The sequence below is a fragment of the Cryptomeria japonica genome, chromosome 7 (genome assembly GCF_030272615.1).
Source record: "Cryptomeria japonica chromosome 7, Sugi_1.0, whole genome shotgun sequence".
Lineage (NCBI taxonomy): Eukaryota > Viridiplantae > Streptophyta > Pinopsida > Cupressales > Cupressaceae > Cryptomeria > Cryptomeria japonica.
In genome coordinates this window covers 857,308,858-857,380,946 of record NC_081411.1, presented here as the reverse complement: position 1 = coordinate 857,380,946, position 72,089 = coordinate 857,308,858, and the positions used below count along the sequence as shown (strand labels likewise).

The 72,089-nt window shown below is 37.3% G+C and overlaps 1 protein-coding gene across 1 annotated transcript; it reads right to left on the bottom strand.

The window, feature by feature from the left end:
* Positions 1-23,725: 23,725 nt before the first annotated feature.
* LOC131047035 (wall-associated receptor kinase-like 6) lies at positions 23,726-28,293 on the bottom strand. Its single transcript, XM_057980829.2, has 3 exons — positions 27,268-28,293; positions 25,263-25,427; positions 23,726-25,165 (listed from the first exon to the last, which is right to left on the bottom strand). The coding sequence occupies exons 1-3, from the start codon at positions 28,199-28,201 to the stop codon at positions 23,922-23,924; spliced, it is 2,343 nt and encodes a 780-aa protein (XP_057836812.1). The 5' UTR covers positions 28,202-28,293; the 3' UTR covers positions 23,726-23,921.
* Between the last annotated feature and the right edge of the window lie 43,796 nt (positions 28,294-72,089).

Genomic DNA, 72,089 nt, shown 5'->3' with positions numbered 1-72,089 from the left:
TGGATGGTTTTTCAGGATACAATCAAATAAAGATCGCACCAGAAGATCAACATAAGACAACCTTCACATGTCCATGGGGCACGTATTGCTAGAATGTAATGCCTTTCGGTCTCAAGAATGTAGGAGCAACCTATCAAAGAGAAATGACCACCATCTTCCATGACATGATGCATACTATGATGGAAGATTATGTTGATGACTTACTAGCAAAATCACTCACCAGAGAAGGGCATCTCCCCATCTTAGATAAAATCTTTGATAGACTGGAACAATACCATGTTCGACTCAACCCAAAGAAATGTGTCTTTGGAGTAACCTCTGGGAAGCTTTTAGGATACATTGTCTCAAGCAAAGGTATTGAGGTCGACCCAGCAAAGGTAAAAGCAATCATGGACATGCCACCACCAAAGAATATCAGTCAGCTAAGGACATTACAAGGGCGACTTCAATCCATCTGAAGATTCATTGCATAATTGGCTGATAAATGTTACCCATTTACACACCTACTACACAGGAACATCCGCTTTCAGTGGGATGCCAGATGCCAGCAAGCATTTCAGACGCTTAAAGAATATCTCATGAATCCACCATTGCTGATGCCACCAAATCCAAGCAGACCGTTGTTACTCTATATCTCAGCAACAAGTACAGCATTGGGTGTACTACTGGCACAACATAATGCAGAAGGAAAGGAGTGTGTTGTTTACTACATCTCTCGCACATTGGTTGGCTATGAAATCAATTACACCCCTATTGAGCGAGCTTGCTTAGCAGTAATCTTAGCAGCCACTAAACTGAGGCACTATCTGTTAACACACAAAGTACAACTCATTGCAAAGATTGATCCACTCAAGTATTTACTCAGCAAAGCAGTGTTGACAGGTCACTTGGCCAAATGGGTGATGATTCTAAGTGAATTTGACATCGAGTATGTGGACCGTAAAGCTATCAAAGGTCAAGTCATTGCGGATCAGTTGGCCGATGCACCACTCATAGGCGATCATCCTCTCATTTCCAATTTTCCAGATGAAGAGATATTCATGATCACAACAACACAATCATGGAAATTATACTTTGATGGTTCATACACTAGGCATGGCTCGGGGGCAGGCATTCTGTTTATCACACCTCAAGGTGATAGCATCCTGAAGTCTTATAGGCTCACATTTCCATGCACTAACAACATAGCAAAATATGAGGCCTTGATCACAGGACTCAGGCTAGTCGTACAATGGAAATTACAAGAACTACAAGTATATGGTGACTCACAACTGGTCATTCGACAAGCAACAGATGAATTTTAGACAAAGGATGATAAACTCATGCCATATAAGAAAAGTGTGGACAATCTAAAGTCATCATTTACTACTATCACTTTTGAACAGATACCAAGAGATCAGAATCGAGCTACTGATGCTATGGCTACCATCGCATCTCTCCTAGATCTTCCACAGAATTCAACACGCTATGAGTTCTTGGTAGAACAGCTTTGGATTCCTGCTTATGATATCCCCGAATCTGAAATGATATGTCGCCTTGTCGGTTCCGAATCCCCACGGTATGGTGAGTTCTACACCTATCTCCGCGATCATACCCTTCCTCCCAACCAATCGAATAACCAACGAAAAACCTTCATTCGCCAAACTGCTCGATATACCATTATTGTTGAAACCCTATACCGACGCGGTCTTGATGGTACTCTCCTTCGATGTCTGGAACAATGTGAGATAACAAAGGCTTTGGAAGAAGTCCATGAAGGAATTTGCGGGACTCACTCAAGTGGTCCATCACTAGCCAAGAAACTCCTACGCAATGGATACTATTGGCCATCTATGGAAAAGGATTCCTACTACTTTGTCAGAAAATGCAAGAAATGTCAAGTTCATGGTGACTTGATACATGCACCAGCCCAGGAACTACAACCAATCACGACACCATGGCCTTTCTGTCAATGGGGTCTTGACCTTGTGGGTAAAATCCATCCCTCTTCATCCAACGACCACAAATTCAGTATTACCGCCACCGAATATTTCACAAAGTGGATCGAAGCTATTCCACTTACCCAAGTCACCGGCAAGCAAATCGCCTCATTCATCCTTAATTACATCATCTGCCGGTATGGTGTACCCATGTCCATCATAACAGATAACAGTCTTCCTTTCAAAAATCAGGATGTCCATGAACTTTGTGAAAAATTTCATATCCAACACCGCTTTTCCACTCCCTACTACCCACAAGGCAATGGTCAGGCCGAAGCATCAAATAAAAACATATTAAGGATCCTAAAGAAGACAGTTAATGATGTCGGTCATGATTGGCACGTTCAATTGAATCCAGCACTATGGGCATATCGAACTAGCATTCGAACCCCTACAGGTGCAACTCCTTATTCCTTGGTCTATGGTGTAGAAGCTATCTTGCCTCTTGAGGTCGAGATACCATCATTATGAGTTTCCTTGCACAATCTCATCGATGATGAAGCATACAGAGTCTCACGCCTCCAAGACTTAGAATTACTTGATGAGAAGCGACAAGCTGCATACAATCATCTCAAAGCCTATCAGCAGCGCATGAGTAGAAGCTACAATCACCGAGTTAGATCTCATACATTTGAGGTAGGTGATCTTGTTCTACGAGAGAATCCTTGCAATCAACCAAACATAGAACATCAGGGCAAGTTTGAATCAAACTGGCTGGGCCCATATGTTGTCACTGTTGTGTTTGGGTCCGGGGCATATCAGTTGGCTACATCAGAAGGAGAACCGCTTGCAGATCCAATCAACAGCATGCACCTCAAACGGTTTTATACCTAAGCTGTACAGAGCATAAGGCTCCCCTGCATATCAGAAAATACCAAAAACATCCAGATAAATGACATGAAGAAAATACAAAAACACCAAAAAAGAGTAAGAGAAAAATCATGCATCCAAACGGTGAACAACCACTCCGGTGGCACCTTGGGTAAGTACGATGGTGAAAACCTGGCAAACAGGCGCCACTCGTAAAGGCTATGGCTCCATTGTCTTTCAGACTTGTTGCGATCACATCTACTTCATACATACATCCATCCATCCAAAACCATGGCTTGTTATTCCTCTGCAATTATAATAGTACTCCATACATCTTGCATCCCGCTTTTTCATAGTCATGTCTAAAACTGGGGGCAATGCCTTTAACCTATTGATGGAAGTGGATTCTACATTGTCTTATGATTCATTAAGTTCTTCATTCAAGCAATCATTAAAAATACCAAAAACATTCAAAACTATCTCATCAAAAATACCAAAAACATTCAAAACAATTCAAAAAATCCAAAAACATTCAAAACTATCTCACCAAAATACCAAAAACATTCAAAATGTCTCACAAACTCCAAAAACATCGAAAGACCATTAAAAAACACACAAAAACATGGTAACACCTTGTACATACTCATCCATGCAGATACCAAAACAACCATTGACAAAATACTCACACGATGACCATTTACCAATCAAACCACACAATCAACATCAACAATCAAACTGTCTTCAACAAGGATGCATCCTTCCTTAGCAAAACAAAGACAAAAGTGACGTTTTCTTTGACAAGAAAATTATGTTAAGCTATCAAAATACTTGGTTGATTTGTGAGTACAATCATTCGTTTATCTGTATCGGGATCTTTCAACATTGTTTTATATTGTTTGCGCATTATTTCCGATGAAGTTCTGGGGCATGTACTAATGGTGTCTACATGGGAAGTTCATTAAGCTACGTGATCATAGGCAAAAATACTGTCATAAATCACTACGGCTTGTTGACTACAGCGTATACCTCGACCATATGAGCATGAACCATTACCAAGGATCCATATTCTTTATTCTTTATGTATATACTGTTTGTTTGCAGGTGCAATGCTCATTCTTTGGTTCCTCCTCATCCAAATTGGATAAAGGTTTTTATCTCTTAGTACGGTATGCACTTGTCTCAGGATATGATCAGCCTAAGATCAAGAAGGATGATCCAAGTCATGCATGAACAAAGATAATCCTTGTCTGTTCCGCAAGGAATACTCTGGTCGACTTGACCCTTATATCAAGTTGCTTGTATTAACTTGCTATATTAAAATCCATGTAAGGAATACTTAGGTCATCTTGAATCATTATGTCAAGATGCTTGTATTCTCTTCCAACATTTTAAAGCTCAATGATGAAAATAGAGCACTATGGATCGTCATTTCATCTCATCTGTTTATATATTGCATTCTGTTGCATATCACCCATCCATTCACTCATTCATATATAGGATTTATATGCAAAATGTGAAAATTAAGCTGGTCTTGGATACAATCACGACCGAGTACTCTGATACATCATCAATGCATCATGCCAAGTCTTAAAAACCTTGCATTCCTCATGGTCATATCATCATCACACTTAGGTGCATCTTGCATTAAGTACCTTCATGTCATTTTTAACTTTGCATATAGTTCATTTTCTTGACATTTAGTTTTCATTAATCATTTGCATCATTGCATCAATCATAAATAATTAGATTCATTCGTGAGATCAAATTGTCTTTGATTGTTTTTAAATCATTTACTAGACATTCATTTAGTGACAATTATCCATCATCCTTTCATTATCCTTTATCATTTAATATATTGCATACATTCATTTATAATTAAAAGGTGCATTCATTCATTATTAAGTACCTTATTATGCTCATTTTAGGATTCATTTCACATTACATTCATTATCCTCTTTTTAATTGCATTAAGGTGTAGTTATTACAACCATAAGTTATAATATCATCACATTATCATTTTTACTTAAATCATATTTAAGCATTTAAAATCATAAAACCCACTTGTTTATAAAACATTGGTTCACAACATTTTATATCCATTATATATATGCATTCATTTAAACATTATCATATAAACATTTGTACTTTACATTTTGTTTATCCATATTACATTCATCCAAAAACATCTAGATACATATCCATACATAACATCATTCATTCGACCATTGCATTAACATCATTGCATATCATTATCTCATCATTATATCAAAATAGGAAACACCAAAATCCTGTTCATAACTCACAAGCATACATCATCATCATGGCATTACATACATAAAGCATTACATCCAAAATCAAAACAAATCATACATATATAAACCTGCATTCATATGTCAGTATCCCACATCATAAATCATCATAAAAACATGCATATAAGAAACATCTCATCAAATGCATACATGTACACATATCCATCTAAGCCATAACTCATCATCCTGCATAAATATCCATACATCATCAACTGCATATCATCCAAATATGGGATCTCCTCATATATATCTCATCTCATATATCAGAGTACAATGAAGTCTACAAAATCGGCTACCAAGAGCCATCCAAGATACAGTCCAAAAAATAAACAATGATACAATACATATATGCATGCAAAAATGCTCTCTCAAATGCCACTCTGGCCAGATGCTATCCCAACACCTCCACCTGCCCCACCACTGGTACCCGCACCCCCTGCTCCATCTCTCCATGGAGGCCTCATTGAACGACCACTCTCCCCTGCATCCCCTAATCTCTCCCTTCGCAGCGGACCCATCACACCCCCACTACTCTGCACCCTCTGCGATCGCTCTGATCTAGCCTGCCGCATCTGAGAATCACTGAGAGCTCGCTGACTAACTGGCACCACCTGCTCATATAAACCCTACCAGTAGTCTATCTCTGCCTGTGCTCGTCGCATCTCCCTCATCACCTCCCCCGTAGGCCCTTGTGCTCCTACACCAACCCGCACTCTCTCCTGCAACTCTGCCAATCTCTCCACTGCACTATCCCTCTCCTGTAGTACCACTGCCAGCTCTGACTCCCATGCAAATAGCTGCACATCCCTAGCTGCCACCTCCGCCTCCAAATCCTCTATTCAGGTCTGCAAGCGTACTATCATGTGATCCCACAGATCTCCAGTGGCTCCCTCCCCGGTGTCCATAGCTGCCTCACCTGTACCACCCTCTCCAGTAGTCCCCTCCCCTCTGTCCATCGGGATCTCCCTCTCCATCCCCCTCCCACTCAGTTGAACTCGTCCCGGTATAAATGGCCCCTGTGATATCTGTAAAGGCAGTCCACCTCTCCCTCTCCGCTGACTCCGCATCCCCAACCCACCACCTCCTCCACCACCACCTCCTCCATCTCCTCCGCCACCTCCTCCATCTCCTCCACCTCCTCCATCTCCTCCACCTCCTCCATCTCCACCTCCTCCACCTCCTCCTCCTCCATCTCCTCCACCTACCCTGGGTCCTCGACCTCCTGCTCTCCTCCGTCTTCGTCCCCGTCCCCTCTCATCCTCAAACGCTGGGATCGGCTCTGCTGGATCCGATATCCGTGGGATCGGGTGCGCTACCCGGTACTGCATATACTCATATGTCACCCCTACATCAACGACCCTCGATCGTATGTCCCATGGTCTCGTCTGCAGTGTCCGAAACTCTGCCAGTGCCTGATAATATGGTAGCACTGGCCCCCATGCGTATCGCTCCTGAATAACTCAAGCATACTCTCCTGATCCATTGGGCAGTCCATGCTGCCGCCCAAACTGTCTCAGCACTCTCCCAGGCACCTGTCTCTCCACATGGTATGCGGTCCTCCCAATGAGGAATCGGGTCATAAAAACGTAAGGCAATGCCTCTGCATCATCATCCCATGGCTCACACTCCAAGTATGGCCGCCATATAGCTGCATCTAGATCATCTAATGCCCGCTGCCACCACTCTAACTTCCCAACGTGGGGCTGACTCATCATGCCGCTATACATGAACATGTACGGCTGATCCACTGCCCGGAATCTTAGACTCACCGGTCGAGTCACTAGTAGGTGCTCCCAAACCCAAATATGCAGCAGCATCATGCCCACTGCTAAGGAACCCCTCCCCCGGTAAACCACCTCATGGAGCTCCTGATACAGGTGCGCCAGCACGCACAACCCCCACGCAAATCGGGTCCCCTCGGTCATCATCATCTCGATAACCTGTCCCCATCCAATGGCCAAACCATGTGATCGTCTGTCTAGACAAAGAAGTCCTCCCACAATACCTGACAAAACTACTGGAAGCAGCTCATATAACGTCGCTATCTCCTCCTAGGCAATGGAGCCATCATCAATAAACACATCCTCATCAAAAAACCTCTGCACTGCAAGAGTCCCCCAGGATCTATCATATGTGACTAGCTCCCCCCGAATCGGAATCCGTAGGATGCGCCACACATCCTCTAGGGTCACTGTCATCTCCCCCTGTGCTAAATGGAAGGTGCATGTCTCGCTGTGCCACCGCTCTGCTAGTGCTGTGATCAATCCGTGATTCATACGAATCACGGGCATGTGCATCACCTCATATAGACCAGTCGCGGCAATGCAGTCTATCTCCGCCTGTGTCAATCGATCCCGCAACCCCTATGTCACAGGATGTCGCTCACATAACTGCAACACGCGCAACTCCTCCTACACATGGACATTCATCAATCACCATCAATTGTTTTGTTTTCAAACTTTCTTAAGTTTAAACCTAGACTATCATCAGATACTTTGATCAAGTATCTTCGGGTCTCAACAGGTAAGCAATCATGGCCACCTAGATTTCAACGGGCATTTATCCTAACAAATGACTTAAGTCTCATCAGGCTGCTATGGTTCAAAACAACTCCCACTTCACCTCACCATCCATCAATCATTCGCATCGAGAGATTTTTTTCATCCAAACTGGGGCATCTCTTTATCCTAAGATAAAAGCGCTATTATACCAACAAAAGTGCTAGTTTCCCAACAATAGCGCTACAACCTTAACAAAAGCGTTCAATTAGCTATCCCATAGCGCTCAAACTACAAATGCGCTCAAACAACTGCACAGTAGCGATAATACAGTTCAAAAGCGCTCAAACAAGCTCTCAATAGCGCTTATTAATCCACAGCGCTAAAACTTGCATACAATAGCGCTACAACAAAACGAAAGCGCTCAAACAATGGGGCAATAGCACCATTGCGGCGCAGTAGCGCTAGTTTATGGAGCAAAAACACCAAAACTGTAGTTCCAGCGCTCTTGCTCCGACTTGACTTGGACTCAGCTAAAAACCTATCAAAAATGCATAAAAATTAAAATTTCAAATTTGCGTACCGCTGGTCTGTAGTCTTCAGGGCGCTGGAACCGTCGAACTCACTCAAATCTGTGCTCGGTGATCGGTATCGGCATCCTGACTGCTGCTCGCTCCTCCAAAATGTCCCTATCAAAGCTCTGATTTCCAAATGGTCACGGTTACAAATGATCCTGTTTTCACCCCTTTCACCCCATTTATACCCTTCGCCGTCACCGTAACTTCCCCCTACTCACCGCCGTGGTCCCCGTGAACTTCCCGAACCCCCGATTTCTCCATTTTTCCCCCATTTTCTTCTATTTTTCACCCACGTTGCTAACTTCTTCTTTTCTATCACCCTGCCAATTTTCATTCTTTTTCGAGAGATCACCTGATTTTTCAAAATTTTTTGGCCCATCTCTCTAGGGGGCATACCACCCATTAAATTTACATTTTATGGGGCATTTTTTCACACCTATTTTTCTTTCTTTGAAACGACGCGATAAACCGCACCGTCTCAAAGAGGGGCAAATCTAGTCACACAAATCTGTCCAGCTTAATTAAATAAATAAACGCTATTTATTTGATTAAAAATCCACTAGCCACTAGTTAATTAAATCAATATTTAATTAATTCATCTCAAAACATTCTTCTATTAATTAAATAAATTATTCAATTTATTTTAATTAATTCATTAAATCAAATTCCAATCAATTAAATAAATAAAATCTATTTATTTAATTAAATCCCCTTTTTCCTCTTTTAAATAAATTAAATAAAACATTTATTTAAATCATTATCCCCCCCCACTTGCATTTTCCTACAAATGCAACTTGCACACATTTATTGAAATAAATGAATTTTTATTTTAATAAAATCCTATTTTTCCTCACCCACCAAATCCACTTGCATGCCTAAACCCCTTCTAGATTCTTCTAAACCTTTCCTAATTAACCTAATCCGTCCCCTAATTATTGTCACATTCCTAAGCAAAATGGAGTCACTTCTCAAAGACTCCAAAGTCTTTGAAAAGCATTTAATGCATTGTGTGTTCAACAAATTAACCCCCAAAGTCTTCCAAGACCACTAATGGCTCTTACATGACCATTTATGGCTCTTACATAACCATTTATGGTTATTTCAAACTTGTCCCCCCAAACATTTATTGTTTTGACCATATTCATCCATTTCACATTTGCACAAGAGTTTATCCATTGGATAAAAGCTTTAATCTTTGAATAAAGAGTTTATTCATTCAACCAACCTTGACTTTAACTCCCAAAGTCATATAAGGCATTTAATGATTATTCCCTCTCCTCTCAACCTATCTCACATTGACACTTGTCATCCTGGGATTGAGTTGAAAGCCCTCACATGGATTTGAAATCATTCAATCCTGACCCTTGTTGAGATTACTCAATCTCAACCATCCATTACTCCATTTTTCCTATAAATAAAGCCCATTTCTTCATAATCCAGATCCTGAAAAATTGTATGCATTTAAGCTATAGGAATTTTAAGAGAGCATTTTAGCATAATTAACTAATATCTTGTCATTTTGGATAAAATCAATCATTTTAGTATCAATAGCTTAATATTAGCTTCTTTATTAACATTTAGAGCAATATTTCAATCTCAATCCTCCATAAGCATCCATAGTGCAAAAAGCTGCTGAGAGCTACACTATTTTGGAACTTGTAGAGGAGAGGAACAAGGGAGAAGGAGCTAAGAGCATGCTAAGAGGCATTTGGAGATGCCTCGTTATCTTTATTTCATTAGTTAGATATATTAGCATGATTTTTGTGTCTCTCTTGATATGCCTGTTTAGATTAGTCTTTGATTGAATAACATTAACGATTTTCTTGTGTGTTTTGTGTTGTTTCTCTTAGACTAACCTTGTCCACTTTGCAGGGCATCACTAAGTGTTTTTGTTTTTACAGTGATACTTTGTGCAATAGTGTTTTTTAATGAGTACAATTTTCTCTTGTTATGATTGTGCACATTATCATTTGTCGAGAATAAATGAACACTATTTTCGAACTCATCATTTGTTGCAATACCCATGTTTCCATTTGATCTTGACATAAGTAACATCCAATCATCTATTGTCGGGTTTGCATCCCTTATGTTTGTTAGAAGAAGACGAAATCTTTCTTGTTCATTGCTTTGTCCATCTTGTCTGAAAATACGGCTCAAAGTAACTACGATTTTGAATTCTTCCCATAGTATCCTTGCACGCCTTTTGCTTTCATATGCTTCTCTATCTTTGACAGGAGGCAATTGTGCCAAATCTCCGACCAATATTATAGATATACCTGAAAAATATTTTAATACACATATTGAGCAATAGGTAAATGTGTTAAAAATGTAGATCTATTATTCTAAGAAACTTAAATGTTAAACATACCTCCAAAACTTTTATGACTATTTTCTGGAAATGCTTGTCGAAGACGAGAGTCTATGTTTTCAAGTAACATCTCTCCCAAGAAGCTCATTTCATCTATTAATATGTACTTTATGTGAGAAATTTCCTCTTGGAAAGTCATAAGTCTTGTCCCTTGTAGCTCACTGAATTCTTTTATTGGAATTCTCAACTTAGAATGAATCGTTGATGCTCCAATGTTGAATGCTGCAACTCCTGTTGGTGCAAGTAGAAGTAGAGGAGAGCATTGTGGAGAGGCTGTATTTTATAATGTTTGACTTATTACACCGATCAAGTATGACTTACCTGTTCCTGCTGTGCCTTGGATTATCATATATAAGGGCGATACATTTTGATATGTATGATAGTGGGACATTATAATGTTGACTTCTTTGTTTTGTTTGTCATTGAGGTTTCCATAGTCCACACATTGTGGCATGTCATCATGAATAAGACAACCACTATTTCTCATTATGTTAATGAAATTTGTAGCTTCATTCGTGTATTGTTCACCTTGAAATTCTTGACACCAGTTTGTCTGTCAATCTATATCCCTTCTGCCCAACATATCTATTTCTGAAACTTGCATAATCTGTCCACGATGAAGTCTAGATAAAATTTCCCATTCATTCTCTGTGGTAGTACCTTGGGCATTGTTGTCTTCAGATTCTGAGTTAGCCTCATTTTCACTATTTTCAATATCTCCTCTCCTTTCTAGGTGCCATTGATTATATCTAAAGTTATCCCAAGTTGCAACTATTGATTCATCATTGTGGCCAATATCTGTGTGAATTTCACAAAAAAGCTTATAGAGAAACAATTCTGAAGAGCAAAAATCAATCCATTTTTCTGAGTGACGTGCAGGAATTGATTGAAATCTAGGAAATACTCTTACAATAGCAGCAACTTTCCTTGGACTCCATTTGTTCTCTCCTCTTCTTTTTTGGTTATATATCCATGATTTTGCAGCATCAATAAGGCACACAGCTTCCAAAAATTGTGGCCTATTCCTATATGCATTGATGAAAGATATGGTATGTTCTTCATTGTCATCATCAGTATTTAAGTCTACGTGTTTGAATACTTCCCTTGAAACATTTAAGTTAACAAATGTTCTACTGCTTTGTACCAATGGAAGTTATAGTAGCATGTGACTTGTTTCTTGGGCTCCAATATCCCTTTCTATTAATGTTTTGGTAAGAAGCCTTCTATATGCTTTTGCTGCTAAATCATCAGGATTTTCTACATTTGCTAATCGTAATAACATCTGATGGTATGTTTCTGAGCTTTTTTCAGCTTTGGCTGCATACTTTGCAATATATTTAGTTACAACATGTTTTGACATAACAGGTTGGCAATCAATATTTGCTCTCCATAGTTGGAGTATGTATCGATTATACGAGTTAACTCTATCATCATTTCTGAATGGCTCAAATTTCATTTCACCACTTTCTAAGTCTTTATAGATTCTAGAAGCTTCTAAATTTAACGGCCATGGGGCATTATAACTATATGTCATTCACATATTTTATTAGTAAACAAAGTAATATATTCAAGATAGACAATATTTACATTTGAAATGAATAAAATTGGTTAGGAAATATTTACCTGCAAACCAATTTCCCTCTTTTTTTGCGTAGACATGCACCCTCTCGACACATTGTGTGTCTTTGAACAGTATTCAAAATCTCATCATAGTCATCATGGAGAGAAGTTTCTGCCAGTTGTCTTGTATTTTTTAGACATGGGTGTAGATTGAAATTTCGATATACCTAAAATGTGGATTAAAAATTGTCAATCTCTATTTATACTTATTTTAAACTATGTATAATATGAAAAGGGCTTGATTTGCTAATTTATTGTAATCGTACCTATATGTTTTGGAGGTGTGTGTCTTGTCGAGGGTTACATGCATGAACTAAATCATGTAGATATGATTTAGCATAGTACAATTGATCTGGATTATTCCAATCAATATTATTCATATTTGGTGCTCCATTTAACCATATGAAACCATGCACATGTGCGGATCCCCTATGTTGCCATTCGTATCTACACCAATAGTCTTTGACATTCATGCCCTTGTCGAGGATCTCTTTCCTGAAAGTTGAGTATCGCAAATGCATGTATTGCGAAACAATGTGAGGGTAATCGATGACATTTTGTTTTCTCCATAGTTGTGCTTCTTGTGGATTCTTGGGTGGTGTTTCGGGCATCAATGCATGCAAATTTGGCCAGTACAAGTCTGCTGCACTTAATGTGAAAAATATTGTCGGTGTTCCATTTTGGTGAAGCATGTATGTTAATTCTGCTCGACACTTTGTCCAATAAGATCTTGTTCCCCTTAAACTGGTTCCAAATCGCATCAATCTATCTGCTAGATGCGAATGTGGTGTGTTGTCCATGTGTTCATGCAACTTCTGTATTGTGATTGGCATTTCGTGCAAACTTCTTTTTACACAAACAGTTGTGGAGCTATGTGCTCAATGTCTCATAATCATGTTCATCATATAATAACAAAATCTTGGATGCTTATCAAATCTATTATCTCTGTATCGTAGGAGGTGATTGGCAAATTCATGTAGATGCAATTTCCTTAGTCTCGGTTCCAACCAATCACATTTACCATTGGGAAATAAAGATGGGAAAGTCATGTTGAGTAATCCTGGCATTGTATATTCATTTATGGGAGATGCACCAATCATGGGCCAATCCATCATTGTTGTTGGGTCTACATTAGGATTGTTGACCCATGCATGAATCAACTCCATTTTCCTTTGGGCATTTGGTGGTTTGGATGCCATCGATGTTGTATGCTCTATTATGTTTCTCTCATCTATCTCCATAAGGGGCCCCACAAAAACAACTTCATTTCTATCAGAATCAAACTCCATATGCACAATTCTTAACTCATTAAAAATATTATGATCTAAATTTGGTGGTATATTGTCTAGAGCATTATCATCAACAATTACATCAGAATAAAACTTATCATGTTGAATTTTGTATCGTAGGGCTGTGTAGACACGATATTTATTTACTGTGAAATTATAGCTTGTCCCACGTTGATCCTTTTTGTGAACTACAATCAATGGAAGATCTTTAACTAGATGTGGCAATTTTTTGGCCATATTTTCAATGTTCTGTGGAAAGCTTATTGTGTGTCCTTTGTATTTGAACTGACCACCAGTTGCATGTGTCACTTGCAAAATTGGGCTAACACATGCAATTAGCATTTCTTCCACTTGAGATAAATTTGCCAATTTTGTTGGTTGGGGCCCGGGATCCATATTATTTTCAGATGAAAATCTGTGGTTGCCTTTTTCTTGTCTGCATCTAGTACAAATAGGCCCTTGGGGACTACGAGAGACACTGATTCCAATGTAAGATTCTTGACAAATATGGCACATTGTTGGTGATGCCAACCTATCTAATTTATTACGAAATGCTATTTGAAATTTCATGAAATCAGTCTCTAGTAATTTACTGGCATTTGGGATGCCATGTTCAAATGATTCAGTAGTGAATTGTTGTCCCTGTTGATTTACATTTTCAGGTGTTTTTGCGACATGTTCTGCTAAACTTGGCCCTTCCTCTTCTACATTCCTTTGAAAAGCTTCTTTGTGCACATTCGTTTCGATATTTTCATGATCCCTGATTTGTTGTGTTTCCCCTAGTTGGGGATTACTTTTTACTCTCGCCTCATTATGTATAGGACACACCTCAACATAATTTTGATCTCTTATGACTTCTTGTGAGTGAGCCTCCTCAGATATGCATTGACATGTATTTCTATTTATATTTCTATGTTGCTCAGAATGAGAGTGATGCTCATGTATTTGATTGACTATATTCCTATTAACATTTTCCTCTAGTATTGTTTCACCTTGTAACTGTTCATTTGTCATTTCTGCTATATGTTTAGCGTATCTTTCTCTATCTTCTTTATTTATTTGGCTTGTAGACTCATCCATTTGAGCATCTATCATTTGTTGCATACATCGCCTACGATATTCTCGTTGATATTCTCTCTGTTGTTGTTTTCTTTGCTCTTCAATCTCGAAGAAGTGTTTCCTTGGTCAAACCATAGCTAATGTATCAAACACATAGAGAACTTAAATAAATGGGAAATATACAAATAAAGATCATTTGATATTATTAGAAATAATAAATTAAAAATAAAAATTCTAAAAGGAGTGAAGACAAAAATATATGAAAAATGCATACTTTTATTATAAATGCTGAAAACATAGCTCAATAAAAAATAATTAAATGGGTCTACAGGTCTATTCCTCTTTTGAGTAATATCAAATTAAAGATTGCAATAATGTGCTTATCTCATTATAGATTTAACTAAATAAGTGAAGAAAACACTTAATGTTTAAAACTATGTTGTTAGACTAATTTTATGTTTCGTGAAGTTGATAAATCCACCCTTACATAAACCTTGTACGTTGTTCTTTGTACTGAACTTCTAATTGTGATATCCATAATTTTGATTCCATCTAAACCTTCTGAGTGAGTAGTTGTTAGAGTGTTATCCACATCTTCTTCTACCCAATTTATATTTAAATTCAGTGGATTCTTTCATCCACTATTCCAAGTTTTTTTAATGTCAACAATATTTTGTTTTTCCCACAATGAATATGATAGCTCATTAAATAAATATTCTCTATCAAAAAAAGTATTTATTAATATCATTGTTATAAACTCACGATTTCAGTATTATTTTTTTATTTATGACTTATGGGTTGATTTTTTCAATAGTAACGTTAAAGAGTAAATATGAGTAAGTGTAATGCATTTTATTAAGAAATACAATATCGGATGAAATATAATATATATTCATACAAAAATTTATTTTTATATTTAATAAATACAAAAAAGTATCTTGTACATTAATAAGTACAAAATTTTATTTGTATTTTAATAAATACAAAATCTTATCTGCATTTCCAATACAAAATTGTTGCTTTCAAGCTACTGCAAATATTTTCGCATTACATTTCCTTGAGAAATTGTTGAATGCGTTCGACTTGTTGAGTAGAGAAACGCATATTATCTGTATTTCCAATACAAAATTGTTACTTTCAAGCTATTGCAAACATTTTTGCATTACATTTTCTTGAGAAATTGTTGAATGCGTTCGATTTGTTGAGTAGAGCAACACATATCATACTATTCGCCATAAAAAAATTCTTTAACAAAGTCCCCAAAATTGGCATATTTGACAAATGTGGTGCGAAAGATATCAACAGTTTCTAGAATTTTGGTAACATCTTCGCCTTCAACAACATGTATACAAGAGCTTGTGAGTATGAGCCTCTCAATAAATTCATTACACTGGTTCCTTACATCTCTTGCCAGTTTTTGGAGTTCTGTTTCATTGACGTCATTGGAATTAACACTTGATAAAGTGGAACTTGTAATGGAGACCTCAGACTCAGAATCTGGAACATCAATTATTTCTATTCCTTGCAAGTTTTCCATGACCTAAAATAAAAAATCAAAGAATTATTGGTAGATGGGAGCAACTATACTTAAACTTATTGAACTATAATTCTAATTGTCAATTTCATTTTCTATCTATATTTTTTCATTAAGTTAATAATTTTATGTTTTTTGAGAAATTTGTTGATTTTATTTATTTATCTTTATAATAATTTTTATTATAAACTCACTTGAAGAAAAATCATGCAACTAATACCTAAATTGAAATGGTGAAGTCAGTAAATCATTGTTTTTTGATGGCGCTACATTTGAGAATAAGTAAATAATGTAATCTAACTAAACAAAATAAAATTTAGTTTAGTTTTAAATTTATTTTGGAAAAGAAATAAAATATTAACAAAATGCATGAAATTTGGACAAGAACATATAGAAATAAAAAATCTATATGTTCTTGTCCCAAAGTTTATCCATCTTGTTAATATTCAACTATAATCATAATTGTTAATTTCTTTTTCAATCTACATTTTTTATTTAAATTAAAATTATGTTATATGTTTTTATAAATTTTGTCAATTTTATTTATCTTTTAAAAAAAAAAATATAATATTATAATTGCAATTTATCATTAGCAGTAAATTAAATATATAACTAATTATAACACTAATAGAATTATTGAAAAACCCTAATTGATTTGTGATAGTAATCCTCGTCCTAACTATAAAAATTAAATATAGAACTAATTATAACACTAATTGAATTATTCAAAAACCCTAATTGATTTGTGATAGTAATCCTCCTCCTAACTATAATTATCATCTTATTCATTTGACCATTTTAATAAGAAATAATTCTAGTCCTAACCCTAATACAATATAAACATAAAAACAATTACAAAAATAACCATAATAGTAATCATAACGATTAAAAAATAAATTCATGTAAGTTCCTTGTAAAGCCTCTCCATATCATTTATTAAATAGTCTGAATTTCTACTTTTAAAACCATCTTGTTGCTTTATTGTTTACAATGTTAATTCTCTTTCTACAAATCCATATTCTGAACACTAAGACTTAAACCTTACTTATATATAAATATGGTCGAAAAAAAAAACATTTATGAGACCTAAGTTCTTTTTCCACAATTCCCATCTCTTACACCTAAAGGAGGAAGACAGACAACTTCCACTAAAGCTTAAAATATGCTATTAAAATAAAAAAATTCATGTGGTGGCATTGCATTCCACATAACACAATTATTTTCATATGGCGGCATTGCCTTCCAGATAAGGAATAAACATTCTACTTTTATAAATTCTTTACAAAATTGCAATAACATCTAACTGGCGGCATTGCCTTCCAGATAAGGAATAAACATTCTACTTTTATAAATTCATTCACAAAATTACAATAACATCTAACTGGCGGCATTGCCTTCCAGATAAGGAATAAACATTCTACTTTTATAAATTCTTTACAAAATTGCAATAACATCTAACTGGTGGCATTGCCTTCCAGATAAGGAATAAACATTCTACTTTTATAAAAAATTTTACAAAATTGCAATAACATCTAACTGGCGACATTGCCTTCCAGATAAACTATATAAATTTTTTACTATAATGACATTTCAATGCTAGGAAATTTAATTTGTTGTAGATAATTTGCAATTCTAGGTTACAGATGCAGATATGGATGAAATAATTTTTTGGAGACCCCATGATACAATTTGAAGTAGTACATTACTTTATAGACACACATGTTTCTGTTTAGTTACAATGATGATTGCATATTTTTGAGATTGTAGTTTCGAATAAGTGTATGGTAGATGCTTAAGCAAATTAGTTGTAAAAACATTACATGGTAGAAACAATCCACTAAATGTACAACTAATAAATTTTTTTGCAGTGCCAGTCGAAGGATGCATACCTAATTATGGCGAAACTCCAAGGTATATAGTAGACACAACAAATATTTTGCAGAGAAAATATACAGGAAAGAGAGGAAACCCCAGAATATGATGCACTGAAAGTAAGAAATATACATTCGTTAAATCCTTTCCAAGAAAGAAAAACTGAATTTAATACAAAGCCTAGATGCTATCCCATGGAATGCAACAATCACAAAATTTGCAAAGAATGTTTGTTATCAGCATTACAACGCACATGAACTTTTTGTCAATGCGACTCAGGATGACTTACCAAACTTACCAAACTTATTTGAGAAATTTGACTGTTACAAGGAGTGTTTGAGCTGTGGAAAACAACCTAGGAAAACAATCTGCTCCATTTGGCATCCCAGAGTGCGTTCAAATCTGCCATTAAAATGTTTAACTCTTTTAGATCAAAATGTAACTCACTGTATTATTAGTCATTTAGGTATTAAGATTAAAAAAAATGATGCGAAAACTCTCTACAACCAAATTGTTCTCAAATGCAGTACCCATTTTATATGCCTCTGTGGAATACCATTCCATGAATGGATCTAAATAGCTAGTGCATAGCCCATTGGATTTGATCTGCACAAAAAAAGTTTATATGGTACGGGCAAGGATGTTAGGGTCTGAGAGCAGCATTGTTGGGTCTTTAGCTTTGAACTGTGTGTAAAGTAAACTACCTAAAGGATATTTTGAGACCAAACAAATCATGATGGACCAAGAATCAAAACCTATACCCTATGCATATTGGCTCTTACCATTTAATAATCGATTTTTACTGTGCTCTATAAAAGAAGGTTTTATCAGAGATTATCATAGAAACCTTTGATCTTGATGATGGAATATATAATATACTTGTCACTCCCCACCCCAAGTTTAAATGCACAAATTAGGGTGATTTTCTGGTTAAGATAAACTATAAATCGTTAAGATTTTTTGAGTCCACTCTTACAAACTACAATTTGTTAATGACTTTGATACATTATGAACATATTTGTTCATTAAATTAAGGGGAATCCTGAGGCCAATACATTTCACCAAGCACACGGAAGAGGTAAGGCAGTATATAGAAATTGGCCTGCAAATGGAGAAAGTTCAAGCACAATCAAACTACATGATGACTGAACCAATATTGAGCATAACATTCACAGACAGGCATCGGCCATATACCTGTTTCCAACATATGTAGACTGCTAATAATAGATCTGAAACCTTCTCAGAATCCTTTCCTCCTCCTACTTGACCCATACACGAAGAAACCTGCACCTTGTGGGGTGGTGAAAAATAAAATCTGGATTAATCATTACTGAATAGAAAAAACACATCCGTTATTCCTGGTAAAAGCAAAATGTAAAAGAAACTATTCATTATACTTGTTCAAATGCAAGCTAAAAGTGAAATGCCTATCCTCAAATTTGAATTCAATTAATACTGTTACAGTCACCGTTCTATTTTCTTTACGGTTCATTTTATCTTCCTTCTCATTGGAGTTTCAATGGCGTTGCTTCGTGTGGCTGGCGTTAAGGAATCTGTGACATCTTGGAACAGTTACAGCTCGGGAGTTTCAATGGCGTTGCTTCGTGTGGCTGACGTAAAGGAATTCGTGACAACTTGGAACAGTTACAACTTGGGTTGATCTTCACTTCTACATGCATAACTGATAGGAATATAAAACACTTCTTTTTTCTTACACCGTTACTGGTGATGACCCCTATGTGATGTCATTGTAGGTTACGCCTCTCGTAATAATAATGTTGCATAATTCAAATGATCAACTATTTACTATTTATGAGATTTTTTGTCCTAGTTCTTTTTATTATGCAACAATCATAAGTGGAGCCCTTTGATTTTTAATAGTAATAATAATTAATTTTATATATATATATATATATATATATATATATATGATATATTATATTGTAATTTAATATTAATGCATTTACTATGTTTTTTTAAAAATCTTAAAGCATAAACTAATGAGAGCCCAAAATTGAAATAAGTTGACTAAGTTTTCTATTGTATATATTTTTCAAATTTATTTCAAAATATACTTGAATTGTTTTATCAATCATTCTATTGGATAATTGTACTCAATAACCTTATTAATATGATGCAAGCATATACTATTTATTAGATTTTGTTTTTTTGCATTTTCATAATACTATTTTACAATAGTGTCACTATTACATAATAATAATAATAATGCATAGTTCTAATAGACATCAATTTACTATTATGAGATTTATTTTTTGTATTGATACAAAGTAAATTGCAATGAATTAGGGTTATTATGAGATTCTTTGTTCTTGTCCTCACTATGCAACAATGATAAGTGGAGCCATTTGATTTTTACAAATAATAATTAAAAAAATACATAAAATTTTTAATGTCACACACACACACACATTACAATGTAATGTTATTTGGTTATCATGAACATGCATGGATACTAATGCATTCACCATGTTTTTTTTAATCTTGAAGCATAAACCAATGAGAGCTTAGAATTTAAATAGGTTGACTACGTTTTCTAATGTATATTTTTTTTCAATTTTTTTTCAAAATATACAAGTTGCTTTATCTATTATTCTATGGGACAATAGTACTCATTAGTCTTATTAATATGATGTAAGCATTTTACTATTAATGCGAACCATTTTTTCATATTTTCATGTTATTACTTTAAATGATACTATTTTACAATAGTATCACATTACATATTAGTGTTGCATAGTTATAATAATCAACCATTTACTATTATGCAATTCTTTGTCACATTTCTTTTGATTATGCAACAATGATAATTGAAGCCATTTGATTTTTAATTTAAAAAATTAAAAAATACATAAAATTATGAAGACCAAACATATTGTATATATTATAATATAATAGATATGATATATTATATTATAGTTTTCGTTGACAGAGAGCACAAATACTAATGCATCCACTATATTTTTTAAATATTAAAGCATAAATCAATGAGAGACTATAATTAAAATAGGTTGACTAAGTTTTCTAATTTATATTTTTTTCAAGTTAATATCAAAATATATAAATTGCTTTATTTATCATTCTATTGGATAATATTACTCTACAATCTTTTTCATAAAATGAATTTCTATTAGAGGTCATGTGAAAAGACATGCTTAAGTCAATTAACCATACATCATTACAACATGGGAAGCCAAATTTACCATGAACTCATCACTATGTTCCTTCTCAAACTTGAAATCATAGTATTTTATTTCCCTTCCTCGCACTCCTTACAAATGTGTCTAGGATTACTACAATTCCAACAAATAAATTTGTACTTCCTAAGAGATTTAAATCTCCCTTTGGACTTTGGTTTTGACTTGTCATAGTTCTTGTTCTTCTTGCCTCTTTTTTAGGTCTTCCACAAATATTGAGTACCTCTTTGGCACTAATGGCTACCTTCCTCCTCATCTCTTTGAAAAGAGAATAATCCATAACATGTACAACTTTCAAGATAATTGAACCAGTCTTTATAGCCATAACAAAAGAATCCAATGAATCAAGCAAACAATAAAACTTGATTTGACATCTCTCATCATCGTCCATTTTTACACCAAATGAGCCACCAACGTATTGAGTGATTTTAGGTAGTTTGCAATTTATGCACCTTCTTCCATTCTCAAGGAATACAATTTTTTTTAGAGAAAATTTGTTCCCTAAAAATTTGGCTTGCTAAAAAAACTTCTACCTCTATTCTCCTTAGTGTGCTTGCCAACAGAATAATTCTTACAACTAAATCATAAAATATCTTCTATAGAGGCTTAGTCAATACTAGATTAGCTCAAAAAATCCAATAACCAATGAATGAAATCAAAAGGATCAAGTTATGATACCACATGTAAGAAAGCTAAGGTTTGAGAAGCTTCATACACCAAACCTTGAGAGAAGAATATGTAGACCATTTTAAATTTGATTTAAATATTATAAAAATAAGCTAAGATTGCAAAAACAATTTCTACACTAAACCTTGAAAGGAAAAAGTACATTTTTTTTCAAATTTAAGTTGAAGTTACAAAAAATTATATAGAAACACATTTATAATATTAATATGCATTAAAAATAAATACATAATAATTTACATGGAAAAAATATTTTCAAGAGAAACACTCACACTCCAAAGTAGATTAATATATTACTAAATAATCTTCAAAGTTACAATATACTTGCAGAGAAAGCCTTTCTAGAAGTTTCACTAATATGCAACAAGGAGTAATGTTAGGAATCTCAACCTAGAAATTATTATCCCAAAGCCTAAATATATATTCAAATACAATACATGTTATCAAATCACAACATTCCAAACACACCGGCACCTTCCATAGCTATAGATTATTGGAGTCTTCCTAAGGATTCAACTTTCATGGATTTGGTTATGGTATTCAAGGCTAATGAAGCTCACTATTGTGACGTCAATCATTTTGCATCAGTAAGCATGTTGTCATGTGCACCATCATTCATTTGTAGATAAATTTTCTTTTAATTGGGGAAGTTTTTATATCACAGATATCTATTTTGCATGTGGGTTAAATAAATTTCTTTATTTCTCCGAGTTATTCATTACCAAGGAAAAGAGTTGAGAGAGGCTACATTTCTACTTGGATACTGGACTAGCTGTCCTAATGGCTTCCATAATCAAGCAATAAAACCATGAATATTTTATTTAATCTAATGCAATTTAGTGTGCATATTTTTTCTTAGGATTTTATAATGATACTTACATGGTGTATATAATGGTTTTTTCCTTATTTATGAATGCTAATTTTTTTAAAATTTGATATCTCTTGACATATTTTACATAGATTTTTTAAAATATAGGTATGCTAGTAATATTAATATGCAATAAAACTTTACACAAAGAATGAGAAAAATATTTATAGGAGAAACACCCACACTCCAAAGTAGATCAATATATTACTAAATAATCTTCAAGGTTACAATATACTTGCACAACAAGCTTTTATAGAAGTTTCACCAATATGCAACAAGGAGTAATGTTAGGACCCTCAACCTACAACTATTATCCCAAAGCCTAAACATATATTCAAATACAATACAAGATATCATAAATGATAGCATAAACCAAATGTTAATACTATAGACCAAAACTATGATCCTCCAAACCAAAAAATAGCTCATAAAAGTAGAGGCATAAATGCTCATGCCCCTTGCACATGTAGAATTCCCAAGAATAGTCTATAACTATCACCTTGTAAGGAATTTGTTAAAATTTGTCACAAATGCTCATCATCACGTCCAAAGTAAGTTTCCTTAGTTTTAGCTCTTATAGTCATTCTATAATTTATTATAACATCATTAAAATAAATTATCACCTTGTAAGGAATTTGTTATAATTTGTCACAAATGCTCATCATCACGTCCAAAGTAAGTTTCCTTAGTTTTAGCTCTTATAATCATTCTATAATTTATTATAACATCATTAAAATAGACCACCTACATCATTTGATAACTACTAATTTATTTTTAAAAAAATCAAAACATGTTAGTGACACAAATGTCAAATCAAAATCTCACACTTTATTTTAATGAAATTCAATTATTTAATAATTATAAACAGTACCAAATAACTATTAAGTTTTTTAAAAATAATAAATAAATGAAATAAAAAATTTCAAAGTTGAGAGCTAATTTCCCAATACTTAAGAGCAAGCCCATTCTTAGCATCAAGATGTTTATATATACTCATTACTTATGAGGCCAAAGCAAGTTCTTAATATGTTATACACATATATCACTAAACATAAATAAATTGATTATCTGTGCATCTAATTGTAACCAGAAGTTTATTCTGCAATCCAAGAAGTATCCACCTTGTACTTCTCATGTTGGTGCCACATTGAATTCCATTAGCCACATATTAAGAACAATTCTAACTAGATCTACTGATCTGTATATTTGAGAATGAGTCTACTGTACACTGTAATTTGTTATCTTCCACTACCCACAGAATCTATGCTTTCTACCTGAAAGGTGGAAGAAACATTGGATCCAGAAAATGAATAAAACACATTGCTACTTTCATCAAATCTCACTTTTTTATGGTGGCTCCTCTCTTCTGAATCAATAAGCACAGACGTCTCTTCCTCATTAATATCCTTTTGGCTTTGCCAAGTATACCCTTCTCCTCCTCTCATCTTCCCATTTTTAATCCACAGGAGCTCTTGAACAACATCCTTCATGGAAGGTCGCCTCTGCACATCCACATCTAGACAAGCTTCTGCTAAATTAGCCACACTTGTCATGGATTCAATGTGATCCATTCCCACTAAGCGAGTATCGAATATTTCATGAAGAAGACCTTGGCCTTTTTTAGACAAGAACAAGGCTGTCAAGTTCCGTTGCTCTTTTGCTCTGTTTATAGACAGAGGTTTCATGCTGGTTAAGAGCTCCACCATTACTACTCCAAAGCTGTAGACATCCGATTTGTGTGTGAGCTGAACAGTCACGAAGTAGTGTGGATCCAAGTACCCAAATGTCCCCTTCACTTCGGTAGTCAGATGGGTATTGTCCGTTGGCATTAGACAGGACAATCCAAAGTCTGATAACTTTGGAGAGCATGTGGAGTCAAGTAAAATGTTTGCAGACTTGATATCTCTATGCACAATTGGAACTGATGTAGAAGAATGCAGGTAAGCCAGTGCTTCTGCAGTGTCTATTGTGATCTGTAACCTCGTATTCCATGTCAAGCATTCCATCCCATCCTTTCCATGGATATGATCAGATAGTGTGCCATTGGAGACATATTCATAGACCAGTAAAGGGATTCGAGTTTCCAAGCAGCAGCCCAGAAGTTTTATAACGTTTCTGTGATCAATCTGAGACAGAATTATGACTTCATTGATGAATTGATCGATTTGTTCCTCATCAACTTCTTTGCATTTTTTTATGGCCACCATTCGGCCTTCTGCTAGTTTGCCCCGGTAAACATAACCAAAACCTCCAACTCCGACTTTAAGGTCTTCGGAGAAATTATTAGTTGCCTTTATGAGCTCTGCTTCTGAGAAAATAGTGGATTTCCTTCGCCCTCTGTCTGAAGAGATGTATTCTTGCAGCAGAAGGCCTCTGTTTTGGAGAAAGTACTTTCTTCTCAGAAGCTTCTGTTTCCTTTTCTTCACTGCCCAAACCATGGCCCCTGCAATCAAAGACCCCCCTACCAGCGATGAAAAGATTCCTGCGTGATAAATTAGCAATATTCATCAGCCACTGTTGAAGAGTTTTACAATCTATTGTTCAAACCCTGCATAACATGAACATAATTTAGAGAATACCTATAAGCAGAGGGATGAGTATGCTGGCTTTCTCTGTGCAACTCTTTCTACCGTCGCCTTCTCCCTTCGTGCAGGAGCAGGTGAAACTACCCTCTAAGTTCCGACATAGTCCCACCGGTGGTGGAATGCAGTCATTCAATTTCGGATCAGCACATTCATCAATATCTGCAAGATTTAATTTTAAGTAATTTTTTTACATAAGTCTGCAAATAAATTCTGAAAAGAAAACTCAATTCTATTTCTCACTGGTTTACTTGTTTTTCAACTAGTATTAAATCGTTAAAACTGGTGATTAATTCACCTCCCTTTTAATGAGATTGTTTATTCTTTCATTTTTTTCAATCAGGTAAATTCCCCCTTCTTTGGGTAATATTCTGCTTATTTAAGAGTTTTTCTTCCTTCAGAGTTAGCTGGGATTTGCACCAGCTCTCATCGGTTGTGGTGAGCTGCACGTAGCATGCTGAAAGCATGATTAATCCATTTGGAAACCTATTTCCTTTCCTTGCTTGTGATCGTCTAGGTCAACATGAACTATTTAAACTCTGCTTGTGAACTGTAATAAATGAAATTGTCTTGCACTTGCAATCTATCATAAAAGAAATTAGATCAGCAATAAGAATTGACACACAGCATTAGTAAACATGCCAGTTCAAACATTTTGATTTTAAGGTGAGGCACGGGGCTTAATTTTTAAGCCACGTTTTACTATAATAAACAAATTCAAGTTTGGCTGTGCAGAAAGTATAGTATACTGTTAGGAGACGGGATTCCCGTGAGCAGGGGTACATCTAATTGTTATTAGCCGTGAGGAACTCTTTCAGATCGTTCAGGTTTCCTAGGATGCCTCATATCAATTTGGGCTGTGGATAAAATCTTCAACAGAAAATATACTAACTGCTAGGAGGAAGGAGGGCCAGGAATATACCTAATTGTAACTGAGAATAAGGAAAAACTACAGCTGAAGTTATCAAAACAATTGCAAACAAAATCCTAATGATGATCTGCAGATCACCAACACACAAAGATACAGAGAGACTTGGAGGACACATCAAGAATGTCTTATTGAAATTCATTATCCAAACTACACATTTATACAATAGGGTTCACAACTGAATCCAACTAATCTGAACAACTACCTTCTAAATTGCTAACAATAACTAATCACCCAAACTGTCTTCTAACACTTACGACAGTTTATTATCTGGGTTTCTTAGTATGCCTAAAATCAAGGTCGGCTATGGACTATGAAAAAATTCTTTAACAAAGAATATACCAACTTTCGGGATGCAGGGAGCCCGGCAAACAGGGCTAATTGTACAAGGTGTGACGAACAATTTCGGCCTTCTTAAGGGGAATAGCTCAAAAATCTCAGCTTTATACCGGGAGGGGTTTTGATCTACATAAATAACCACCTCTAACTGGGAGTAGGAAACATTGAGTGAATATTAAGGATGCATGTCAATTGGCATAAGATTAATTTGTTGATCTGCAGATAGAATAGACAGAACTGAGTCTTGATCCTGAAGTAGATGAACTGGAGGACAAACCGAAAATAACTCAGATTTCTCCATGGGTAATCTGAACAGCGGGTTGCTTTTCTTGTGACACTGTTGATGCTAGCGAAAAGGATTTAGGTTATGATGTTGTGTTGTTGTATAGTTTAGAGCTTTTCCAGTCTGTGTATGAACCAAGTATTGCGGAAATCCGAAATATTTGCTGTTACTGGAAATGTCAGACTTCAGTAGACACACACAGGTGGTTTTTGTGGACAGCTGGCAGCCTTATTGTCTGTTGTCAGAAAGCATCTCCATGAGAGTGAAATTGCAGGGAAATTGTTCCACTGAGTATGAAAATTTTATCACTACAACCAATTACGAGTCTAGATAAAAAATCATTGCAAAACAGCATCATTAGGCAAGAAAGATGACCGAACAAGTATCACCCGAGGGGAACTTTAAGTTTAGCCCATAAAACTAACCCAAAAACACAGAGTTTAGTACCATACCGGTGCACTGGAGGCCTCCCTGGTAACCATCACCCTCATACCCGTCATCACATACACACACCTTGTAGTCGGGCATGCCGATAACATCTTTACAATGAGCATGGTTGGAGCAGCATAGATTGTCCATTCGTTTGGCAGTGGAACAAATATTAGTTTCAGTAACATTAATACCCCAATCGATCTTTAGGCCATAAGTACCAGCCCCAAATTTTCCTTTATCAGACTCCTCTATCTTGAAGGTCGCTGGATCAAGTATGGTAGAGAACACGCACTTACCAGATGTCGGCTTCGCATAGGGCATCGCCTCAAATTTCACTTTTCTCCAATTCTCCATGAAGGTAGTTTGGCAGCAACCAAACCCATTACAGTAGTCAGGGTTCTTGATCTTCAAACACGAAGCCGCACACATTCCTCCAACTGTTATATTCTTTGAGGTAGGGGTAACAGAGGAAAACGATCCGTTGGCATAGCAACCAACTGAAGCAAACACATTGGAACCCGATATTGTGAAAGGGCCCTTTCTGGGAAGTGAAAAGTTTTGTTTTCCAGTCTGTGAGACGCTGCAACTGATGGCTTTGAGATGAGTCACATTGATTAGGAGAGAGTCGTTTGAGAGCTTTAAGACCTGGTATTCGCCTGTAGGAGTCGAAAGAAATGTGGTGTTCCCCTCTCCAAAAGTGGAGTTGTGTTTGCATACAAGAGAGAAATTGGAGTGCCCACAATTCGAACCCTTGATGTTGAAGGGGTAATTTATGTTGAGATACCCACATCTCTGTGGATACTGGCAGCCATTAGCTTCTCTTACGAAACACAAGAAGCAGCATGCCATGCAAAGAAGAACAATAAACTTCATCGTTCTTTTGGCTAGGAAGTTATAGGCACTGTAAAGAGGTGTGTATATAGACCAGATTGCTGAAACTATCAGTTCCTTCATTATTTAATTGCCAGGAAGACGAGGGTTTTGGCAAAAACATTTCCTAAATTGTTCAATGTTTGGTGGAAGTCTTCAGAACTGTCAAAGTCATCGTTGAAAAGTCTACTGCTAGTCGAAAGTGCTTTCCTTACCGCATTTTAAAACAAGATAAAGTAGTTAATGGAAATTCCATATCATGCATTAGATTCCAGCTGTTGCTCTCCATGGTGCAAAGGGAACGGTAGGATTTTAAGTCTGCAGTTAATCTTCACATAAAATGGTATTGTAAAAAAAATTTCAGATCTGCAAAACATAGTTTTTTTTGGTCTGATTTTTTGTGTTTTTACAGCAATGGAATACAGATCATGAAGATTTAGCTACTGAAAATTTCACGAAATTTCATTGTGTTTTGTGGATTTTAAAACCTCGGAATGTTGTTTTGTGTGGAGATTAGCCACATCCAGATTTTAATGCGTATTCTATATAAAGTCAAGATGAATGAAGGTAAGTTTCTACACTTATCACCATTCAATTGTGTACTTGTAAGTTTCTACACTTATCACCATTCACTTGTGTATTTTTTGAGTCAATTTCATTGATCCATATTTTCACGAGTAGTAGTTCACATGAATTCATCTCAGAATGAGTGGCACACTTAGCATTCAACGATGAATGGTGTACTTGTTAAGTGTACCACTCATTCTCATGAGAGATGGGTTCTTGTGAACCACTATCAATTAAACATGGGTCTATGAATTCGACTCAAAAGCTACACACTTGAATCCTCATAGCAATATCATAATAAATGAAGGTATTTTTATCACAATTCAAGTGTGTATCTTTTAAATTAAATTAATTGATTCATACTTTATGAATTGTGGTTCATATAAATCTTTTTTTTTTTTTTTGGTGAGTATTAACATTTATTTCATCAAGGTGATGAGAATAAGGGTAAAATCATAAGGTATTACTTTGATTCAAGCTTTGCTTGATCATGTTTTCCCAAGATCAAGCCCACCTCACTCACTATCCCATTTGGAAAACTTTTAACAAGTGTTGTGTCTTATGAACTAATTCATTATATAACTCATTTAACTTACTAATTGACAAGTGAGAGATGTTAATATATAATTTAACTCATCATAAATAAATTTCCATTTCATCCCGATGATGGATCACAGAGTGTGATTCAAAACGTTGATGAAAAAACTCTCACACAATCAAATCCAGAAGCAATGCAGAAAACAATTTCATGGATTGTGGAAATCTATTAGCATTAAATTTCCACTTTTCAAGAATGTTTTTGAATGTAAATCACATTAATAATAAAAAATAAATTATGTATTATTTTCATTTTATAATTTTTATAATTTTTTTTTAATATTGATAATAGTTTACAAAATTTCACTTATTTAGAAACCACCTCCATATTAGAAGTCAACTATTGAAGACCAAGAATTACAACTTAAAATTCCATACTCGATGTTCCTTTGAGAATTGAAATTGGATCTCCATAATGAAAACTCAATGTTTAAACCAATTAAACTCAACTCTTTGAACATTTACTAATATTTTATAATATAAAAATATTAATAATATATTTTTCACACTTATAATTCTATGCGGGAAAAGTGGGTCAATGAAACTCAAAACGTGAAAAGTGGAGCTCAAAGAGGCTTGCTCACACACCCACAACACTTCTTGGTGCAAGTTATGGAGTCATGAAGGATGACTCAACTTCTCAAGGTTAGTTCCATGGTTCTCTATCTCACAAGGTCCCTCAAACCAATGTCTTTGCTCTCTGATCACTGAGCAAAGTGGTTTAGAGATGACAAATGCAAGAACGAGGGATGCTTTTGATTGATTTAGTATGAATGCATTCCTATCTATGTCTGATTCTACAAGATGCAATAAACTAGATTATAAGATGACAAGATTAGCATAAATACTATCCTGACATACTATACTAGTCTAACATGTATTTCTTATGATAATGGAAATGTTTCTTAAAATGCTTATTAAGATCATTTCTATTCAAAGAGAGGTTAAATGCTAGATTAAAATGACTATAGCTTAGATGCATGAAACTTGAATCTCTGGATCCTTTTAATGGAGGAAGGAGAGCTCTATTTATAGCAAAAATAGGGCAATGGATGGTCAAGATTAAAAGAGTTAATCAAGGGTCAGGATTGAAAGTTATCAATCCATGTTTACAATTCTCACCAATAAAATGGTGATGATTGTCAACATAAGGTTGGTTGAGAGGAGAGGTAGGAAGCATTAAATGCTTGAGAAGACCTCATGGTTACCCTAGGACGTAAGGGTTAAGGTTAGGTCAAGGTTATCCATTGGATAAAGCTTTTACCCAAAGGATAAACTCTTGTGCAAAGGTTAAAGGGATAACTATGGTCAAAGCAATGAATGTTTGATGAGACCCTTAGGTTAGATGAAGGTTGAGTTAGGCAAAAGGTCTCTAATCATGCCACTAAGGGTTAGTTAACCATTAATGGCCTGAAGACTTTGGGGAAAAATTTGTGAGAGTCCTTCCAAATTTGGGGGCATTCAACAAGTTGGATAAAGGCTTTAATGTATTTGGAAGACTTTCCTCCAAATTTGAGAAGTGACCTCCTCAAATTTAGGGAAAAGGGATAATGAATGGTTTTGGGTTAATTGATTAGGTTTAGAAGAATCTAGAAGAATTTAGGAAGGGGTTGCAAGTGGGAGATGTAGAAAAATGCAAGTGGGTGAGGAATAATAGGATTTAATTAAAATAATTTGTTTTATTTTAATTTGGTTGCAACTTGGTAATTTGAATAAATTAGATTTATTCAATTTGGGGGGAAACTATTTAATTAAATGTAAATTTAATTAAATGAAAATTTAATTAAATGGCTTAGATAGAAGAAGGGTATATTAATTAAATCTTAATTTAATTAATTAGAAGAATTTAAGAGTAATTAAATGAGTAAAATTCACTTAATTAATTATGCAACTTTTCGGTGTCTACATTTTGCCCCTCTTTGAAGTGACGTGTGTGCACATGTTGATTCAAAGAAAATGATGTGTTGTCCTGATTTAATTATGATCAATTTTACGTTGTGCCCCAGATTTGATAATCGATGGTGATAATGCCTCCTCGGGTGATGAATCAAAAATTTTGAAAATTTGATTTGATTTGGATAATTTTGATAGCATTGTAAATTTTGGTCTATGTTGAATGCATAAATTGATTCATCTCTCGATAATGATGTTGGGTAGGTTGGTATGAGATCCCATGAGCGATGTTCGTGTTCCTCTGTGTAACCCTAATTTTGATTTACCCTATAAAAGGGGAAAAGGTAATTCCTTTTGTCTCATTTGTGCTTGTTGACTTTGGAGATAGTGACATTTGGAGAGAAGTCAGCATGTCGATTCCATATTCTTCTCACCGATTCGAGCGCGTTAGGAGGTATCAGAGGCCTACCGCATATGGACCACCGGTAAGTCAACCTTTTTGACCCTTGTTTGATTTTTGGTTTTGTCGTTTTTGATCTTTTTTTGAATTTTTTATGCAGATTTTTACGTTTTAGCGTGTCTAGTCAAAAGAGTAGCGTATACGAAAAATTTCGTAGCGCGTAGAGTTTGTCAAATAGGGTAGCGTCCGAATTTTAAAGGCTAGTGCATCGTTAGGTTAGGGTAGCACGTCAAATTTTGTTAGCGCACCGGGGGTACAGGGTAGCGCATAGGGTAAAATGGGTAGCGTGGGGAAAATATCCAGCGCATAGGGCTTTTAGAGGGTCGCATGGGTAGGTCATGGTAGCTCGTAGATGTGACCTAGCGCATAGGGGTAAATGCGTGGCGTGTGGGAGGAATAGAATAGCGCATAGGGTTTTTGTAGCGCGTAGGGTAGTGGAGAGGGCGCTTGAGAAGAAAAGTGTAGCGCGTAGAGTTAGACTAGCGCATAGGGAGAATTGGATAGCGCGTGGAGAAAACATGTTAGTGCATGAGAAGCAGTTTAGCACATAGAGAAAATGATTTAGCGCATAGGAAGAAAAATTTGGCATAATAGGATTTGTGAATGAGAAAAGTAGGTTGAAGTCGTGCCTGCTGGGATAAGTGGAGTTTTTGCAAGTCGTTGTGTCTGTTGTGATTGATATGATAGGTTGTCCAATATGCGTTGATTTATATAACTTGATTTGATTTACGATGTTTCAAGTTGATATAGATTTGATGTGATATGATGTGGAACTTGATTTTAATTTGTTCAAAGTTTTCAAGTTTTGGATATGAATGTGTTTGAAATGGATTGTGGAGCTTGAGTTGTGTTACAAGCTAATATGGAACTTGAGTTGTTTTACAAGTTGATATGATTTGAAACTTGAGTTGTTTTACAAGTTGATATGATGTGATGGATTGAAATGGTGTGAAACTTGATTTAGGTTTGTTCAAAGTTTTCAAGTTTTGGATATGAATGTGTTTGAAATGGATTGTGGAGCTTGAGTTGTGTTATAAGTTGATATGGAACTTGAGTTGTTTTACAAGTTGATATGATTTGAAACTTGAGTTGTTTTACAAGTTGATATGATATGATGGATTGATATGGTGTAAAACTTGATTTAGATTTGTTCAAAGTTTTCAAGTTGTTGAGATGATTTTGAGTTTGATGTTCATGTATTGATGAGAGAACTGATATTGGACTTGCTTTGTTTTTGACAGGAGCGTCTTGGAGTATTGTAGTCGCATGAGAAATTTCTAAGACCGTGGTCCTTAATACCACGATTGACACAGGGAGACCGAGATATTATTGACAGATGTGGTTTGACCTCTTTGCTAGACATACCTCGATTTATCGTAAACCGGGGCTTACTGACAGCATTAGCAAAGAGGTGGCATAGTGGTGCAGGAGCACCCTTCAAAGGGCTCCCACCATTTGCTTTTGATTGTGTTCATGCTTCTTTAAGAAGCCATTGTATATACAATAAGAGCCATGTGCTCATTGGTCCTAGTTTAGGTCCTAGTTTGGTCTTAGGGTCATAAGTCAAGATTGAGATTTTCTTGAAAGTAGAGGGCATGTGTGCCTTTGAGGTGTTTAGGGTCCTTTTTAGCATGGTGGTGTCCTTAGGTTAGCCCAATGTGGGTCTAGGAGTCAAGAAAATCAACATTGAGAAAGTTGCTCAAAAGTTGCAAAAGTTGCATGACAACTTTTCAAAGTTGTCAAGCAACTTTTCCACCTAGTGGTTAAAATCTTTAGTTTAAGTGTGGAAAACCCTAATATGGGCACATAGATTGAGGAGAGGGTAGTATAAGTAGTTACAAACCCTAAGATAATGGGTTGGATGTCAGTTGTTGTACGGCCAAAGCAAAGGGACTTGATTGTGACTGTAATTTTGTTGCCAAGCGGCACAAATGGAGTAAAGAAAGATCATTAATGGATTGATTTTCGAGAAAAACTGTGTTGTGTGACCTGTATGGTGTAATTACTTCCTTTTTGAGCATTTAGATTAGGTTTTGATTTATATGTGAGGTGTGTTTGTAAATATTTTGTAACTTGCCTTCTCATTGTCCAGTTTTGGACTGTTGAGAAAATGGGTTCATAACTCCATTCCCCATTGTGGAATCACCATGAAACCATGGGGAATGAGAGTCCAGACCCTGTACTATACTCCAAAGAAAGCAGGGCCCTGGAAGATGTAGGGAGGCCATCAAAAGACCCACTCCTAGGCGAGACTGAATAGTGCCCAACTAGGAAGGGTTAAGTTGCAGAGGTCTTGGAGAGCAAGGAAGGTCAGAGAAGGAGGCACCCTTTGGAGGAGTTGTAGAGGGGTGAGTGGAGCACCATTGGTGTGAAGGAGGAGCTTCCACCAATCAAGACAAGGAGGCAAGAGCACCAAACCTACAATGTGACCCTGGCAGGCCTAAAAACCCTCTTAAAAAACCCTTAAAAACCTTAAAATCCACCTAGGGCAGTGTACGGACACTTGGAGGCCTAAAACCAGAAAAATCCTTGAGCCCTTGCCAAATGAATAGCAGGTCTTTTAGGAAGTTTCACAAGAAAGTGCATCATTTGCAAGAGGGAGCCCTAAAGGACCAGGTAGGAGGCCTAATTGGTCACAATCCTTGTAGCCCTATTTTGTGGCAAAAGACAAAATTGTGAAATCGGTAAGGGGTAGGAAGCTTGAAACCTCTTGGGGGCACATGAATGGGTGGAAAAACCTTGTATTAGTCTTGAACTATCCTTGCTAAGACCTAGGAAGGTGTGGAACAAGCCAAACCCTTATTAGACTAAGTAAGGGTTCTTTGAGTCTCATGAGTAGGTGAGACCTTAGGAGTGAAAATTCAAATTGTTGGTGGGTGGATTGGGCAAGGTCAGGGGATTCCACAAGCAGAGGAAGTCCTAGAGACCCTAGGGTGTGGTTAGAGCACCTGGTGATCCAAGGAGAGGATCCAAGAGCATAGATTAGGCTAGTCTATCCCAAACCCCATCCCATCAGATTGGTATCAGAGCAAGTTAAAGATTTGGTGGACCGTGCATGTCTCTACATACTGGTGAATCAGTAGGGGAGAGTAGAATGGTCACTAATGCAAAGCTGGGTAGGGAGGTAGAAGAGTAGAAGGAGAAGAATAGACTCCTTGAAGAAGCTATGAGTGAGATAAGGGACAAACTGCAAGAAGTGGTAGATTAGAGGACACAAGAACCTTGGGGTGAAGACACCAAGGATAAAGGCAAGAAAACTATAGACATAGATGACATTATACCTGAACCAGATCCCTTGTTCAATGAAGAACCATTTGTAAAGGTTATTAAGGCTTTGAACACCAAAGCTTTTGAAGGATTTCCACATTTCAGTGGAAGGATGGACATAGACACCGTCATGGAATGGATTGAGGGTATGGAGAACCACTTTGAGTTTGAGGGAGTGACAGAGGCTCAAAAGGTTAAGGTTGCCAAATCAAGATTAAGGGGAGCAACTTTAACATGGTGGAAGTATCTACAAGAAGAGAGAGTTAGCATGGGGAAGCTACCTATTGTCAATTGAAAAGCCATGGTGAGTAAGATCAAGGAGAACTACTTACCAGAGGATTATGAAGTCCAACTTCATAAGAAGAGACATGGATTGAAACAAAAAGACCTTGATGTGACCTCCTACACCGAAGAATTTCAAAAGCTTTGTCTTAGATCCAAATTCCAAGAAGATGAATCTATCAAGGTGGCTAGGTATCTAAGCGGCCTAAAGTGGAACATTCAAGAGGAGATAAGCCTATGGACTCCTACTACTATCCAAAAATGTCATCAACTTGCTGCCAAGGTGGAAGAGAGGAACAAAAGAAAAGGAGACTCTAATAATATGGGTAGAGGCAGAGGTAGAGATCAAATGAATCACTAAGGTGGTTATAAAAGCAAGGCAAATGAACAAAGGAACCAAGGAGAAGCCAAGTTGACTGAGCATAGCAGTGAAACCAATCTTAGAGGGGGCCATTCTAGAGGAAGAGGTGCACAAGGTGGTCTAAGTAGGGGTAGAGGTACCGGCAGGGGTAACTCCTACTTTGCAACCATGAAATGTTACAATTGTGGTCAATTGGGACACCCGGCCTATAGATGCCCTGACAAGCCTACATCATCAAACAGTGGAAAGAGGGTTGCTTATGCACATGAAGACTCTTCAAGCAGCAAGACACCTGAGGTGGACCATATTGAATCAGAGATTGGAGAAAACCTGATGTTCGATAGGGTCTTGATAAGACAACCAGTTAAGAATGAACCTAAGCATAGGAGAGCATTGTTTAGGGTGAGATGCAAGATCCTTGGTAAAGTTTGCAAGGTGATAGTTGATTCAGGGTCAACTGATAACATAATATCAGAGGAGGCAACCAAGAAGTTGAAACTCACAAGGATACCCCACACTAACCCATATAAGGTGACATGGTTGAATCAAGAGCAGAGTGTGCTAGTCAATGAACAGACTTGGGTGGAGTTTTCTATTGGAGGATACAAGGATAAGATCCTTTGTGATGTGTTACCCATGGATGCCTATCACCTATTACTACGTAGACCCTGGAAATTTGATAGGAAGGTGATCTATGATGGAGAGGAGAACTCCATTTCCTTTAAGAAGGATAGCAAAACTTTTAAGATTCAGTCTTTGACAGAGAATGAAGAGGGAACCTCAAGAACACCTAGTGTCTTATTGGCTACTGGTAAAGAGTTATTACACTTGCTCCATGAGGAGGAAACAGTGAGGTGTGCCATCTTTGTGAAGCCAAAGGAGGAGGAAGACAAGTTGCAAGTAGAGATACCCAAGGAGGTGAAGCAGATGTTGCAAGAGTATAAGGACATAGTGAGTGATGGAGCACCTGCAACACTCCCACCAATAAGGTCTATAAGCCATCAAATAGACTTTGTTCCCGGTGTATCCCTACCTAATAAAGCTGCATATAAGCTCACACCTGACCAAAAAAAGGAGGTAGCAAGGCAAGTGGAGGAGTTGTTGGAACAAGGACTGATCAAGAAGAGCATTAGCCCATGTGCGGTCCCGATAGTGCTAGCATCAAAGAAGGGAGGCAAGTGGAGACTTTGCACTGATTCAAGGGCAATCAATAGGATCACCATAAAGGTATAGGTTTCCTATTCCTAGAATAGAAGATTTGATGGACTGTTTAGGAGGTGCTATGTATTTTACCAAGTTGGACCTTAAAAGTGGTTATCACCAAATTAGAATTAAGGAGGGAGATGAGTGGAAGACTGCTTTCAAGACCACAAAGGGATTGTATGAATGGCTTGTGATGCCATTTGGACTCACCAATGCCCCAAGCACCTTCTTGAGGTTGATGAATGAGGTGTTAAAAGACTTCATAGGCAGGTTTGTGGTGGTGTACCTAGATGACATTCTCATCTATAGCAGAACCAAAGAGGAGCACCTTGAGCATTTGAGGTTAGTCTTAGAGAGGTTGCATGAAGAGAAGTTATCAATCAACCTAGAGAAGTGTGACTTCTTGAAGCAAGAGCTGGTCTACTTAGGATTTGTGGTGTCTAAGGGAACCTTGAAGATGGATCCAACCAAAGTGGAGGCAATCTTGAATTGACCTGCACCTAGAACAGGGACTGAAGTTAGGAGTTTCCATGGTTTAGCTCAATTCTATAGGAAGTTTGTGAGGAACTTCAGTGGCATATGTGCACCAGTCCTTGACACCATAAAAGGAGGCCTTAAAACTAAGTTTAAATGGACTAAGTAGGCTGACAAAGCATTTCAATTATTGAAGCAAGAAGTAGCCACAAAACCTATCCTATTCCTACCTACTTTTGACAAGCTATTCACATTGGAGTGTGATGCAAGTGGAATTGCAATAGGGGGTGTATTGAGTCAAGACGGAAGATCTGTGGCATTTTTTAGTGAGAAGCTCAATGAAGAAAATAAGAAGTACTCAACCTATGACCTATAGTTGTATGCATTAGTTCGGTCTCTCAAAAAATGGAGGCATTACCTACTCCCAAAGGAATTTGTGGTGTTCACAAACAACCAGGCGTTGAGTTACATTAACTCTCAAGAGAAGCTTAGCAATAGACATTTGAAATGGATGGAATACCTCCAATCCTTCACCTTCACCATCAAGCATAAAAAGGGGCAACTTAACAAGGTGGCAGATGCTTTAAGCAGGAAGTTGTTGACAGTTCAAGAGTTACAATTGCAGAGCATAGGAATAAAAGGTTTCAAGGACCTCTATGAAGGAGATGAAGACTTCTCATCATCTTACAAGGTTTGCAAGGAGTTTGAGAACCATTTTCATGGTGAGTATGCAGATTACACTCTCCAAAATGGTGTCTTGTTCAAAGGTAATCAGTTATGTGTGCCTAGAGGATCCATGAGGGAAAACCTCATCTAGGAAAAACACAATGGCAGTTTAAGTGGACACTTTGGAGTCAACAAAACCTTGGATTTAGTATAGAGGTACTACTATTGGCCCAAGTTGCCAAGAGATGTGAAAAGGTATGTGGAGCAATGTGGTGTGTGCCAAAGAGCAAAAGGAGGATCAAGCAATGCTGGTCTCTATCAACCATTGCCGGTCCTAAATAGGCCTTGGGAATGTGTAAGCATGGACTTTGTAGTAGGACTTCCCAAGACAAAGATAGGTATGGACATCATCTATGTGGTAGTAGATAGATTTTCCAAGATGAGCCATTTCATTCCATGTAGGACTACACATGATGCCAACTATATTGCACATCTTTTCTTTAAGGAGATTGTAAGGATTCATGGACTTCCTTTAAGCATTGTTTTAGACAGGAACAACAAGTTCATGGGCCATTTTTGGCAAACTTTATGGAGGAGACCTGAAACTAACCTCTCATTTAGCTCGGGTTATCATCCACTAACTGATGGTCAAACTGAAGTCATCAATAGGGTGTTAGGCAATTTGTTGAGGTGTCTAACCAAGGAGTATGGGTAGACATGGGATCTAATCATTCCTCAAGTAGAGTATGCATATAATGACAGTGTAAATAGGACCACTGGAAGAAGTCCTTTTGAGGTTGTCTATGGTAGACATCCAAGAGGAGTGTGTGAACTTAGGGAAATTGGTTCCATGGAGATGAAGAGTGGGCAAGTAGAGGACTTCACTCAAACCATCAAGGAAGTCCAAGAGCAGGTTAAGAAAGTCATCCTTGAATCCACTAAAAAACTGAAGGCCAAAATGGATGAGAAAAGGAGAGAGGTTCAGTTCAAGGTGGGTGACTATGTGATGGTCCATTTGAGCAAAGCTAGAATGCAAAGTGGCAAGCCTACTAAACTGCAAATGAAGAGGGTAGGACCTTGTAGAATTCTGGCAAAATGTGGTGAGAACGCCTACAAGGTTGATCTTCCTTCAGACTTATCCATTTCACCAGTCTTCAATGTTGCTGATCTGATAATGTATAAGGGAGAGATAGTAGGGCAGACTAAGAACCAAGCCAAGGTACTACAAGACTTGGATGTGAATGCCTTACCTCAAGTGGAGCAGCCCATAACAGAGGAGATCTTGGAGTCAAGGGTGAAGAAGTCTACTAGACACCAGGTCTACATGGAGCAGCTGGTGAAATGGGTAGGTCAACCTGTGTTTGAAGCTACTTGGATTGAGGAGAGCAAGTTCAAGAAGCTTGGCATTGATCCAGCTCTTCTCACTCCCCTAATTCCTTAGTTTGTTGTAGAGGGGGAGTATGGTGCAGGAGCACCCTTCAAAGGGCTCCCACCATTTTCTTTTGATTGTGTTCATGCTTCTTTAAGAAGCCATTGTATATACAATAAGAGCCATGTGCTCATTGGTCCTAGTTTGGTCTTAGGGTCATAAGTCAAGATTGAGATTTTCTTGAAAGTAGAGGGTATGTGTGCCTTTGAGGTGTTTAGGGTCCTTTTTAGCATGGTGGTGTCCTTAGTTAGCCCAATGTGGGTCTAGGAGTCAAGAAAAGCAACATTGAGAAAGTTGCTCAAAAGTTGCATGACAACTTTTCAAAGTTGTCAAGCAACTTTTCCACCTAGTGGTCAAAATCTTTAGTTTACGTGTGGACAACCCTAATATGGGCACACAGAATGAGGAGAGGGTACTATAAGTAGTTACAAACCCTAAGATAATGGGTTGGATGTCAGTTATTGTACGGCCCAAGCAAAGGGACTTGACTGTGACTGTAATTTTGTTGCCAATCGGCACAAATGGAGTAAAGAAAGATCATTAATGGATTGATTTTCGAGAAAAACTGTGTTGTGTGATCTGTATGGTGTAATTAATTCCTTTTTGAGAATTTAGATTAGGTTTTGATTTGTAAGTGAGGTGTGTTTGTAAATATTTTGTAAATTGCCTTCTCACTATCCAATTTTGGACTGTTTTGAGAAAATGGGTTCATAACTCCATTCCCCATTGTGGAATTACCATGAAACCATGGGGAATGAGAGTCCAAACCCTATACTATACTCCAAAGAAAGCAGGGCCCTGGAAGATGCAGGGAGGCCATCAAAAGACCCACTCCTAGGCGAGACTGAACAGTGCCCAGCTAGGAAGGGTTAAGTTGCAGAGGTCTTGGAGAGCAAGGAAGGTCAGAGAAGGAGGCACCCTTTGGAGGAGTTGTAGAGGGGTGAGTGGAGCACCATTGGTGTGAAGGAGGAGCTTCCACCAATCAATAAAAGGAGGCAAGAGCACCAAACCTACACCGTGACCCTGGCAGGCCTAAAAACCCTCTTAAAAAACCCTTAAAAACCTTAAAATCCACCTAGGGCAATGTACGGACACTTGGATGCCTAAAACCAGAAAAATCCTTGAGCCCTTGCCAAATGAATAGCAGGTCTTTTAGGAAGTTTCACAAGCAAGTGCATCATTTGCAAGAGGGAGCCCTAAAGGACCGGGTAGGAGGCCTAATTGGTCACAATCCTTGTAGCCCTATTTTGTAGGCAAAAGACAAAATTGTGAAATCAGTAAGGGGTAAGAAGCTTGAAACGTCTTGGGGGCACATGAATGGGTGGAAAAACCTTGTATTAGTCCTGACCTATCCTTGCGAAGACCTAGGAAGGTGTGGAACAAGCCAAACCCTTATTAGCCTAAGTAAGGGTTCTGTGAGTCTCATGAGTAGGTGAGACCTTAGGAGTGAAAATTCAAATTGTTGGTGGGTGGATTGGGCAAGGTCAGGGGATTCCACAAGCAGAGGAAGTCCTAGAGACCCTAGGGTGTGGTTAGAGCACCTGGTGATCCAAGGAGAGGATCCAAGAGCATAGACTAGGCTAGTCTATCCCAAACCCTATCCCATCACATAGTGATATAGACACCTTTCATTTGGCTACAGGGGAGATGACAGTGACCCCAGAGGATTGCTATCGTATTCTGTGGATTCCTATAGTAGGGGCATTACTACCCTACGAGCAGATAGAGGAGGGTGGGACTGAGGCTCTACAGTGGATATTTCAGGATGACACTATTTGCGGGTATGAGATCTCGTGGCAGGATTTTTTGGATTTGGATTACGCACCTCTGCCTTCTGTTCTAGCAGGTTTTATAGGTGGATTCTTATGTCCCGACCGGAGGTCGAAGGGACTATCAGTGGGATGGGGATTGGTGTTGGAGGACATGGTGACGCAGGGTCGGCGGTTTGCATGGGGGTCAGTGATGCTAGCTCATTTATACAGGGATTTGCATGAGGTAGTGTACTTGGGATATAGCAGTTTATCAGCTGGAGTGACATTGCTACAGGTACGGGCATGGGAGCATATCCCCACGGCTAGGCCACTGGAAGATAGAGACAAGCCTGTTGGAGGCATGTATGCATATGGATATAGGGGGATAGTAGTCCAGCATAAGCTGGGAAAAATAGAGCATTGGAGGAGAGTGTTGGATGACATTAATACAGTTGTTTAGCGACCGTATACAGGGTGTGAGGTATGTGCTGAGGATGGGATGGAGATGCCTCACGTTTACAATTCTAGGTATCTGATAGGGCGAACACCCTTTGTTATAGAGAGGTTTTTGCATGGCTGGGTGTTGCGACAGTATGGTCGTTAGCAGGGGATACCACAGGGAGCATGTTTTTATGCTCGACGGAGACAGGACATCCCAGATTGGGGGCCTACTATTGACAACACGACAACAGTGGAGGAATTCTTTCACTTAGTTGGTCAGATTTGGGATTATGCCCAAGAGATCATGGATGCAGGGTTGACTCACGAGTTTGCAACACTCTTTGTAGCACATGCAGTGGGTAGGATATCGAATCCAGTTGAGATGATTCTAGCTTTTGATGATGATGAGGAGATAGATGAGGGAGACGACGATGGAGGAGGAGGGGATGGCAGAGATGGTGGAGTAGGTGGCCAAGGTCAGCGAGGAGTGAGAGGGAGATTGGAGGTGGGGAGGAGAGGAGATAGGGGTGGAGATAGGGGGATACGGGGAGAGAGAGTTGTGCAGCGGGTGGCAGTAGATAGAGGGAGAGGAGGGTTGGCGATCAAAGCTGGAGGAGAGGAGCATGTTGGGGAGGTGATAGCAGTGGTGGGAGGTTATGAGGATGTGCGACGACCGGCCCAGAGGAGGAGGTCAGATGTGTTACCTCCACTAGCACCGAGGACGGGTAGGGAGACAGGGGGTACCCCTTCATAGGTACCCTTGCAGATGCGAAATCCTACGCATGTGGAGGATGCATAGATTAGATCGCTGTAGTTGTCAGTGCAACATTTGTAGGCATAGATGTTGGCGCAGTAGCGTCAGATTACACAGTTGACCATAGAGTGGGATACCGCTTTGGAGCGGTTGGGTCGAGCCGAGGTGGTGGAGAGAGCGGCTGTAGGTGGTCCGATGAGAGACACCTTGAGAGAGCTGGCCTTGAGGGCCAAGGAGGCAGAGTAGTACAGGAGACATTACGAGGATGCAGTGCCCAAGGAGTGCCTGGTGTAGAGTTTCACTCAGTCGAGATCTAGTCGATCCTGAGAGACTGGGTCGAGGACAGAGAGTAGAGGCGTGACAAGGCCTCATAGATAGGATCCACTTGGAGATCCAGGTGTGGGGATATCCGCAGCGAGACCATCACCTTCAGGAGATAGTCATACTTGAGAGACATTGTCTCCTTTTTATTTTGATCATTGTATTGTATTTGGCACAGACATGAAATATTTTGTACATTGATCATTTTTTGAGATATATATATATATATATATATGATACCATTTTATTTGATCCTCATGTGGATGTTATGGATTATGCTTTCTATATGCTTTTGATTATTCTATGATGATGCAAATGCTGAGATAAATGTATGTGATGTGATATTTGATAATTATGATATTGCGAGATGTATCTTGAAAATGAGATGTATGATAATGATATGCTATGAGAAGCATCTTGAAAATGAGATGTATGATATGATATGCTATGATATATATCTTGAAAATGAGATGTATGATATTATATGCTATGAGATATATCTTGAAAATGAGATGTATGATATGATATGTTGTGCAACTAAATGCAAGATTAATATGATAATGATGTGTAGCTAATTGTAAGATGATATGCAACTAATTGTAAAATGATATGCAACGAATTGTTTTTGAACATCCTCATTCTGCATTGGTCATCCCTGTGTAGCCACATGTTATTTTCTTTCTTTGTATGTATCCTCATTGAGCATTGATTTGGTTGGAATATGTTGAAAATTTATACAAGCATAATGGTATATTTGAACCATAATGACCTGAGAAAATTTTTCATGATGTTTGATTTTGCAAGATAGCACAAGCGTCAAGGTATAATTGAACCAGGACGACCTAAGTGTGGATTGCATATAAATAGACAAGATTAAACCATTTGTATGCGTAAAGTGGATTCATGTCTTCAGTGATATGCTTTCAATCACATCTCGAGACAAGTATTTACATGGTAAAGATGATCGCCTCATAGACAGAAAACTAAGAAAATATTGGAGTCCCCTGATGTTCTCTAGCTTTTAAGTATGGTGGAGAAAAATGTAGAGGATCTAATAATTCAAAAATTTCAAGTGCAAAAATAGTCAAAACTTTATGCAAGATGCAACATTTGATACTTCAGAAAATCATCCATCAACCCTTGTGAATTTTGTTGAGCGATCAATGTTTTGCTGTGCAATTTGTGTGAGTGTTGTATGTTGCACATGATGTTCTCAGTTTGCTTCTAGTTTTTGATGATTTGAACGTGCTTGCAAGTTTTGATGAGTATTGCCCCTAGTTAAGTGTACCTCTCGATGTGGATATGTACAGTGATTACCAAGCCATGGTGAGATGTGGAGGAGGTTTATGTGGATAAACCAGGATAGTGACTATGCTAAGTATGTCCCGAATGGATTTTTGGGATAAAAATGTTGGGCGATGGCCGATAGTGCTTTATTGTGGATATAATGATATGGATATAGATAGAGGAGCCGTCCTCTCACAATAGTGCCTATTGTTAGGTTTTCACCAGTTGCTTTTATTGTACCTTTTTATTTGCTTTTTCTTGATTTTTTGATTTTGATTTTGATTTTTCTGTGAATTAGGTTCTTTAAGTGTAGTATTTCTTCAGATGGATGTTGTTAGTTGGTTCGTCGAGCACATCTCCTTCTGAAGTTGTCAGCCGATAAGCGCTTGATCCATAGGCTGATATGATGACATAAGGACCTAATCAGTTGGGCTCAAATTTACTTTTCTTTTCTCGATCTTGTTGATTTTTAGGATTTTCCTTGAGTACTAGGTCTCCAACTTAAAAAATTTGAGGAATGACCTTGTGGTTGTAGCTTCTGTACATGCGTTGCTGATATGCTTTGAGATGAGTGTAGGCATGTTGGTGTCTTTCATCTAGCAATTCAAGTTCTTGTAGTCGGTTAACTCTATACTCTTCATCTGGGATTAAGCCTTTCAGAGAGACTTTGAGAAATGGAATTTCTACCTCTAAGGGTAAAATAGCTTCTGATCCATATACCAATGAATATGGTGTAGCTCCTGTAGGTGTGCAGATGCTTGTTCTATATGCCCAAAGTGCTGGATTAAGCTGTACATGCCAATTTTTGCTTGCATCATTCACTGTTTTCTTTAGGATTTTCAATATTGTCTTGTTGGATGCTTTGGCTTGACCATTCCCTTGTGGGTAGTAAGGTGTAGAAAAATGATGTTGGATTTTGAATTTTTCACATAGTTCTTGTACATCTTGGTTCTTGAAAGGCCATCCATTATCTGTGATGATGGAACTCAGAATACCATATCTGCAGATCAAATAATTAAGGATAAAAGAGGCAATTTGTTTCCCAGTTACTGTGGTCATAGGAACTGCTTCAATCCATTTGGTAAAGTATTCCATTGCGGTTATAATGAACTTGTGTCCATTTGAAGAGGAAGGATGAATTTTTCCAACCAAGTCTAGTCCCCACTGGAAAAAGGGCCAGGATGTCATGAATGCTTGTAGTTTCTGTGCTGGTGCATGTATCAGGATTTGACATTTAGGACATTTCTTTGCAAAGTGATAAGAGTCTTTTTCCATTGTTGGCCAATAATATCCCATTCTCAGAAGCTTTTTAGCAAGAGTAGTACCACTTGAATGTGTGCCACAGATACTTTCGTGAAGCTCGTGTAAAGCAGAGTCAGATTCATTGTGATCAAGGCAATGAAGAAGAGTACCATCTAGACCTCAACGGTACAAAGTATCAACAGTGAGGGTATAACGAGCGACTTGGTGAATGAAGTTGCGTTTTTGGTTTCGGGACAAGTCAATGGGTAGGATGTTGTTCTTAAGATAGTTGTATATTGGTCCATAAAGTGGAGAATCTGAACTGGTCAAAGCATAGATAACATGGGATTTAGAGTGGTCATAGGCTGGGGAGAACGGTTGCTCTACCATAAACTCATAATGACTTTGTTGCTCTAGAATTTGCGGTAATGAAGCGATAGTAGCCATTGCATCAGCTGCTTTGTTGTTTAACCTTGGTATTTGTTCAAAGGTGATGTATATAAAATATTGCTTGAAGTCATCCACCATTTGCTTGTAGGGTAGCAGCTTGTCGTCCTTTGTCTGATAGTCGTTATTGATTTGATTGACGACTAGTTGTGAGTCTCCGTAGACCTTTAACTCTATGATTTTCCATTCTACGGCCATTTTGATGCCTATAACCAAAGCCTCATATTCAACCACATTATTTGTGCAAGGAAACATAAGTCTATATGATCTTGGTATAGTGTGTCCTTCAGGAGTGATGAACAGAATTCCAGCACCCAAGCCATGTTGTGTGTAAGACCCATCAAAGTAAAATGTCCATTGTGTGGTAGAAATAGCCAGTACGTCCCTGTCTGGAAACTCGATCGGCATAGTTTTTTTTCCAGGTATTGGTGCTTCAGCCAGTTGATCTGCAATTACTTGGCCTTTGATAGCTCCGCATTCTGTGTAATGGATATCAAATTCACTGAGAATCATGACACATTTAGCCAATCTGCCTGTAAGAGCTGCCTTGTTGAGTAGATATTTGAGAGGATCAATTTTTGCCACTAGCTTAATTGTGTGAGCTAGCATGTAATGTCAGAATTTTTGAGAAGTGAAGACCACTGTTAGACAGGCCTTCTCAATAAATGAATAGTTTAATTCATATCCATTTAATGTCCTGCTGACATAGTATATAGCTTGTTCCTTGCCTTGGTGATCTTCTTGTGCTAACAATGCCCCTAGTGAGATATCTATTGTTGAAATGTAGAGAATGAGGGGTTTCCCAGCTATTGGTGGTACTAGAACTGGTGGGTTCATTAGATACTGCTTGATTTGATAGAAAGATTTTGCACATTTGGCTTCCCATTTGAATGGTACATTTTTATGTAGCAAATGATTGAATGGTAGACTTTTATCTGCTAGTTGAGCGATAAATCGCTTGATTGATTGGAGTCATCCTTGTAGAAATCTAAGCTGACTAATGTTCTTTGGTGGTGGCATTTCCATAATGGCTTGTACCTTTGCTGGATCCACTTCAATACCTTTACTTGAAACTATGTAGCCTAGTAACTTTCCTGATGTAACCCCGAAGACACACTTCTTAGGGTTGAGTCTGACTTGGAATTTTTCTAAACTGTCAAATATCTTTGCTAAGATGCTGAGATGTTCTACTCTGGTGAAGGATTTAACTAGTAAATCATCCACATAGTCTTCCATGAAGGTATGCATCATGTCATGAAAGATTGTTGTCATTGCTCGTTGATAAGTGGCGCTTGCATTTTTCAAGCCGAAAGGCATAACATTCCAACAATACGTTCCCCATGGATAGGTAAACGTTGTTCTCTCTTGATCTTCTTGGGCTATCTTGATTTGATTATAGCCGAAAAAATCGTCCATTAGTGATAGCATTGCATGGCCTACTATGAGGTCTACAATTATGTCAATACTGGGCAGAGGAAAGTCATCTTTTGGACAAGCTTTATTGACATCTCAAAAATTCGTGCATATTCTGATACTGCCGTCGGGCTTTGATACTGGTACAATGTTGGATATCCATTCAGCATAGTCGATGGGTCGAATAAATCCGACATCTAATAATTTTTGTAGTTCAGTTTTGACCATGAGTGCTACCTGTGGATTCATCTTTCTCAGTTTCTGCTTGACTGGTTTAGGTCCTTGAGTAATGGATAAATGATGCATGATCAATTGTGGATCAATTCTAGGCATATCGACATATGACCAAGCAAAGTTGATTTGCTTTTCTTTAAAAAATTTGACAAATTCTGCTCTTTCTTCCTTTGTTAGGGATTCTGCCAGATGTATGTTTTTGGTTACTTCTGTAGTACCAATGTTGATGGATTGAGTTGGATCAATCAATATGGGTGATCGCTCCTGGTAATGTTCTGGAAGAGTCTCAAGTCTCCCATCTTTAGGTGCCTTAAAAAGGTTTTCACCCTCGGATGCGTCCTTTATTTTTACTTTTTGTGATCTATTGCTGCCATTGACTGGTTTTCAGCTATAGAGCCTTTATCTAATTCATTTTTGCGACCGAGAGACTTGGAACTCCTTGGATTGTAGATGTCATTACTTTGTTTACTGGTAGAGTCTATTTCTAGGTTAATGGTGCACAAGTAATGAATTATGGATTCGTCGTTTGGGAAAATTGGTATATCATGAATTTCAGGTTCATCCCAGTCTATGAGGTCAGGAAAGACGAGTGGTAAGGAGTCGTTAGGTGGATCAAGTTCGACTGTTGTAAATGTCAAGATGGAGGTTTCATCGTGATTGGATTGGGTTTTAAAGAGTTCAAGAATTTCGTTGAGGTCTTCGATGGTATCATTTTTCGTGTAGACTTGTTCATAATGACACTACTCGTTTTCCTTGGCATCATAGATATTTTGTGGGCCAAATTCAAGTGTTCTATATTCTGTGTTGCGTGCTTCTTGAGAAATGGGTGCATGACTACTATTTTCAGCAACATCTTCAGTAGCATTAGAGCAGTTGCCCCATTCATATTCATTGGAATCAGTCTCAGAGGTATCATCCCAGATTCTATTAGTGTTGTAAACTGGTATGTTGTATGGTGAGAATAGGTTTTTAATGATGGATACAAGTCTGATAGTTTTCTCTGATTTTGTGTCAGATCTTGCTTCTACCTTTTGTATTTGCTCATATACTGTCCCTCCTTGGGGAGGAGTGATGTTATCAGGAGATGATTCTGCTTTGTTGGATATTGGTTCTTGAATATGATCTACTTCTGTAGATGTTGTCTTCTTGTGAATGATGGGCTTCCCTTGATGTTGCTTCCTTTCTTGATGTTCACGTTCCTTACGGATTGTCTCTGCTGACTCAAATAGTGCTTCATGCCAGGAGTCTTCTTTAAACTTCTACTTCGCTTTCCACTGAGGTTTTTGATATTTATGTGGTATCCTTCTTGGTAGTAGAGTGAGTTCAGAGCCCAATCCCTTTTTGTCTTTACTGAATTGTGAAGGAAGATCTAATGGTTCTGCGATGCCTTCTTGACGTTGGCCAATAGGTCCTTTGCCATTGTATCCCATTTGCTGCATGATTAAGTAACTTTTCCCATACAAATGTGTTGGTATAGCTACTTCCACAGTAGCTGCTTTGTCTTCTTCTTCATCTTTGTATAACCAGCTAAGGATGTCCTTTTCCTCTGATTCATGTGCTAGAGTGCTGAGTTGGATGAATGTACCATCAAAATTGGTGATGGGCCGAGTTGCTTGATGTGTTGATGTTGTAGGTAATCCATGAGATTTAGGTGACATTGGTAAGTTAGCCAAACACATGGGTTCCAAAGAGTATTCCCCATGCCTTGCTCTTTGATTATTAGTGTTTGCTTGAAATCTCTAGATTTTTCTTGTTGAAGATTTGGTGTTAAGGAATTTTGCTTTTCTCTATTATGTGGGACCAGGCTATCTTGGGTTGCCCCCATTGCATTGCAATGTTGAAATGGATTATGATCAGCCGATATGGAAACCTCCTGGCCATTATAGGGAAATTTGACACACTGGTGATGCATAGAAGGCACTGCTTGCATTTCATGTATCCAAGGTCGACCTAATAAGATATTGTATGTGAGGTCTATGTCTAAGACCTGGCACATAGTATCTTTCTGTATCGGTCCTAGCTGAATAGGAAACATCACGGTTCCTTCAAATGATCTTTCTTCATCATCATATGCTTTTATGGTGATCTTGTGTGGATCAATAGATTCTTCAGAAAAGCCTAATGCACGGATAAGTTTTAAGGTACAAATATTAAGTCCAACTCCTCCATCTATAAATACTCATTTTACTCGGTGTTTATGGACTATGACTTCAATGTGGAGAGGAGTATTATGTGGATGGCTCAATGAGATATTATCATGCTTAGAAAAAGTGAGGTTATGAGGTCCTGTCATATGAGCCACCATGGTTTGGAATTTGTCAGCATCCACATCTTGAGGTACATCCATTTCTAGTAGGGCTTGTTCTAATATGTCTTTATGCTTTGGCAAAAGTTTTACCAACTCCATAATAGATATTTGAGCGGGAGTTTTGCGCAGTTGGTTGACTAGATCATATTGAATTTTGGGTACTGTGTTTGTCGTTGACATATGTCCCTTCAAGACATATTTTTGAGCTCTGGTTGTTATGTTGACGGATTTATGTTCGTGTTGATCTTGGATGGTGATGTCGTTTACTTGATTGTCTACAGCTGATATGTGATTGATAGTGTTATTGTAGATGTGATTGATATGAGCCCCACGTGTATCATTTGAGGTTGAAGCTCCATCCTTGTTGTAGTTTGGAAGAGGATTCTTAAAAGCTCCATGGTCACCGTTTGTCTTGAGACCATCAACTGTTAGATCACCTCTATCAATCATGTACTGGACAATGTTTTTTAGTCTCATGCAATTGTTTGTTTGATGACCTTTGTTGCGATGAAAATCACAAAAGTGCGAGTCATTCCACCAAAGTGGTTTGATTTGTGGTTCATAGTTGTTTATTGCTGGTAATGAGATAATTTTGTTTGCCAGGAGTTCTCTGAATGCTGACTCTAGTGATTGTCCCAATGGTGTGTAGACACATTTTTGAAAATGGTTGATGTTACCTCGTGAATTGTTATTAGGCCCTCGATTTGTGTTATTGTTTTGAGCACTGTTGGTGGTGGGTTGAATTTGATTGGTATTTGGTGCGTAAGTGTTAATGTCTGGGTTAGCACTTTTGGGATTCTTTGTAGCTTGAGGATTTCCTGATAATGCAAGCACAGGCTGCTTAGATTTTGGATCATGTGATTCATTGCCTCCCTTGTTTCCATTGTTTTTGTTTCTGGTCCAAAATCTAGATTTGTCCAAATTATTGTTGTTTTGATTATTGTAGTTTGATGAACTTGTTCCTTCTTTGAAGAATTTTAGCATTCCTTTCTTGACACGTGCTTCTTCTACTTGAATGCCATTTTCAATCAATTTAGCGAAAGATGGTATGCATTGGAGTTTGAGCCTGTAACTCATCTCACCATTCAAGTTGTCGATGAAAATTTCCATTTTCTCCTTTTCAAGGATATCACAGGGATATCTTGAAACCATACGTCACCAACGTTGAAGGAATACCATGAATGTTTCATTGTTTTTTTGTTTGGTGTTACAAATGTCTAGCATGGTGATAGCATGTTGAATGTTATAGGAATATTGAGTTATGAACTTGTTGACGAGTTCATCGAATGATTTGACGGGAGGTGTGATTTTGGATAACCATTTCATTGTTTGTCCTCCCAAGCTTCTTGGGAATAACCTCATCAAATAGGTGTCATCATGAGCAAATTCAAGACTCATTGTGCAGAATTCTCAAACATGATCATGGGGAACACTTTTCCCATCGCACTTGTCAAATTTGGGAACATTTGAGTTTGGAGGAAAATGAACCATGTTCAATCTTCTGTCAAAGGGATAAGGACAAATTTCGTTTAATGAGTATCATACTGTTGTCCCTTGTTGCATGTCTTGCATTTGTTTTTGTAACATTTGCATTTGTTGAGTAAGAGCAATCAAAGGTGCATTATTTTGCTGAGGAAAGAATTCTTCCCTTGCATTAATTCTAGGTTGAAATGGTGTATGGAATAGTATGTTTTGCTCGGGGATGTTTTTCTCTGGGATGTTTTGTTCTGGAATATCTTGCTCAGGGTCACGTGCTTCTTCTTCTCTTTGTCGTTCTTGATATTTGTAATGTCGAGAGCCAGTTTTAAAAATGTATGTGTTTAAGTCCTCCGGAAGCTTAACTCCTTTGCTTGTGAGCATGAGCAAATATTTTTCTTTGTCATTTTCCATGATTCTTTCCACAAGTTTTTGAAATGAAGCACTTTTTTGACATTCTTGAAGAAGTTCTTCAGAAATCTCAGTGTCCTCTAGATGCGGACCTTCAAAGGGATTAGATAACCTTCGATTCATGCTTGATTCCGGTGGTGCTTTGCTTTGTTTGTTTTAATGAGAGCAAGTAACAGTAGGCATCTATTAGAAACTTTCGGTGACAAAGGGGATAAAATCCTCTTCGATATGTTGCTCAGGGGTTGGTGGTTCAAATCGAGGTATGTTGTAAGTGATGCACTCGTCAGGAAAGAATGTTGGATTGATCTTTCCTCCACGATTGATTTTTTGATTGAAGGCGGATTTTTGACAGAATGCTCTAGTCTTCAAAGGTTCTCTGTCAAATTCATTTGATTTGTTCTGAATGTAGAGTCATACGCGACGAAGGAATGTTAGATGAGATTTGAAGAGTTGACGATTGATGTATAAAAATTTATTTCTTTTGGCAAATTTTGAAGAACTTAGTTGTTGTTTCTTCAACTTAGTGCTACGATAAATATTCTTTCTTCTCATAATATGAGGATTAGTCATGCACAAGCGATCAATGGTTTCCTTTTGAGTTATTTTGGATTTAGTTTATCTTGTTTTAGAAAATCAAGTTTTAGTTTATCAAAGTGAAGGTTTAGATGCCCCCTCATGACAAAGTGCATCAAATAATATGGAATAGAGCTTTCCTGATATGGAAACTCGATTTGACAACTTGGAGTTTTTAAAACAAGTGTGTTTTTGGGATAAAATCCGCGAGGTAAAAAGGACCTATTTGCCACTTGTGATGATGTTTCCTGATTTTGATAAGATAGATATGTTTATCGTGTGACTAGTTTTCAGATTCTGAACAACTTTTGTTTGATTAGAAACTTGCTTTAGAAATAGCTTTCAATACTCTGTTTTTGGTATTCTGATTTGACGAAGTGCAGGCTGATGAAAGGAGGTTTCCAAAAATGTTTTCAAAGTTTTCTAAATTTACCTCTGTTTTGCCCCCTGTTTTTCTAGTTTTGACCACACGCTAAAACAGAGACCTTATGCACTACAAAATTTTCTCAAAGTGCTAAGGAAAAGACCCCACGCGTTATGCTGCCCCGATCTACGTGCTAATAGTTTTTGACAGTAAATTTTGTTTTAGATCTGGTTTCAAAATATCATGCGCTAATATGAGTCATTGACGCACTAATGTTTATACTCTATGTGCTAAGGGTTGACTTCGACGCACTAAGCTGATGCTTCGACGTGCTAAGCGGTTTTCAGAATGCGCTAACTGCTACTACTGATTCTAAATTTTGGTGAAGCGCTACTATGAATTCTCAACGCGCTAAGGATAAGATTTGATGTGCTAGGATATGGTTGATATGCGCTAAGGTGTTTCTCTTACGCGCTAAACGACCTTGACTAGATTGTTTTCTGCAATTTTGGTGTTTTGTTTTGAGTTTTTAGTGATGATAGATGATTTTCTGAAGTAACAAATGAAAACACAGGATCAAAGAAGTAACCATTTTCTCTTAAACTAAACAATATGTGTATGTTCTGCGAGGATGTGTTCAAATCCCCAATGTTTCAACAGGTTTGGATACAAAGAATACACTTCAAAAAGACTCTTTATTCAAGAGTCATAAGTAATACCATAGCCCACTAGTCTCGATACTCCATTAGCTCAAACAGCTGTGTCACCCCCTAGAGGGCGCCCGTTTTTTTGCCTTTTGCCAGAAATTAACCCAAAGTGAATTGCTTCACAATTGAGTAGTTATCTTGGGAGATATATGGTGAGCGATCTTGGGGGCAGATTCTTCCCCACCCTTGCACTATGATATTACAAATGTCTGGTTACTGACTTGACGCAAAGTTTCTAATGCTAAGGTTCGTAATCAAGCTTCCCGTTCGATCGCCAGTGATAAACTCCCTCACGAGGCTTCCCAACCTTTAGAACAAAGGCTTTACGTATCTCAAGGATACTGGGGGAAGGCTAATCGTTTCGCGCAACTATTGAAAAGGACTTTCATCACTTTCCACATTTGATTATAGTGGGTTGGAACACTTGGCATCAAAGTCGTTTCCCACGTAGGTCATTCCCTTCACACCGGCCAAAGAATGGCTTTAAGAGTTTTTCAACCCCTCGGGAAGGCAGGTCTGCTAAAGGATTTAAATGTTGTATGACTGAAAGCATAAGAGTAGTCTGACTTTTTGATCACCCAGTTAAGGGGAGAGCATATACCTCCTACTTTCGAGACAAGGCAAACAAGGTTCTTTTTACTTTTCAAGCCATTGATTTTCTAAGATCTATATGGAGGTGTTGCTCCACGAAAACATGGTGTTCCTTTTATTTCCTTCAAAGCAATGATTTTCTAATCTAGGAAAAGAACAGGGTCAACAAAGCAAAATATCGATGCTTGGTCAACAAAAGAAATCGATCTAAGGGGTAGACCTTCCCTCTTTGATTTTGAACAAAAATTTAAAATGTGGTTCATTTTTTTTGCAAAATGTAAAATTGATCCTTTTATGCACCAAAGGATGGTGAGATTCTTTTTAGCCCTTTTTTTTTTTTTTTTTGGCAAAAATAAAGATTGTTTTGCTTTTAGAACCCAAATTGAGAATTTTTCTCCTAGAAAAAGCAAGAAATGATTGTTGTTGTGGTTTGTTTTACAGCCCAAAGTAAGGTGAGTTCAATTTTATCTAACAAAAATTAAAATAACTCTAAATTTTAACTAACTTAACTAAGTTAGTAAAATTTAAAACTACTTTAATTTTACAAATACAATCCAGCTCTACCTATAAGAAATTGTCAGAGTCCTGCAAAAGTTCCAATCAAACAGTTAGAAAAATCCAGGTTTTGGTGGACTTCTACAAGTCTAAATTTAAGTTCGGTTACAATTTCATTTTTGTTTTTTGTCTGTTATGTGCTACAAGACAGACTATATGCGCTATAGGATGAGTGGGATGTGCTATCAAACATACCCGATGCATGGCTCTGTTTTCTGAATGTGTTGCTCTATTTTTTGGATGCGCTGCTCTATTTTCCTTCCACACCGAGACCTATAGGAAAAGGTTAGTTAAGATGATGCACTAAGCTAAAGAATTGACACGCTAGAGTATAAACCCCACGCGCTAAACAGTTTACGGGATGCGCTATAATGTTAGCGAGATGCGCTAAATTATATTCTCCACACATTGATTCCTATTTCCCATGTACCTGCAAAAGTGCTTATTTTTGAAAAGCGATTTGATTAATGGGGTTGAGCCCCACGGTGGGTGCCAGAAATGTATGCGGGAAAAGCAGGTCAATGAAACTCAAAACGTGAAAAATGGAGCTCAAAGAGGCTTGCTCACACACCCACAAGACTTCTTGGTGCAAGTTATGGAGTCATGAAGGATGACTCAACTTCCCAAGGTTAGTTTCATGGCTCTCTATCTCACAAGATCCCTCAAACCAATGCCTTTGCTCTCAGATCATTGAGCAAAGTGGTTTAGGCCGGATGACAAATGCAAGAACGAGGGATGCTTTTGATTGATTTAGTATGAATGCATTCTTATCTATGTCCGATTCTACAAGAGCAATAAACTAGATTATAAGATGACAAGATTAGCATAAATACTATCCTAACATGATATACTAGTCTAACATGTATTTCTTATGATAATGGAAATGTTTCTTAAAATGCTTGTTAAGATGATTCCTATTCAAAGAGAGGTTAAATGCTAGATTAAAATGACTATAGCTTAGATGCATGAAACTTGAATCTCTGGATCCTTTTAATGGAGGAAGGAGAGCTCTATTTATAGCAAAAATAGGGCAGTGGATGGTCAAGATTAAAAGAGTTAATCAAGGGTCAGGATTGAAAGTTATCAATCCATGTTTACAATTCTCACCAATGAAATGGTGACAATTGTCAACATAAGGTTGGTTGAGAGGAGAGGTAGGAAGCATTAAATGCTTGAGAAGACCTCATGGTTACCCTAGGAGGTAAGGGTTAAGGTTAGGTCAAGGTTATCCATTGGATAAAGCTTTTACCCAAAGGATAAAATCTTGTGCAAAGGTTAAAGGGATAACTATGGTCAAAGCAATGAATGCTTGATGAGACCCTTGGGTTAGATGAAGGTTGTGTTAGGCAAAAAGTCTCTAATCATGCCACTAAGGGTTAGTTAACCATTAATGACTTGAAGACTTTGGGGACAAATTTGTAAGAGTCCTTCCAATGGATAAAGGCTTTAATGTATTTGGAAGACTTTCCTCAAATTTTGAGAAGTGACCTCCTCAAATTTAGGGAAAAGGGATAATGAATGGTTTTGGGTTAATTGATTAGGTTTAGAAGAATCTAGAAGAATTTAGGAAGGGGATGCAAGTGGGAGATGTAGGAAAATGCAAGTGGGTGAGGAATAATAGGATTTAATTAAAATAAATTGTTTTATTTTAATTTGGTTGCAACTTGGTAATTTGAATAAATTAGATTTATTCAATTTGGGGAGAAACTATTTAATTAAATGTAAATTTAATTAAATGGGCTAGAAGGAGGATTTTAATTAAATGAAAATTTAATTAAATGACTTAGATAGGAGAAGGGTATATTAAATAAATCTTAATTTAATTAATTAGAAGAATTTAAGAGTAATTAAATGAATAAAATTCACTTAATTAATTATGCAACTTTTAGGTGTCTACAATAATTATAATAAGATAACAATATAATTTAAGTAATATATAATTATTTATACTTTCATCATTATTTTACTATGTTGAAAAAGTGACTAGCATTAAATAATAATATTTTTGTGTGTTTAATTATACTATTTTCTACTGTAATTTATTGTTAAAATATAATTATAATAGTATAATATTTATTATTTCTTAAAAAATTATTTATTTTTGTTTCCTTATTTTCTTTGTATACTTTATCATGTAGTATATGATATTTTGTTTAATTTTTATTTTTAGTTTTATTTTTCAATTAGTCATTTATTTAATGAACATTATTTCCAATTACCTTATATTATTGTAGATAATGGAACATAAAGCATGATTTAAATTGTTGATAGAAAAACAATCATATAATTACATCTAAAGTATTCTTCCATTATTTAGGTGTTACACATTTGAATATTGCAATAAGCCTTTCAAAATGAATATATAATAAAGTAATTACTTTTTTGAATGAGATTTATTTTAGAAAATAAAAAATACTTGTTAAGAAATGTAATTCAGGGAAGTCATCTAAATTTATTTTTTTGGTGATGTCTTTTTAATTGTTGAGTTGAAATTAAGAATGATTTTGATCGCAACTATGCAAGAGTTTTTGCATCAACATTTTAGATCATATTCTATGATCCATCATTAGATGCAAAGAATATGTATTAATAGATTGTAGCACATGATTATTAAATAGGTGGTGGAAAAGGTGGAAGGAATAGTAAATAAGGACCACATAAAACTTTAAATTTTTCTAAAGAAGCGTAAAACAAATACTATATATAATTATATATACATACAATCTTCACTCTTAGATTTACAAAAAGATATTGTTGTTTAAAACTATTTCTTATTCTTTATGTAATTTTTTATCACTTTTTTCAATATAAAAATCTTGTTTTTAAAAAAAAAATTGTACAAACATATGTGAGGTAAGAAAATATGGTGGAAAGATATGATTTTCAATTAAAAAAAACTATGAGAAATATAACACCACAAGTATTTAATAATATTTTTGAAAAGGCATATCTATGTATGGACTTTTGCTAAAAAAAATTCACCCAACATAATTGAAATGAATGTCTTTTACCTCAAGTATCACATAAATAACACAAATTTTAATCAAATTAATTAATTTTGACTTTGCAAATTTTCGCAAGGTCTTTTTCGCATCTTTTTTCGCGGTCTGTTGTGGTCTTCGTCCGGCATTGTGGTGTCACCGGAAGGGAAAGATGACGCCGGCGGTGGACAGCTGGGTGTCCCCGCGCATGCGAGTGAAACAGGTGGTATTTCTCCCGTTCAACCAAACCTTCAATTTGCGTTTTCGGCAGGGGCTGCAATTAATGGCTCGACGTCCTCCGTATCCGCTTCGGGTGCTACAAAACCTCGATCTCACATCGTTTCTGATGGAATTAATCTTCCTGCTAACCCTACCACCTTCAAGCCTAAAACCTTCTCGGAGGCAGTCGCTCAATCCGCTGGTATTGTTGATGCCAAAGCCAGGTTTGTTGTTGCCAGTCTCGAGCAAGATGAGGCCGCCCCAACTGGTAAGACCTCCTTGGCTTCCTCGGTTTCATTTTCCTTAAATCCCAATTCGGAAATGATTGCTGAAATTGTTAAAGAAAAGAATAGGTTGAAAGACACTGCCATCTTCTTTCTTGCTGTGGAAATAGATAAATGTCCTCCTCCAAAAATTCTTGGATGACTGGTTCCATAATTTTTGGAACATTAAGTTAGGTTTTCACATCTCTTTCTGCAGACAAATTCAAAAAGGGTTATTTGTCATATTTTTTGCGAATCATGAAGCACAAAAAGAGGTTTTAAAAAAATCATTTTGGGCGGTTGGGTCGACCTCTTTTCGGGCGCTGGCTTCGAAGCCTGAAGCCATCCATGAAGAAGTGTTGGCTTTATCCGCTCCCAGATGGATTCTTGTTAAAAACGTCCGTCCCTTTCTGTGGCGTTTTTTACCCCAATTATTAGAGCCTCTGGGTAAAACTATCAAAATGGATGACACTGTTAGGCTCGTCCCGCATATGGACGCTAGGGTTCTTATTTCTCTCCTCCCTAGTAAAGAATTGCCATCTGAAATCAATGTCAATGTTTTGAATGAAAGCTTTGTTTGCCCTATCAAAATTTTAGGTGGCCTAAATGCTTGTTTTCTGTGTAGGAAAGAGGGTCATATCAGGAAAGATTGCCCCATTATTAAGAAATCCCAAGCTAAACCAGCCAGTAACCCTAACCCGCCAGCTAACCCCTTGGTTGTCTCTTCATCTGTTGATAAACCTTCTAAGACTTTACCTAAACCGTCTATTGCTTTCCGCAATACGCCGCTGGCCAACATTCTGTCCTTGCCTCCTCCCCCGATGGTTGCTGATCAAGATAGTGATGATGGTTTTACCTTGGTTAGGGACAGAAAGAAACGAAAGGGGAATATTGCGGGTAAACCTAAGCCAAAATCTAAAAACCCTAGTGTTTCTTCTGTCCCTCCTCCTCCCATTTCTGGATCGCAGATTACCGCTATTACTAATGGCTCTTCCCTTATTGTTAACCCTAGCATTATTTTTGTCCCTCCTCTTCCCATTTCTGTGTCGCAAAATGTCGACATTATTGATGGCCCTTCCCCTATTGTTAACTCCATTAAGCCGACTGTGCTTACTCAAAAGCTTCCACCTAAGGTGTTTCAAGAAATTGAGGACGATTACTGTTTAGAGGTTATTCCTGCTATGGGTGCTTCTCAGAATGTGGATATGGAGTCCTCAGATTTTGATGAGGATCCTAAAACCGAGGACCGCACTTTTAAGAGGCGTGGGAGGCCTCCTGGTTCCAAAAACAAACCTGTGACTAAGAAGAATGGTGAGATTTCCAATAGCCTCACTATCTCTACGAATAATGTGTGCAGTACTCCTATTTTTGGTTCTCAATGAATTGTTTATCTTGGAATATTAGGGGACTTGAGTCTCCTCATAGAAAATTTGTGGTTAAACGTGTGTTAAATTATTTTAATTTTGTTGATATTTTTATGATGCAAGAAATCAAATCTATTGGTTTCACTCTCGAAACCAATCTTAATTATATTTGGAATGATGCTATTAAGTTTTTCTCTAACCATAGTAGAGGTAAGGGAGGTATTGCTATTCTTGTTAACCTCTCATTACTAATCACGGTGTTTCTCCCTGTCAAAGGGCTATTTGGTTTACTATGAACATTAATAATACCCACATGGGATTTTGTTCTATTTATGCTCCTAATGATCCTAAAGAGAGAATCACTCTGTGGGATTGGCTTATCACCCTTCCTGATATTCCTTGGTTTTTTGGAGGAGATTTTAACATGGTAGAGTCTCAAACTAATAAAGTTGGGGGCAATCCCTTTAGATGGAAAGATAGTGAAAATATGCACTGGTCTAAATTTATATCTTCTAAGAATCTTTTTGATCCTCTTGCCAACAATAAAGATTGCAATCCTGGAATTTGGCACACTTGGTGCAATTTCCAGCAAGGCTCTGATAGGATTTATTCCAAGCTAGATCGTTTTTATGGTAATAAAGACTACTTCTCATTTCTCCCTGATCAAAATGGTAATGTTGTTTTGGTTACTGCTACCACTTTATCTGATCATCATCCCATTTTCACTCGTATTAGCTTCCATTCTGTTCCTAGTAAACAAAGGCCTGCTTGTAATAAGTTCATTTTGAATGCCAAGCTTCTTCAGGATGAGGATGTGTTGTGTGCTATTCAAATTATCAGAAATTTTAATCATATTAATCTCAAGGACTCCTCCTCGATTAATATATGGAAGGCTAACCTTATGTCTTGGAAATCTTTCCTTCAGACTATAGGTCAGAAGTTTGCCAAAGACTTTAGGTTCACTGAAAAATGCTTAAATTTTGATCTTCAACAAGCTGAGCTTGAGGTTCAGTCTAACTCTTCTAACCCGGGGCTTTTGAGCAGGGTCCTTGCTGCTAAGGACGCTCTGAGTAGGCATCAGTATGTTAAAATTCAAGGAGCTAAAGTTCGTTCTAGAGCTAATTGGCTCCAGCATGGGGATATAGGATCTAAATTATTTTTTAATATTCTTAAACAAAAGCAAATTAAAGAGTCCATAGATAGATGGGTTTTTAACAATCAGGATATTTCTGATCCTGTGTGTATTACCTTGGCTTTTGCTGATTATTATAGTAACCTATTTTCTTCTGAAGATACTAAGGAAGCTGAAGCTGTTAGAATGCAATGCAAGGCTCTTATACCTAATAAATTGGATTCGACTGATTCTCTTTCCCTTTCTAAGCCGATTTATGTTGATGAGATTATTGGGGCTATAAAGTCCCTTAAGGACAATAAGGCCCCTAGGCCTGATGGCTTTTCTATCGAGTTCTACAAAGCTAATATTAGTTGGATTAGTAAAGACCTTTTGGATATTTATAATGAAGCCATGAGGGTTGGTACTCTCAGTTCTGAGATTAACAGGGGTATTATTAAGCTTCTTCCTAAGGATGGAGATAAGACTCTTATTAGGAATTGGAGGCCTATTACCCTCCTTAATGTGTCTTATAAAATTTTGGCTAAAATTCTTGCTATTAGATTGGTGCACATTCTCCCTAAAATTGTTAGTGCTACTCAAACGGGCTTCATTAAAGGCAGGTATATATTAGAGAATCTTATTACTGCCCGGGAAGCCATGGATTGGGCTAAATGCTCTCATCAAAATGTGGCTCTTCTGCTTCTTGACTTCGAAAAAGCTTACGATAGGGTCGAGTGGAATTTTATCATTATGATGCTCCAATCTTTTGGCTTTCCTCCCTATTTCTGCAATGTTGTTCAAATTCTCCTCGGCGATGCTTTTGTGCAAGTTGAAGTTAATGGTTCTCTTTCTGAACCTTTCCCCCTTGGGCGTTCCATCAGGCAAGGATGCCTATTGGCTCCTGCTCTTTTTGTCATTTCTACTGAAGCTTTGTATTATATCCTTAGGGATAGCACTCTGTCCCCTTAAGTTAGAGGGGTTTACCTTCCTAACAATGACGAGCTTATAAATAGCCAATTTGCTGATGATACTACTCTTTTCTTTGAGATCTCTGATAGCAATTTCTTGAATCTGCAAACTAAGCTGAACATGTTTTGCACCATTTCTAGTGCTCATATTTCTCAGGCTAAGTCTATTTGTTTGGGGCGGGATGATCAACCTCTGGATTGGTTATCTCAATATAATTATCAATGGGGAGGTCCTAATAAGATTGTTAGGTATCTCGGTATACCCTACTCAGTTGATCCTTCTCTTAAGGACATGTGGGATTGGGTTAAGGCTAAGATTATGAATAAACTCAATAAATGGCATAACAGATCTTTGTCTCTTGCTGGGAGAATTCAAGTTTGCCAAAAGCTGTTATCTTCGTATAATATTTATTATTCATCAGCGTGGATGTTTAGCAATTATCAAATTCTTGAAATTCAAAAGGCTATTAGAATGTTTCTCTGGTCTGATGGCAAAGGTAATAGGAAATTTCATAGTGTTGATTGGAAATGGTGTCATACGGATAAGACCCTGGGAGGGCTAGGGCTTAAAGATCTTAAGCTTCAAGGCATTGCTCTTGCCGCCAAGTGGATTTTTCACTCTCTCGAGGGTGACAGTCCGTGGAAAGTGCTTATTAGACATAATATTGAGAGAGGGTTTCCCAAGAAAGCTTGTTCTTGGAAGAACCTCCCTCTCGGAGACCTTATTGTTGGTAATTTTCCGGTGGTTGTTCAAGGTTCTGTCATCTTCAAATCCATTTGGCGTGCCTGGGAGCATGTCCAGGTTTTTATTACCAATAAGGAGTTCTATAATGATAATTATCTCCATGGTGAAAGGTCCATTTGGTGGAACTTGAGCATAAATGATAAGCCTCTAGCCCTCTACCAGGGTTGCTCTGCTAAGTCTTGGGCTAGATTTGGTATCACTCAATTTGTTGATATTTTTGAGCATGATAAGCTTATTCCTTGGGATGATCTTAAATGTAAATTTAATTTACTTGATACTCAAAAGAAGACTTATAATTTGATTTCATATGCTTCTAAAGATATCCCTGCCACTTGCCAGGTGGACTCTCACAGACACCTGAAGTGCAAGTGGCCGGATGGTATAGTTTTAGACAAGCTGAAAGCTAAGTATATTTATAGAATTATTGATCATAATGAAGATATCCTTATGCATATTAACAATGTTTGGTATTGTTCTTTTGATGGTAAAACTTGGAATAAGCTGCTGAATTATATTTGGAAAAGCCCTGTTGAGCCCAAGATTCAATGTTTTAAGTGGCTGGTTTTGCTTGACAGACTTCCGATTAAAAGATATAATCAGTCTTCTGATATTTGTAATATTTGCAAATTGCCTAATACAGGTAGACACATTTTATTTGATTGTCTTTTTGCTAAAGAAATATGGAGACTTTTTGGCATTGTTTATCCTATTAATGTCAATATTCTTCAGATTGTTACTCGTTACATTAATGGTATTTGTAAAGATGCTAATGTTTTTTGGAATATTCTTTCCTCTAACATTCTTTGGCAGATCTGGAAATGCAGGAATGAGGAAAAATATCAAGGTAAGCCAAGAGATCTTACTGAGTGTTTTTGTAAACTCACATTTATCAAAATTTTCTTGCAGATTCAAACCACCATGATAATGGAGAAGGAAAAGCTGAGGAAATTTCTCAAAGATGGTCAAGCCACCTTCTTTTTGTATGAGCCCAAGTATGGTTACCAATGGCGTAGGTCTCTGGATGATTTGAGAATATTTGAAAGCACTTGTTGGAGACTTAACCAGGTGATAAAGCAGAACCATATTTCCAGGAAGGAGGAGACCTTTATGCTGGTCCAGATCCAAGAGAGGAAGAATATAGTTTGGATGGAAGGCCCACAAGGTTGGACTGCGTGGGTGGATACGTTCCCTGATGTTCTTCACTAGTTTTTATGTCACATCTTGTATTGTTCATATGATGTACATGGTCCATTATACTTGTACAGTCGTTATTTTGGTTGTGGTGTGAGGCTTTGCCTCGGTCTTGATACTCGGTGAACAGTATTGTCCTTTTTGGGTACTCCTTATAGCTAATAGAAAAAAATTAATTAATTTTTAAAAAAATCCTAACAAAATTATTTAATTAAGCTAAGGTATAATATAACTCTAAATTTCTACTCATATACACATACATAAATATAAATATGCATATAAATACACTTATATAAGTACACACATTAAATTCTAGAAAATATAATATTAATATTTTTATAAATTGGCAACGTTCATACATATACTTAATTAGATTATTAGTGTTATTATATTAAATAATGTCGAGAGGCGTTCTACAATGACAACAAGGGGTGGAGTGTAATGGTGCAAGTGTGTTAAAATATAAAAACCATTTACATCTCAAAAATATCAATATTAAACATGAACATAGTCTTTTCAAAATAAGCACCACATAAAGACAAAGATATGCCCTCATCAAAATTATAAGTTTTATATACATAGAAAATAAAAAATATATATATTTAAAAAATAAATTTACATACCTACCACATATAGCAAATATTTTTTCTAATTATTAATAGATATTAAAAATAATTCATTCAATTAAAAAATATATTTTAAAATAATGATAAGAAGTTTAAAATTTAAATATAAAAAAGATATATATAAATAATCGAATTTTAAAAATTAGAATTAAAAATTTGTATTAGGGAAGAAAAAATACATTAAAATAAAATAATTTTAAGCTAAATAAAATAACTCTAATTGATATCTCTCTACATTTCTTTAGATATATATATTTAAGATATTCTATACTAGTTAATAATTTTTTTTAAAAATTAAGTAAAAACTAATCATTATATTAATATTTAAAGAGAAATTATCTATAACAACTATTAATGAGTAAAAGGTGTTAATATTCAAAATTTATTGTTAAATATATTGAGAAAAATACAAAAGTAAAGATTATATGTTATATTGTCAATTAAATTGAAATATAAAGTCATATATTTTCAATAAAAATATAGGCACACAAATTTTAAGAATATATAAAAAGGGAGTTAAAGAAATTTATGTTGACATTAAAGAAAATGGGGGAAACGAACATAAAAATGGAATGAAGGTTTAGAAATGTCTATTAATTATTTATAAGAAGAATTTAAAATAAATTATAATATAGATGATAATTGATAGATTTGATAAGTGGGATGCATTTTCGTATTGTGTAAGTTATGAAATTAATATTAGCTTTCAACTTTATAATTTTTGTGTCAAACTCACTAATCCATATTTCATGAGAAGTGGTTAACATGAACCCATCTTTCATGAGTATGATGGTTTACTTAGCACTCATTGCATCAAGGTGGTGCTCAAAGGGGTGAAGCATGAAAGCTTCCCTAGAGGTCACTCATTTAAGTATTGTATTTTGACTCAAGAACACTTAATATGGAGTTTCTCCCAAGGTCAATGCCACTTAGCTTGCTACCCTATCTACAAAATATTCAATAAGTATTAAAATTTTCCTTATGTACCATTCATTATAGAGACCTTTAACTCATCAATTGATAAGTAGGAGGCATTTTCCACAACATGTCAACTTATAATATTAATATAAGGATTCAATTGCAAAGTTTTTTATTCAGCGTCATCGGCTCTCTCTGCCTTCCCTTGTGCGGGCATTTAATGCCGAGCAATGGATGACTCTTCCGGAGGCGGTGCAAAAACCAACACTGATACCCCATTTAAAACGAAATCCTTCAAAGATGCGGTCACTTTGTCTTCTCCTGCTATCGTTGAAGGTGTGAGGTTTGTCATGAACCCTAATGGTAGCCCCAGTGGAGAAGGTAAGGACCCTCACTTGACCCGGGAGTCTATCTCCATATCTCCTAATGAATTAATATGTAAAGAAATCGATTTGGAAAAGGATAGACTTAGGGACACTGCAATTTTCTTTGCCACTGTGGATTTGGATAAATGCCCTACTTGTAAATTCATTGATGATTGGATTAGGAATGTGTGGAATACTAAATTAGGGTATTTGGTTTCATTCTGTAGACTCATTCAAAAAGGATTGTTTGTTATTTTTTTAAAGACCATAAAATGCAGAAAGAAGTGCTTAGTAAACAATACTGGTTTGTGGGGAAATGCACATTTCGTGCCCTAGAATGGACACCGAAGGCGGTTAATGAAGAAATTCTTGCACTCTCATGCCCCAGATGGGTTTTAATTTGAGAAGTGCTTTCGCTATTATGGAAATTCTTACCCCAAATTCTGGAACCGATAGGAAAAACTATTCGGATGGACAACTCATCCTTGCTTATACCTCATTTAGATGCTAGGGTTTTGTTAGCACTTAATCCTGGGCGTGACTTCCCCAAAATGATTAATATTAATCTTGAAACTAGAATTGTGGTTTTCCCTATTGAAATCCTCGGTGGGGTGAACGCGTGCTTTCTCTGTAGGAAAGAAGGGCATATCCACAGGAATTGCCCGATTATTAATAAATCTAAGGGCTCGGATAGACCTCACAGTCAATCTGATAACCCACCACCTGTTAATGAAATGATCCCGAACATGGATAAACTTAACGACACTAGCAATAAAATCAAGAACTTGTTAAAAGGGGAAAATTCTAAAACCTTGGAGGGGGGGAAAAGTCTCGACTCTGAGAGATCTGGTGTTCCCCCCACCCCCCATTCTGCAATCTCAATTTCTCTTAAACAAATGAATGAAAATCCGCAGGAGGAATTTCAGAGTGTAGGGAAAAACCCGAAGAAGAGAAGGAGGAAAAATGCTTAGCAACTAGCATTGGAAAAAATTAGGGCAAATGGTCCTAGTAATTTAACTAATAAGACTAATCTGGACTGCATGTTAACATCTCCTATGGAGGATGATGGTCTTGAGGTCCCCCCAGAGATGAAATTCTCTAACCTAGTCCCTAATGGTGGTAATCTTGGTGCTCTTAACCCTAAGGATAGAGTCGAAGTGAGTAGTGTGTTGAGCTTGGGAGGGAGCCAGGTTGGGTTAGTGAATGCTACTTCTCACAGAAGCTCGACAGACATGGATGTCTCATTTGAGGAGACTCTAACAAAGGATCCTCCTTTCACTACCGAGGCTGAACTCCCCTCTCAAACCGAACTCACTCCTGACTCGAGTTCTATCGTCCCCCCTAAGAAGTTTGTAGAACTTGAAGAGTCCTGTGTTATTGAGGTCATTGTTGCTGACCCTAAGGCTGGCAGATCCAATCCAATATCTAGTGTTGGTGCTCCTCTAGACCACTCAGATAGTTTGATGGCTTTGGCATCCTGTGTTGAGACCCCAGAGCCCCCCAATCAGGGGATCACTAGGAAAGAGTCCGACCTAGATGAAGAAGACCAGGGAGAGGAATGTCTAGGAGAAGAAGGAGATTGGACTTCGGATACTGAAAATCCTGAGGCAATCCCTAGAAGAAGAAGGGGTAGGCCTTTGGGATCCAAAAACAAGGGCACCATTAACAGAAAGAATAATGAGGAGAAGAAAGACCTCCCGAGATGCTTTAACAAGTTTAAAGCATCCAAAGAATAAATCAATAATCTGAACCTATATGAAGTGCATCTCTTGGAATATCAGGGGTTTGGAATCTCCAGATAGGAAGCAAATGATTAGAAGGTTTGTTAACCAACATAAGAATGCAGACTTTATTATGCTTCAAGAACTCAAGGCTGTAAAATTTACCCTGGAAGTCACCCTAGAATTCATATGGAAAGATTCTATTAAAATCTCCTCAAACCATGACAGAGGTAGAGGAGGTGTTGGGATTCTTATCAACCCTAGATGGAAAGAGTGTATTGTAAGCCAAGGATGCTCACCCTATAATAGAGTAGTATGGGTATCCCTAGATGATAATGGATCTAGATTTGGAATTTGCTCCATTTATGCCCCTAACGATTACAGGGATAGAACTGCACTATGGGACTGGATCGTCACATTGCCAGACATCCCTTGGTTGGTGGGAGGTGATTTTAACATGATTGAAAATTGGGAGGACAAGTATGGAGGTATACCATTGGAATGGAAAGGGATGGAGAAAATTCACTGGGAAAGATTGAAGAACCGGAAGAGACTATTTGACCCTCTGTTCGGCAAAAAGAAAGATGTCTCTGATATTTGGTACACATGGTGCAATTTCCAGAGTGGGAAACATAGGATCTTTTGTAGGTTGGATAGGTTCTATGCTAATAAGGACCATTTCACCTTCAACCTAGGCGATAATGGCAGTCTTGCATCAGTTCTTCCGACCACTCTTTCAGACCACCATCCTATCATATGTCAAGTTAGACTCAGGGACTACCCAGAGAAGCAAGGGACCCCAAAGGATAAATTCTTTCTGAATTCCAGCCTTCTCTTAGATATAGATGTGTTGAGTGCGATCAAGATTGTCAGAATGTTTAACAAAGGAATAGATTATTGAATTTTTGTGTGGAAAGATGGAACCAGAATGTGGATAGCTGGCAAGTGCTGCTCCAAACCATATGACAAAAGAAAGCAAGGGATTTTAGATGGAAAGAAAAAACTCTAGCTGAAAATTTCCACTTGTGTGAAGCTAAGGTTCAAGACAACCCAAGCAGTATTGAACTTACCCATGAAGTAGCCTTGGCCAGGGATAGACTCAAAAAACATCAGCAGGCTAAGACTAGAGGGGCCATAATCAGGGCTCAAGCACACTGGATGCAAGTTGGAGACAAAGGATCCAAATGTTTCTTTAATATGCCAAAACAGAAACAATGTAGAGAGCAGATTGGTAGGATTTGGGTAGAAAACAGAGAAGTTAAAGAATTGGAGGATATCAAAGAGGCATTCTTCCATTTCTATAAAAGTCTCTTCGCAAACTGAAGAATTTGCTACCTCCCAGGAAGCAAGAGAAAAGTGCAGAAAGATTATTCCTCCTAAAATCTTAGAGGCAGATGCTCAGACATTAAGAGGACCTATCACTCTACAAGAGGTAAAGAATGCCATCAAGACCCTGAATAATGACAAAGCTCCAGGCCCGGATGGGCTGACGATAGAATTCTACAAAGCCAATGAGGATTGGGTGAGTCATGACCTACATGAACTCTACACTGAAGCTTTTAACACTGGCTCTCTAGGAGAAAGAATTAACAGTGGGATTATCAAATTACTTCCCAAAGATGGGGACAAATCCCTGATAAAAAAATGGAGATCGATAACTCTTCTTAATGTGTCCTACAAAATTTTGGCCAAAGCTCTAGCGATCAAACTAGAAAACATTCTCCCCAAATTCATCTGTTCTACACAAACAGGCTTCATCAAAGGAAGATATATACTGGAAAATTTAATTACTAGTTGGGAGGCCATGGAATGGGTGAGGACCTCGAAACAAAACGCAGCCATGTTCCTCCTAGATTTCAAAAAAGCATATGACAAGGTAGAATGGGGCTTTATCCTAACTATGTTAGAAGCTTTTGGTTTCCCAACAGAATTCTGCAAATGGATTATGGTCTTGCTGAAAGACGCCTCAGCTCAGGTTGAAGTTAACAGATCCTTGACTCAAAGTATCTCTCTAGGCAGGTCCATTAGACAGGGATGCCCCTTAACTCCTTCTCTCTTCGTTATTGCAGCCGATGCCCTGTTCTACATTCTTAGAGACTCTACTATCTCTCCTAAAGTTTAGGGGATCCAACTTCCAAATGGAGAAGAGTTGATCAATGCACAATTTGCTGATGACACAACACTCTTTCTAGATATCAGTAAGCACAACTTGAATGCTTTAGAAGGAAAAATCAAGTTTCTAGGGGAGATTTTAGGAGCTAGAATCTCACAAAGCAAATCTATCATGCTTGGATGGGAGGAACAGCCTCCAGGCTGGTTGCAGTTGTTTGGGATCCAATGGGGAGGACCTAACAAGATAGTCAGGTACTTAGGAATTCCATTTGCAATATCCCCTTCTCTTAAAGATATGTGGCAATGGGTTAGAATGAAAATAGAAAATAAGCTCAACAGATGGGATAATAAATATCTTTCACTTGCCTGGAGAATGCAGGTTTGTCAGAAAATTCTTTCTTCCTACAATATTTATTACTCTTCAGTATGGATGTTCTCTAATTACCAGATCCTAGAAATACAGAAAACCATCAGGAACTTCCTGTGGTCTGATGGAAAAGGTAAAAAGAAAATGCACTCTGTTAAATGGGAGTGGTGCCATAAGGATAAGAGCCTGGGAGGCCTAGGACTTAAGGACTTGAGACTCCAAGGAATTGCTCTTGCAGCAAAGTGGATTTTACAGGGTATAGATGGGAATGAACCGTGGAAAGTGCTGGTTAGGAATAATATTCTGAAAGTCGTGCCAAAGAAGGCTAAAACTTGGAAATCCCTCCCTTTCTGTGACCTTGTGGCTGGAGACTTCGAGGTCTCAGTTCAGGGGTCCAACATCTTCAAATCTATCGGGAAGGCCTGGAGTAGTGTGAAGCCCTTTATCAACAATTATAGAGTCAACAACAATGAGTTTATTTACAAGTCTAGATCCATTTGGTGGAACCTCCTACACTCATCCAAACCTTTGGCCCTTACTCAGGGGTGCTCTGCCAAAGCATGGGTGGAAAAAGGCATCTGTTGCTTTAAAGATATCATTGAGAATGATACACTGCTGGATTGGGACACCCTTAGAGCTAAAATTAACCTGCTGAGTTCCCACAAGCGCACATATACTTTGTTACAAAAAGCTTGTGAGAAGCTCTTGCCCAAAAAAATGTAATAATGATGCAAACTGTTGTAAGGACCTTTTGTGGAATAATACCATCCCAGTGTGTAATGTTAAAACTAGCATTATTTATAAGACCCTAACTTATGATGAATCAATAATTTCCCATGCTAACAAGCTATGGTTTGCAGATTTTACAGTTAAACAGTGGCATAAGGTGTTCAATAGGCTCTGGAGTAGTCATGTCGCTCCTAAGGAAAAATGTTTTAAATGGCTGCTGATTTTAAATAGGTTACCAATCAGAAAAGATCATAACAGCAATGCCATCTGTAACATTTGCAGGGTTCCTGAATCAATTAGAGATATTTTTTTTGAGTGTAGCATTGCTAAAGAAATCTGGTTATTATTTGGTATTCAATTTCCTACTCAATTTACTGTTTTAGATGTTATAATTGGATACATTAAAGATCTAAAAAAGGACACTAACCTTTTCTGGTATGTTCTTACATCTGAAATTTTATGGCACATTTGGAAATTAAGAAATGAAGATAAATTTCAGGGCTCAAGTAAGGCACTTACTGAGTCTTTTCGTGGACTCACCCTTCATTGAATTCTCTTGCAGGTAGCAATAACAATGAATGTGGAAAAGAACAAATTCTTCAGATTCATAAAGGATGGAAATGCAAGGATGTTCCTTCATGAGATGAAGAATGGGTATAAATGGAAAAAGACACTCAAAGGGAAGAAAGAAGTGGACCTGGCTTTGGAGACCCTGCAAGTAGAGGTAGCCAGAGCAAGAGACCCTATCAGAGACTAGATCCAGATTCTTACAAAGCTCCTTGACGGAAAACAAGCCGTTTGGATGGAGGGCCCCAGGGGTTGGACTGCATGGATGGAAGCTCCATAAGATCAAATCCTTCAAGGATAAGTGACATGGATGGATGCACCCTTTTGTACCTCATGGATGGTTGCTCCATTTTTGGCATAAATACTATCGTACTATATGTATAAACTTCTATATCTTTGTTTATATTTTAGGTAAAACTGTTAAACTGGTGATGGTTGGACCTGTTGTCCAGACTGAGATATACTGGTGAATTTGTAACTATTTTTTTGTAATAGTCTTATCCCCTTATATGCAATATAAAAAAATTAAAATTATTCAAACTTCTTGTCCCATTCTTCATGAGTAGTGTTCACACAAAACCATCTCTCAGGAGAATGAAGTGGGTATTACATCTAATAAATGCCCACAAGGAAGAAGAATTGGGACTTCCCAAGAGGTTAACCATTGTAATGCTAACTCAAGCACACTAAACTATTGATTAGCAACCTAAGTGTGTGTGACCTTGGAGGAAAATTCATTGTTAAGTGTTGGTGTAGGAGCACATGGGCGGATTAGAAATTAATATCGACCAAAAACATTTCCTGTTAGTTTTGTCAAATTTTGGCTTGTTTTGATTTTTGCTTGGTATATCTCATTTAGCTTGCAGAAGATTGAGTTTGACTATAGAGGGTGAAAGGGAAAGTTTAAAATAAAAATTTGGTCATAAATTTTGTCACATGCATAATTTCAACTGCCTTGGTAAACATTAATGCAAAAAATGGAAGCACACACAAGACGCATGAACTATTTGACAAAATGCCACATCGAAAATAGATCACTATGATTGCAGATTTGCACAAATGGATTTTTCAAATAGGATTTAGATACTTTGAAGCAAATCAGATTGGTAAGAATAAAGCCAAATTCCACAACCATTACCAATGCGCATGCTTGTCAGTCCAGGGGTCACTGATGTGTATCATGGACACCAATGCATGTACATGATACTAATGAAAGTAGAGGACTCTATAGAATGTCACACTAGTGTTCTCTAGGTGCATAGGCTTCCTTTCAAGGAACCTGCACAAGGTCTAGTTAGGGCATGCTTGTGTCTTGTTGCTCAATCTGGAGGGGTTTTCAAGAGCTCAAAGAGTCAGTTTGACTCTATTCTAGATGCATTCTAAAGATAGTGATGTATGAGAACCCTCAGAGGTGTATCAAGTTAGTTTAGGGTGAGTTTAGATGGTTTTGGGAGCATCCAAGGGTGATTTGGGTTTCACTAGAGCTCATTGGTGACACCTAAGACCTAGTAGTGGTCCCATTTTTTGAATCAACTCTCATATCTTTGGGAATGGCCTTGTGTGACCCTAAATACTTTAGTAACCTTATTGTAGGATTATGGAAATATTTTCCCATGACCAGATGGTGTTTCAGTTGTTAACAACAAGT

Coding starts and splice junctions, on each gene's coding strand:
- LOC131047035 (XM_057980829.2), bottom strand. CDS start 28,201: ATGAAGGAACTGATAGTTTCAGCAATCTGGTCTATATACACACCTCTT. Junction 25,428..27,267: donor GGGAGGCCTCCAGTGCACCG/GTATGGTACTAA, acceptor TAAATCTTGCAG/ATATTGATGAATGTGCTGAT. Junction 25,166..25,262: donor ACTCATCCCTCTGCTTATAG/GTATTCTCTAAA, acceptor TTTATCACGCAG/GAATCTTTTCATCGCTGGTA.